Here is a 72,089-nt window from a genome sequence, read left to right on the forward strand (position 1 = left end):
AGTATTATTAGGTTACTGAGCAGTAGCATCACTTAAAAGTATTCACTGGCACTGCTGCACAGCAATTCTGGTTACTGAGCATTTGGTATTTGATTATATAAGTTCTAAATTAAACATGCAGTAACTACTGCACATTAATGAACACATAGATGTGCCCAGTATTTCCCATTTGTTTGTAAAGTGTTCCCCATCTCCAGTAAAATAAACATTTAGTTTTGTCAGAGGTTTTTTTCCATTTTATTTTAAATTCAATTAATATACAATTTACATGAAGGGTCTAATTCTAGACAAATCAGACCTTTGTATTTATTTACTAGCTGTTGCAGGTGGGATCCACTCCTGTATCTTCTTACGAGTTGTAGAATAGGGGACATATTGCCCAGAACTACCACTCAGATTAAATTTATGGTTTTCCCAGATGAATTTATGAGCAACTGGTGGATGAGTTGTTGGAGGGTCATCGGTCATGGAGTGAAGCCAGCGATGCCTTCAGAGAAAAATGTACTGGTTATTAAAAAGGTATTATATGATATGTCATAACAAATCGTCCTCACGAACAACAAAGACTCTTCTCTGAATCAACATGATACCGGGAATTTATTTTGGAGCAAAAATCTAACCATTTTAATGTATCTTAACATCCAAAAAAAAAGCAGCAGTACATGGTATTTGGACAAGGTTGGTAATCAAGCACAATTAACTCAATGAGAAAGCGGCTCATTAGCGAACAACAGAAAATATAGCACATTCTGAATCTCCATGCTCTCCAAAGTACTAGTTACAAAATATTTTAACAAGTTTAATGGTCCACTTTCATATTATCTCTGGATTAGATTAAACTGATTCTATTCAATGTAAAACCATGGCTTTAGAATTACTGAGTATTCTTTGCAAGGCCACAGCCTCCATATTTTCTAAAACACTGTGAATATTCTGTTTTAATTCATTTACAAATGAGTTTTCTGACAATTTTACTTGGTTCCATCTTAAATAGAAGCAAAAAATTAAAAATTTGGCTCAAATAATGTTACAAACAGTGCCCCACTATTGTGTCATTCTCCTTAAAAGCCACCTAGTTGCAATGCCTACAGAAGATGCAATGGTTAGACAGAGAGGGGGCTGTGAATCCTGCTTACACCACTATTTAGTGAAGAAACATTGAAACTGTACATGTCCCTAAGCCATTTGTCAATATTTATAAGTCATCTCATTTTATATTTAGATTAAGTTCTTCTGGGCATTTTTGTTGCCTATTTATATGAAACTGAAAAAATGTAGCTCTAGCTTCTAGGCAGACATTACAAGCAACAAGAACAAAAGTTGATTACTACTGGAAGCTTTTACAGAGCTCAATACCAAAAGACTGAGAGTAGTAATTTGCATGCAATGCAATACTTACCCTGACATTTATAATACCTTCCTTACTGTTACTTGGATTTATTTTTAAAGTATGCTAATAAGTAGCTTTGAGATAACAGATAATGATTTAAGTTAAAACATAAAAACCTTACACATAAATGCTTGAAGACTGCATTACAAATTATTAACACAAGTCATTATTAGGCATTTAAGAAGTGATTACAATGTTTATCACTAGCCTATAAAACTAAATTATACTAAGTCTCCTCTGTGCAAATTACATTAATATTAACAAGTAAAGCATCTCCCACAGTAACCTATCAACACAAATCTAGTTTGTTCTCTGCTGTCCCATTTCATTGCATCATTCTATTCCAGTAGTCAAAGCCAATTTTACTGCTGAACATTTTCATACCTGCTAGCACTACGTAAAATATGTATGTTATGTACAATAATGGGAAGTGAAAATGAAGTTACTAGTTATTTTGGCTAAATGCACCTTTACTGGGGTGGAATTAATGAGGTTTTGGCCAATCAGCTTGACCTAAAAACAAAATCCCTAAGTAACGCTAGTGCAACCAAGACATAATACTGCAATTTTCCTTCACTTAGCAACACAAACAGGATGACATATTTAGAAAATGAAAAACGGACAATTATATAAATACAATCCTCTTTCTGCCGAGCTTTTTAGCTTTGGAGCCTGTTTCTGAGACAGCACAATGCGTCTTATCAGTCACATTCCTGTTAGACAATTATTTTTAAAAACGTAGGTTATGTGTTTAACCCAAGCTATTAAAATCTCATATTAGCAAAATCTGTTAGACCTATCTAAAAGATCAGTGTTCTGCTCATTTAAATAAAGTCCAACTGAGAAAAAGTTGAAACAGGAATAAATATGGTCTAGAATTTGACTGAAAATGTCTTTGGAATAGTTTCAAATTTCTAATAAATATACCACAGAAATTAAACTAATGTTATCTAAATACCATTGTAATGACTACAAAACTGGAAGGAGAATATATTTAATTTTAATGGGATATTAAAATATTAGTGAGTAAATAATAAATCCCTTATAGAAAGCCTCCTAAGGGGAAACAATCCAGCTGAAAATTACACATCTGAAAAAATCTGTATGTTGTTAAAGACACCCCTAATATTATTACTGCAATCGTTAGACAAAAGCCAATTTTTATGAGTTTTTTGCGAATGTGACATTACTTTGCCCCTATTATTTCACCATTCTCTTCTATCATCAATTTATTTGCTTATATAAGTGGCCATATAAAATTGATAGAAGTGCAGATTGTTTCTAAACACACAAGTTAGCGTGTATCGTCACAAACTAAAATCTAGAACTGGCTAACTTAGGCTCCTGGAACACTACAGTTAGGGTTAGCTTAATATGTACTTTATCTGGAGTACACACACATATGGTGCTGGGCTGTGGGGTCACCATGGCTTGAAATGTGGTTGACTGCCGGAGCCCAGCCCAATGAGCTATACTTAATCTGAGCTGAAAGAACAAGATAAACCATGAACCTTTTTGGACTAATAGCATCCACCGTCTGTACTATACATAAGCAGGTGCCAAAGTGCTGCTCAAAAGTGTGTTTATAGATGTTGTGTGCTAAAACTTGCCGCAGTTTCAAAAAGGGTAAAATGTATCAATTCTGGGTGAACTAAGTCTATAGGTACTTGAGGTAATTTACCCATGTGAACATTGCTACAGGTATGTTTGTTTCAAAATTGGTGCTTTTAGTCTCTTGCATTTCATACTAGCCCCTTACTCCTACATGCTCAGGGAGGGAACAGAACTTGAGTGGGGTCTGACAGTGCTGGGGAGGGAAGATGCTACAGGGTGAAGAAGTTGGGAAGGCAGAGGCCACCTGACCCCCCAGCCACTCTTTTCCCTACTGTAGCAGCAGTTTGGGGACAAATTCAAGACAAAACTCCAATAAGTGGATTCTATACCATTATTATAACATTTTAAATTTTCCCCATATATAAAATCTAATTATTGGGGGGTCATCTTAAATTCAAGGTGGTCTTAGATTCCAGTAAATATGGTATTTGCAGATTACTTCAATAAGGGCATGCACAATTTGTCTTCTGTGGTGCTTTTTGTAAGTTATAGGAGGTTTGACTTCAGACCTTTCAACAAACGTTGTATTTTTACTTTTCAGAAACTATATACGACCTAACCTACTAAAAAGTTCAAGTAACAGCACTTAAAAAAATTCTCCACAAAATATATCTATTTTGTCACTGTTCTGCTTTCTGAAAGTCTTGTACAAAACAACTTTTTTCACCTACCAAGACAAGAGTGTAGTTATAAATTCCGTTTATAGACTAAATTATAATCAAGGACCTTGATTTTCCCCAATAAAAAAAACCTGCAGATTCTCTGATAAAACCCCCATATCCATTATTAAAATGAAAGGCCCCTCACTCCCCAACCCCAGCCCTGCTGGTGCCCCTCACTCCCCCACAATTCCCTTGGCACTGCTGGTGCTCCTCGCCTCCCCCTACAGCCCCCTGCACCCCTCAGCCCTGCTGGAGGGGGTCCTCAGTTACCAGGGCTAAAGGGCCAGGAATCTGGGTCCACAGCCCCCAGCCCCTGGCAGGAGGCAGCAGCTGTGGGCTCACTGCACAAATTCCTGCAGGGTCCATGGGTGACCCGTGCCCCCCCAGATCTGTACATGGGGTGGGCTGCCTACTGTGGGCTTGGTCTCCTGCCTTACTGCTCTCCCCTGGGGCCTCCACAGCCCAGCGGGTGTGATTCGGTGCTGCAGAGCACGGCAGGGCTGTGTGGAGAAGCTTGTTGCCACTGCAAGCTCTGTGCTGCCCTGGCAATGCATCCCCCTGCCTGTGCGGCAGCAGTGAGGAACACAGTCCCTACATGCATCACCAGGGTAAAGTGGAGCTCACAGCAGCAACGAGCTTCCCCGCATAGCCCCACTATGTCCTGTGGCACTGGGCTGCATGGGCCAAGGAGGCCCTGGGAAAGGGCAGCAGAGTGTGAGCCTGAGCCCTCAACAGGCCCATGCCCAACCTCCCCACTCCCTGGACAAGCTGCCCATGGCCCAGTCCCACTCCCCACTGGGGCCCTGCAGCCATGCATTGTAGTCCCGGGCCCCCAAGCTGGGCAGCAGCCCTAGCCCCACTCCCTCCTTCCCTCCCAATGGGACCCAGCTCGAACGGTCACAAACTCCTGCAAGACCGTTTCAGGCTGGACATAAGGAAGAATTTCTTTACTGTCCGAGCCCCCAAGGTCTGAAACAGTCTGCCAGCGGAGGTGGTTCAAGCACCTACATTGAACACCTTCAAGAGTAAATTGGATGCTTATCTTGCTGGGATCCTATGACCCCAGCTGACTTCCTGCCCTTTGGGCAGGGGGCTGGACTCAATGATCTCCCGAGGTCCCTTCCAGCCCTAATGTCTATGAAATCTATGAAACTTATCTATGAAAGCTGCTCTACTCCTAGACTGGCTGGTAACCAGGGTTAAAGAGCCCAACCTATCCCATCATGAAGTCTAAGGTGCTCCTCTATGCAAAGCCATTGGCACTCTAGAGGTTACCAGCAGAGGTGCACTGACAGATTTTTTGAGCCAATACTGTGGTCGATTTTTAAAGAGCTGTATCAGATGATACTGGTCTGATTCCAACATGCAGCCAGGCAGCATGGAGACCAGCATGGGGCTGGTAAGTCTGGTGTGGGGGAAGGGGCATGGGGGGGGGGGGAAACAGATCAAGGCCCCTGCAGTGAGGGAGGAAGTGGGGCTGGGGCAGGTGCTGCCCAGCTGGAGTGGGCCAGGTGCAGGACAGAGCCACAAGCAGCCAAGCCAGGGGGTGCGGGGGGGGGTGTGCAGCTCCCACCCTGTATGCATCCCAGGAGGGCATGAGGGGTGTGTGCCCCCAGATCTGCCTGGGGAGGGATGCCATTGTAGGTTGGGGCCATAGTTGCACCAGGCTCTTCCTGGCAGAAGGGCTGGGCCAGGCTGCCCTGTGCTCCGGGCAGGTGGCGGTGGCGCTGGGAGCAGGGCTACAGAGGGTGACTGCTGTCATCCCAAAAAATTTGCCATAGCCCCCCAAAACCCCCCTTCCAGTGCTGCTGCCGCAAGCCTCGAGCACAGCACAGTACAGCCTGGCCCAGCCCCTGCCGGGAGGAGCCTCATGCAGACCCTGATCCCAGCCCGCAATGGCAGCCTGCTCCATGACCAGATCTGGGGGTACACGCCCCTCGTGCCCTTCCAGGGTGCGTGCAGCGGCAGGAGCTGCCCCCTCCACCCCATACCCCCAGATGAGCCACTCAAGGCTGTCCCGTGCTTGTCCCAGCCCCACTATATCCCTCACCCCAGAGGCCTCAATCTGCCCCCCACACCCCCTCCCCCACACCAGACTTAGCAGCCAGATGTTGCTCTCCAAGCTGCTGGACTGCACTCCTGGCCTCATGCATGCTGTGGCTGTGCACATGCATGGGGCATTTATCAGCCACATTATTGGCCACATCAAGCAAAAAAAGCCAATCTCCGATACATTCCCTTTTCCCTATATCAGTGGTGATCCAATATGGGGCTGATGTACTGGTTCATCTCTAGTTGTCAGGTTATTTAACCACCCCCCAGCACTTGGCAATAACAGCAGCAGGTAGTTCCGCCTCTGGTAAGTTATAGCAAAACTGACTGGTAGCTATACAAGTACGTACATCTCACGTACACCCTGAAATATGTGAACATATAGTTGAGTACTTAAATGCTAGAGGGTGCAAGTGTGAGAGGAACAGTGGAAGAAACTCTGATCATACCCTGTTCACTCTCTCCCTTTCAGCATCTCCATTCTTCCACTGAATGGCAGGACATTGGGCAAGATGGCCTATGGTCTGACCTAGTAAATGACAGGTCTTATGTGCTTCTTATTCTGCAGAAAGTTAAAAAAGCTGCAAACATTACCTTATGCTATACTATATTACAGCTTTCTTAGGGGTAAGTCATTAAAAGTCATTTTAAAGCACTAATTTAACAACTACTATATTGGCTGTCAGGATATTCTGAAACACTGCCAGCTCCACATGAGACCATGTTCATATTTGTGCAGGCAAGTTTTAAATTCCACATCAAGATGGACTTCCTATTGGGAAGCAGAAAGTAAATCACTGGCCCTTATTAAGATACAAACACAGATCCAATTATTGGTACTGAAACCAACAGGTATTTCTAGAAGATGGTTTTGAAAGCTTACATGCATTTCACCTTATTCATTATGTATTTATTTAGCTGTTAAAGGTATTATACCTAATTACAGCTGCTGTCCTTTAAAAGGCCCAGTGAGTATTATAATGCAACTCCTTTCAGAAGCTCTTGGTTCTGGATGGTTAACTTTGCTGTCTCAAGGCTTCCACTTGCTGTAACAGTATTTCTTAGGCTAAATTGTATAAAGTGAACATAAAACTATCTATTTTGGGAAGAAATCCTCAGAAGTTTCTTTCAAATAGACTTTAAACTATACCAGGGGTTTGCATTTCCATTCCCGTAAGTTCTTTAAGCACTAGAATGGATAAGAGGACTTATTTGGCATCTCCCATGGCAGGAATTTTAGCACAAAAATCTTTCAGGCTGGTTTTATACTATGGAGGGTCCAGAAGTGACAGGTCATGTTAAATCAGTGTAAGAACTTTGTTTGACTCCCTTTACTCTCCTATTACAAATTAAGTCTGAAGGGGCTAAGACAATTCCTTGAGACATATAAACAGGGAAGCAGCTAGCCTGTCTACCATTCAATGTGCTAAGTCACTAGACTTGGCTTGCATGAATTAGATGAAAGAAATGTTAAAATTGAGGAGCGCAAAATAAAAAAAGAAAATTTCCCTGAGACCAGGTAGGACTTAATTAAAATCTTAAATGAACACGCACAAATATTTAAATCCAGAGATAGTTTAAACTGAAGACACATGAAACTGGTGTCAAGTTTGACAAGTGGTCAAACAGGAATTAAAGACTACAAATGCTGTAATGTAATTATAGTACTTCCTCAGCCAGCATCTGCATGGGTTCACATAAGATATGCATTTGAGCCAATACCTTCATTTTCTTCAAAGCGAGTTAAAACTGAAAATTAATACCGACACATATCTAGGTGATTATGACAGCCAATCATTTTCAATAAATTCGTAACATTCAATTACTGTAATGAAGGACAAATCAGAGCTTTTATTTTTACCACTCTAAAAAGGAAAGGAAAGAGATGAACCCTGTTTACTGTTCCAGAGATTTTCTAGGGAAAAGAAACTCAGGTCACTGTCATTCTGTATTAATTTATAACGTCTAACTCACTCACCCTTTAATCTACTTTCATTTCCATTTTCCTTTCCCTTTTGCTGCAGTGCAGCAAGCTGATATGCCATTATATAGTAGCAGGGTAGTAACCATGGCAGCTAAAGACTTCACAAGGGTCAATTTCAATCACAAAAAGATGCTAGTTTATCATGCTGTTCATGAACATGTGGCACTCTTCCCATTTTTCTCTCATTCTTTAATTTGATCTTTCTTCTCCCTTGGTTAAGATTTTTTTTTTTAAGTTTTATGCAACAACAGCCTTACAGCAAAATAGCACAATTCCTTGCCATTCGAAGTTTCTGGTTCTTTTTTCAGCTTTATGAGAATTATTTATGGTATGCAGGAATTCTCTAGGATCAAATAAATACAACAGACTTATCTTACATGTGAATGATGAAGGTATAAATCAAGAGCAAAGAGGGGAAATGTGAAAATACAGGATGCCCGCTTCCTTCCAGAGCCCAAGTCATTACCTCTTCTTCAACAAGTAGAGAATGAAAACCCTACAGCATTCTGTGATGTTGGGCTGAATAGGATTCCCTGTATGTCTGCATGGCTACTGAACCAAAAAGCAGCTATAGTTGGTTACTAGGGCTGTACAAAATTTTGCCAAGCGTTTCGTTTTGAAGCTGGTTTCAACACGTTTTGAGTTCAAAACAGTGAAATCAAAATGAAACAAAAAGCTTCTAAATGAAATAAGGGCACTGAAACATTTTGAAAATTTTGAAATGTTTCAAGTTTCAAAACAGCCCAGTGGTGGGAGGCATGCAGAGCCAGGGCTGTGCTCCAAGCAGTTCCACAGCCCAATGGAGCTCAGCCTGGCAGGGAGGGCAGCCCTGGCTCTCCCCGCCTCCTGCTTCCAGGCTGCGCTCCGTGGGGCTGGCAGAGCCGATCAGAGCGCAGTCCTGGCTCTGCCTGCCTCCCGCTGCTGGGCTGCACTCCGTGGGGCTACGGAGCTGCTCAGAGCACAGGCTGGCGGCAGGAGGTGAAGACCCAGGGCTGCGCTTCACCTCCTGCCACTGGGCTGAGCTTCATATGGCTGCGGAGCTGCTTGGAGCATGGCCCGGTGGCAGGAGGCAGAGAGAGCTGGGGCTGCGCTCCACCTCCCGCTGCTGGGCTAAACCTTAAGGAGCCCAGTGCTGGCAACAGCCTGTGCACCCAGCACTGGTCCCAGGCGGCAGCCTCCTGTCACCTGGCACAGATCTGGGGGCCCACACCGCCAGGAGGCGTCCACCACAGACCCACACCCCTCCTGGGGGTTCGGACCCCCAGTTCTGCATGCTGGATGACAGGAGGCTGCCACTGCCAGCAAGTGTCATGAGTTTTGCTTTCAAGACTTTGAGGTGCAGTTTACGAGAAGCCTCTCCACCCATCTCCTTAAAATTTGGCAGGCTTCATGCCCTCAGAAGGGGGTACTATCTCTGCAATTTGCTTCTAAATCACGCAACAAATGACAACATTTTAGGCATTTTCATTATTCCACATTATAGCCCATGAGCAAAACGTCAAAACAGTGAAACAGTTTTGACAAAATGAAACTGGACAGTGCTTCAAGACAAAACGAAACACTGTCCCTTCAAAATGGAAAAACAGATGTCGAGATGAAATGATGGTGTTTCGCAGAGCTCTACTGGTTACACTGCCTGATTTTTTTCATTTCCAAACTGTTTTGGGTATCCATGCCACCCTGTTTAAGTATTTATAAAGCTATCAGAAAAGAAGCCAAACCATGTGGTGTAAGGTATGCATCTTCATGGACAACCAGAGAAAAGATCTGGTGCTAGATTAGAGACATCCAAAAAAAAGTGCAATGCTAATTTAAGCTGCGGCAATGTCAATGCTGGAGAGGAAATCCAGAAGAGAATACCTGTATACAACAGCTATTTCAATAATGATACTGAACCCAAAACTTCAATGGATATTGAATCGAGCCATAACCAATCACAACGATTAAGTGATAGAAAAATGAGACCAAAGAATTTAAGAGACAAGAAAAGAAGGTAAATCTGTGTATGGGGTGGGCAATGCATCTGCCTGATGGTAACAGCAGCATATGTGTGATAACCTATAATTCTGCTGTAATATTTCTGGTTTAATTGTATTCATGTTGTAACAGTGCTGCATGCCTCAGTTTCCCTGACTAACTGGAACAGGGCAGGAAAGAAGGGATTAGGAGATACTGCAGCCAGAGCTGCCTTGCCCAAGGGAGGACATGCATTTACAATAACAAAGAATTGAATAGCCTTGCTGATATCTCAACAAGGTGAGCTTGGTAAAACATCCTTTGAAGGTGAAACCCAAGAGACTCAAGTAAGGCTAGGAGGTATGGTTTAAACAACTGACAGAGCAGACCAAGAAGCTGGGAAGTCCCTGAGAGATGGGCCGAGAGAAAATAGCTAAGGTAACTTTTGGGGTGTTCAGAGCCTGGCTCTGTGAGCTGTTTTAGTTCAAGGAGTATTCTTGCTGTACTACAATTGCCCCATAAATACTTTGGTTGAAGAGAAGCTATGTGCTTTGGTTCTTGCCATTTCAGGGGGCATTCTTCTCCCCTCAGAGAGGGACTTAACTTTTCAGGAGCTGAACTGGAAGGTAACTCCCTAGGGAAGGGTCACAATAAGCAGGGAGGGTCAAGGACTGAAAAGGCCAAGCCAGGCCTCTCAGTCAAAAGAAACCAGAGGTTCAGCCCACTCTAGAAGCCATGCCAACAGAAGGTTACTGTATTTACCCAAATACAAGACAACTCTGAATTTAAGATGACCCCCCAATAATTAGATTCTATCCATAAAACATTTATAAATGTTATAACTTTCCACATATAGAATTTAATTATTGAAGGGGCTGTCAAATTCCACCCTCCACCCATGCTACAGCAGGTAAAGCAGTAGCAAAAGGGCAGGTGGTAGGGGGTGCAGTAGAGGAGTGAAGTGTCCTGACCCTTGCCCTTTGTCCCCCTACACTAACCCAAATCAATCAGAATTACAAATGCAGATTGAGAAAACCTTCATGACCACCAGTTTGCTTTGCAGCCACTCATCTCCCATCTGTTTCAAGTCTCCAGAGTCTGAAAAGCATTCAGGCACTGGCTCAATATGTGGGGTCTCTTGGCAGGCTCCTGTGGTGTAGATCTCATCTGGCACCCTCCTGAGAGCTAGAACTTATGCACCAACTCTGGCCTCCCCAAACTTTCAGATTTCCTGCAACTTAAACGTATCGTCTCTTACAAGTCCAGGCAGATCCATGCTCTGGCCATATTTTAACTATTAGAAGCCTACAGCAGGCCTAAGAAGAGAAAGAAAAGCCCTGTGCCCAGTCTGACAATACTAATAGTTTGCTTCTCCCACTGCCGCCCCTCCAAAAACCAAGAAAAGACAGCACAAAAATACAGATCAGTTAGAAAATTAGTTTAAAAGGGATACTGCTCCTACTAGCTCACCCTCACCCAGCATGTATACACTGGTATACAAATATATTTGTAGTTGGATATATGTGTTTAGGTGCATGAAGCAGCAGAAAAGATACTGTGTAACACTGGATGACCAGAACCCCTAAGGACACTGGGGGTAGTATCATATTGCAATATTTTTGTTTAGGAGGAGGAGAAAAGAAATTAGGAGTAACACTGGGCCTTCTTACATATATGGAAGTAGAAATGCTTATGATATACAAGGCTCTAGAGAACATTTTTTTTTTTTAAAGACTATGCTAATGACAGAATTCACTATACAGCTAAATTAAATGGATATCAGTATCAGGCTGAACTGCAGTTCAAAGCAATTGGTTAGCTGTTTAGAGATTTCCCATCACAATGATGGACAGAAAAGGCAGTTTCTGTAAAATTTGAACTGTAAAATTTGTATCACCACCAAATTTTACTTTACTTCAAATGTTTTGATTTTCCATTAAGAAAATTAAAATGAATTATTTTGTTTCACATAGCTTTCCCCCATTTTTTTTTGCCTGAACTAAACCAAAGTATTGGGTTTGAATCGAACTGGTATGGAATGCCAGCAGCCTCTGACATCAAAATGACTCCTGAGGGTACACAAAGCCACCGTTACAGTCCCCTTGTTCTTTGGTGGGCTGGCTTCCTTAGCTAGCTTTTATCTTTAAGTATGCCATTATGCATTCTCTCACCAAGCTATGTGACACCACATGGAAGATATCCTCTACCTAGTGAATCTGGCCCATGCAGAAGAATGTGAATATGAGGTATCACCCCATTATAATTAAATGGCAGTTCAGTGTTGAGTCAAAATGAAATGTTTTGATTAGGAATGAATATGGCAAAATACAGAACTTTCCATTGCACTGAAACACCACTTTAAAAAAAAAAAAAAAATCAGCTCTAATTGCTCCACTTGAGCTCTACCTTGTAACATAACTCTCATTAGTCTAATTCAGTGGTGCCCAACTTTTTTTTTTTTGCCTAGCAAGCCAGAGTAGCAGAGCTCTGTCCATCCACGGGCTGAATCCAGCCAGTATTCTACATACGGTGCCCAGGCAGGCACGGCAAACACCATCTGCCCACGTGGAAGGAGTTCAGAGGGCAGGCTAGCCCTAGTGTAGCCCTTCAGAGGAAAGGAGCTAGATCCAGTCAGTGAAAAGGGAAGGGGGCATAACCAGGTCCCAACCCAGCCCCATGAAAAGGGAATGGGGCATGGTCCCGTAGGAAGGGAAGTCAGCATGGCCAGGCCCCAACCCGGCTCAGTGGGATGGGATAGGGGACTAGCCTGGCCTAACCCAGCCCTGCGGGAAAGGAAGGGGGAATGGCCCAGCTCAGGGGCAGGCAATTATTTTGGGCACAGGGCTTCTTACCAAGTTTCAGCAAACCATCACGGACTGCACGACAGGCAGCCCAGGGCAGATTAATATTAATTTTCTAAATTTTTTATGGGCTCCACAGGCTGGATAGAATGGCCTGGTGGGCCGCATCCAGCCCCCGGGGCCGCATTTTGCCCACCCCTGACCCAGCCCCATGGGGGAAGGGGACGTAGCTTGGTTCCAGTGGGCTGCGTACAGAGTGGGGTGTGGGGATTTGGCAGGAGGATGTGTGGCTGTACTAATGGCCATCACTCACCTGCTGCCAAATTTCTAGACCCGTGCAGAGGACCATGAGCCAGAGGCTGAGCACCTCTGGCCTAAACAGCAAAGTATGCTATGCTGACAAAGAGCATCTTACCAATGAGTTCACAACCTCAGATATGAAACCACACTAATATTTAATTGTTAAAACGTTGAAAATTTAGCATGAGGATTAGTACTCATTAGAATGAGTATTAGATTATGGAAACAGTGAGAGAGAATAAGAGGTCTTCCATCTCTTACAGCATCTGAAATTAATTTAGATGTGTCGATCAGAAGACACACAAAGATAAAGAACCCTACAGTATCTCTCATGACACAAACATACCACATAATCCTAAAAGTGCAACTCTAATCTACAGAGCTATCACCAAGAAGTTAGGACTTGTCTCCCAAGGATTGTAAGGATACAACTAGTAATTTGCTGTGAAAAAAAATAGTACACAAAAATCCAAAAGGCTTCCAGAAAAAGATTATCTTGAAACAGATGGACACCAATAGAGTATCTGGAACCTATACAATAATCATATTACATACATAATAGGAAACAGCAGGGAGCCTCACTAGTCTCAGATCTCACACTTCTAAGAGTAGTAGAGCTGTAACAGCTGGAGAAAAAAGTAGCAGATATATGTTCTCAAAGAAAGGTAACCATACTGGGAGTGTACCATGACTCTAAGAAGATGGTGATTTAAAATACAGGCACTGACCAAGCCTTCTTTTAAATGTTCCTATAATAAGCATTACTTAGAAGTACATAATAAGAAGCCATAATTCGTTTCAGTCTCAATTATCTAAAAGTCAATCCAAGAGATATTAGAAGTAAAAAAATTCAAACAATGTTTAATCTATCCCAAAACTACAAAGTTAAGACAACTTTTAATTCTTTTTGTCTGAACTAGCATTTGCTTTCTCCCTCAGACATCCGACAGAGATTATTCTCCACCAGCTGGAGAACAAAACTGCCAAGATGACAACTAGCTCTCTGAGGCTGTAATTTGCCTTTTCACAGTCCTTCCACTAGTAATAGGGAGTTACTATTTGGAAAGATACCATTTTTAGCTCATCCTGCCACTTCCAATCTTCAGATCACCTGCAAAGGTCAACATTCTGTAGTTCTTCAATGCCAAAAAATAAACTGAAATCCACTGAGCAACTCAATAGAGGGGTGTTCTTTCCCAATCTGGTAGGAGAAGAGAGGAGAAAATTGATGCCAACAATCTCGGATCAAAAAGGAAGCACTCTTTCCGTAGTTAAAAAACAGAAAAGCTTTATGGAAAATCCATAATTCAATGAAGAAATCAAAGTTAACTAACATTTAGAGATGCAATTTTTAATAAACCAGATATATTAAGTGATATTCAGGCACACAAGATATGTATATTTAAGTTACACGGTTCTCATACAACAGAGAAGATTTATATGTGATATAAATCATATTTAAGAGAGTCATATTCATGTAGTATAAAGGCAAACCTATTTTTGTTTAAGCTAACCATTTCTTAAATATATTTAATGTTTTTAATTAGTTCCCAATACCTTATTCTGCTGGCATATTTGCAATGATCACTGTACCTGTTAACAGCTATATGGTCAGGTATTAGCAAAGTGATCATTCTTTTTAGCATAAGAATCCCAGATTTAGTACAATCATAGTTTGTGCACACTGAAGTACATGAGCAGAAAAGTATTTTTTTCATACAACAGAAATGCAAATGGCATATACATACACACACACACATGCACGCGTGCACACACACAGGAATGATGTATTAAATACCTGAAAAGCAAGGCATGAAAATATGCTGATAATGGCAGAATTCAGAAAAAAGGTTTCCCTACTACTCTGTCGAAATTCTAAAGATACCACAAGAATTCTTGAAACTGCTCTGCTGGTATTTTGAACACTGTATCATGTAGCTGTGCACTACTTCTTTAATATACACTTCTCTACAGCAGATACAATCACAGCTAATGAAAAACAAAACCATAAGAAAGAAAAGTACTGACCTGGGCTGAAGAAACAGGGAAAGCCTAGAACTAAGAAAGCTTAAAACTAAGTGAGATGTTTTCCTTACTCCAAAAACTATTACACATACAGATCAGGATGGTGAATAAGGAAGCATCCACAACTGTGTGCAATTAAATGAAAAAAAATCTGTTCTTGGAAGAGTGTGAAAAGCATTTCCCATACTATACTTTTATCCATAAACCTACATGGCCCCATTTCATCCAGTTTAGCATCTCAAAATATATCAAATAATAATGAAAGCTTATTCAAAAGCAAGAATGAGCAAAATCAGAGCTGATGAAAAAGAGCAACAGATGGCACTGACTCTGTATGAACAGGTACTCCACAAGTATCCCTCCACAGCTCTGCTACAAAGCTTTAATCTTGATCTGCAATTGTTCTGTTATAAAAGTCACAGGCGTCTCTGAGCAAAGACTGACAACTTGCCTCTAATTATTTGTGCAGTAGGTTTTGAGACGCATACCAAGGGGGGGGGAGAGACAAAACCAAACTCATTTTCTCATGGCCTGCCACTTACACCATCGTGCAATCCTGCACCCTAAAAATCAAAGATTTTTATTTCAAGATGGAATTAATACAAGCTAAAATTTTATATCAGCTTTACTAATGCAAGTTCTCCGCGATAAGGACTTTCAGTGCAGCTATCACAGGCATAAACAAAAAGGTAACATTAGAAACAGCTGCCAGAATATATTAGTTTTCAGTTTGTTTAACAGCATTCCCCAAGGAGAACATGTTCAGTTCTTCCTATTATATGAAGTTGCAACTGGCAAGGACTGATGAAGACATCAGAGTTGCTCTTCAAACCAGGTTTAATTTTAGGCTGCACTACAAAAATTGGTTCTCTGTAGCCTTAAGTGGGTATGTAATTCCAGCTTCAAGTTATTTATTTCAACACTGAATAAATGGTACTGATGTGGTAAGGGGAAACCTCCCCTCACCCCTCCCAAACAAAGACAGACATAAAGCTGTCCCTTCTCAGGCAGAGAATACAATGAATTAAATAGACTGAGAAACTGAGTACTTGAGAAGAAACAGATCAGTCTAAAATTAATGATACCTGTACAGGGGAAAAGAGATGGGACAATGACAATTGCTAGAGAGTAGGAAAAAACTGCATGCTAGATTATTTTATTTAAAAAGATTTAGTTTTTATTACTTCCTGCCCATGAAGATATCTATTTTGCTGTGCTGCAAATGAGACAGTACTGCTCAGTGGTAAACTTAATCTTACAACAGTTCCAGAAAACTCAGTGCCTTATTCCCTGCCAATCCTTAGTCCTGCTCTCATCTCTATCACAATAGGATGCAGGAGCATTATCTGGTTCCCTGCTAAGCAAGTTAACTTAGCTCATTTTTCACCTATCTTGAATAGGTGCTCTGTGTAATCTATAAAGTGACAAACAAAAAGATAAAAGTCTTCATGAAGGCCAGGTTCAGACTAGGCAGTAAAATGCTGGCTTACTCAGTCTAATGCTGGTATAGACTTCAGGACTGCTGGGGTTGGTTGCCAAGATGCTCAAATTTGGCCTAAATACAATACTTCAAAAAGTAAATGCCCAAGGGGGAATATTGCTTCCCTGTAGCAAAGAAGTGAGAAAAGCCTTGGGCTGTATTGTCATCCACATGGACGAACTACCAGTTTCATATGCATCAGAATGCTGCATTTAGTGAGATCAGCAGGGGCAGGCATTTATAGTCAATGGGTGTTGACAGATTGGGCAGGGGTGGGGGATACAACAAAGTAACTCATGCTTTATCAGAAGCAGCAACTCATTAGTTTGATCCAGCTCCACAGCATCTGTATAGACTGGGCATTTCAGCAGGGCGTTTTGGCACTTTTATCTAAAGCTGATTCAATCAGCTGGATAAAAGTGCCAAAAGGCCCAGCTAAAGCACCTGATCTATACATACCTTGTGTGAGCCGGGCCCAACTAACATGATGCCTCTTCTGGGCATGTACTGGGCTCGGCATAGGGGCATGTGGAGTTTAAAGTGCCATTTTGGGGGGGGATTTTTTTACATCTGTAAACAGCCAGTGAGGAGTGGTGAAAAGATGGTACATGGTACAGAGCATTACCAGCCAGGAGACAGATGCAAAACACTTTTTAGGAGGAAGCAGGTGGCTGGAAAATAAAGGTCACCAGCTAAGCCACCCATGTAGCCAAATCTCTATTCCCCGCATACTGTAATGTACTGACAATCTCTATTCCCCGCATACTGTAATGTACACAGTACTGGATATCATCAGACATGAGACATTAGATAGCCTGTAGAGTTTTACTTCTAAAAAACTAAAGTAAAAAAATTCCCAAAATTCTGTGGGCAGTAATGAGTTAATGCCACATTAATTACACACTGGCTTCAAGATCTTTGACTGTTTTTCAAAACTAACCATTGAAATAGAAACAGAAAAAGAATACTTCCATTTACTGGAACATGCCCTCAAAGTTGCACAAATATTGCACTTCCCCTCTGGTGGACCTGAAGTGCTGCTGATTATATACAAATGCTCAGTCCTGATCTAGCGGTGGTTTGACAGTTTTAATTAACTTTAAAGCCTAATATTAATGCAATGTTCTGGTACAAATCTGAACTGCCAATTTGAATTTAGAAGGTAAGATTCCAATAGAAATTTCAACTCAGAAGTGCACAACGTGCCTTTCTCTATACGCTTAGTAAAATATTTCATCCTCACACAGTATGGCTGAATAAATAGTGTTATTTCAAACCTTAATATTTGCACTTCCTGACTTTTGGAGTTCAAACTTGCAAACTTTGTATTACAGTGGGAATTCTTCTATTTAACTCCCCAGAGTTTTAAATAAAAATATAGCAACTACCTATTGAGTTTAGGTGCATAATATTTTCCACTATTCATGGAGGTTTTAAGGTACACTACTAGATAGATACACAAAATTCAGTCACATAACTAAAATGTAAAAGTAAGTTTTCACTATGCATGAACAAAAGCAGCTGTTCAAAGTCAGATCACTGCCTATTAGAGGTGCACCAATATATTGGTTCATATTGAACTGGTACAGATAAAAGGAAAATAGTCATTATTGGCAATCAGCATTTTTGGCCAGTGTAGCCAGTGTCACTGATAAATGCTACGTGCATGTGTGCAGCTGCCGTGCACGCAGCCAGGAATGCAGCCCAGCATCTTGGAGAGCAGCGTCTGGCCACTAAGTCTGTGGGAAAAATGGAGCACAGGGGGGAGGATCAAGGTCGCTACAGTTAGGAGGAAATTGGGCTGGGGTAGGTGCTGCACAGCTGGGGTGCGGTGGGGCACAGGGTGGAGCCACAGGCGGCTCTTCTGGGCAGCGCAGAGGGGGTGGGGGGCAGCTCCCAGGCACTGCAAGGACTCCTGGGGGAAAAAGTGCCTCCCCTTGGATTTGTGTGTGGGGTGAGGACAGGCTGCCTGCTGCAGGCTCGAAGCCAGGGGCTGCACTGGCCTCTTCCCACCCCTATGCCTCTAGCCACGCCGGGGAGGGGGCAGATTGAGGCCCCACAGTGAGGGAGGGAGTTGGGCTGGGGCAGGAATTACTCGGTAGCCCCCACTTCCAGCACTGCTCGCCACAGAGTGCAGCCCTGGTCCAGCCCCTCTGCCAAGTAGAGGCTGGCACAACCCCTGGCTCTAAGCCTGCAGTGGGCAGCCTGCTCTCACCCCACCTGAAAATCCAGGGGGGCACATGCCCCCCACACTTCCTCCAGGGGTGTGCACAGTGGCTGGGAGATGCCCCCCCTCCCCATCAGATGAGCTGCCTGCAGCTCTGCTCCGCCCCTGCTGGGCAGCACCTGCCCCTGGCCCAGCCCCACTCCTTTCACTGTGGGAGCCAACTACGAGCTTTTTAACTGCAGCAACTTTAATATACGCTATTGGAGCTCTGCCTCCCGCACACCCCTCCCACACACTTATCAGCCGGACGCTGCCCTCCAAGCTGCCAGGCTGCATATTATTTATTGGATCAGTATTGGCCAATATGGCTGGTTAATAATCAGCCATCGGTATTTGCCAAAAAAATCTTTATTGGTGCACCCCTACTGCCCATACATTTGTCAACGGGATAAAAGTGGCTGAAAATTGGAGCTGTGAAAGATTAATATTGTAAGTTCTCTTTCGATCCCAATTAGGTCCTTCTTGTGCCAAGAGCGTAATTTCTGCCCACTCTGATTTTCAGATACTGCTATTTGTAGCAGGAGACATTTGGATTTGGGAGTTGGGCCCTGATCTTACAACCTGTACCACTTTCATTGGAGCACAGGGGACTACTTCCTGCACTGTCAGAGCCCTGGATGGTCAGCTCTCCCAATGCTGCAAACTCATGTGGATACCACAACCTTTTATTTTTGAGATTCTATGGTTTGGAAAGCATGAAAGAGACTCAGAATGTGGCTGCATGTGTCAAAAGATATCCTTACTCAACAGAAATAGTTCCTGAGAAACTCTCTCATCTGTGTTGTCTCTGTGCTCCTAAACCAACATATTAAGACATTTTCTGAATAAAAAGGAAGAACATCCTTCATACCAGATTCTTTTCACTATCTAGGAAAGCTGGGGTCATAAAAGAATGCCGCCTTGTTTAATTCCATATGCTTTATAACAAAGACTTTTTACTGAAGAATCCATAGGTTACACAATTCATAAATATATTAATTTGTTTACCATTCTGGTGGCACCATGCTTGCATCCACATCCCAGTATGTATTTTTGCCATTCATTTCAGTAGCATATTCAACCCATCTGTGTCGACCTTGAATTTGATAAAGGAGCAACACTGTATTAGGTAAAAATAACTACTCCCACAGTAAAAGATAAAAACTGTAGTAAACAGAAAGTATATTAGGCAGTACTTTGGCTAACAAATGTATTGTTTACCATGACAGACATGCATTTTCGGATAAATATAAATCAGCCTTTATTTTGCAACGTCTTCTGTATGTAAAGGCTAATATTTTCCATTAATACCAAACTTAATTTTTTGGAGTTTAGCAACAGGGAGAGCAGAGGTGGCCAACCCACGGCACATACAGCTGCTTTGTTTGGCACATGGCAGATCCAGCAAGAAGCAGGGAGAACAGCAGCAGACAGGGCATGGACAATCAAGCAGAGCAATGAATCAGGCTAGGGAAGGAGTCTGGGGTGGTACTCGGGGAGAGGGAGCAGCTTACCTTGTGGTTGGTGCACAGGCCAAAAAGGGCATTCCTTCTGAGGCCAGTAAGTCACAGCCCCCTTAGCAAGCCTTAAAGAGCCACTGAATTCCCAGAAACCCAAGCATGCATTTAGTCCTAAAAAATAATATTTGAATTTTGGGGGGCCCAGACAGCTTAAGAAGGCTGTATGCAAGGGAGTACAATCAGGTTTCCAGAGTTCAAGAGAGCTCCATGAATCTCCAAGGACCCTGAAAGGCATTATAAAGATAAAGACCTACCAAAATTGCAGCAAGATGAAGGGGTTTGCACAGCTTGCTCACAGCACCAATTTCACAGTCTTTTTGCAGGGAGTCCCTCCCCACTGCTGATTGGCCTCAGCAGTCCTGCCACTCACTGCTGATTATCTGAGGGGCCAATCACTCACCTGCAGACTGCAGCAATGCATCTGGCTTCTTAAAAGATAGCACCAAAACCCTTTTGCTCTCCTAACTGGCCTGTCTATGTCACTACTGTACATCACTAGCTCAGCCTCCCAGTAGCACTCAAACCACATGCCCTATGGCTGCAGGAATTGCTGTGCTCTCCTTGTATTCCAATAAGCGTTTTTTTTTTCCCCTGGGCAATTCTGTGCAAAATCATGGGAAATGCTATTTTTGCAGTGATCACGTAGACCACTGGTTGTTTTTTTTTTGTTTTGTTTTTTTACAGTTTTCACCAAAAAAAAAAAAATCACAAAACTGCAATTTAAGAAGGTCCCTAGTTAAAGACTGGTGCTTTAGAAGAGGCTGGTTTGTTTATCCCTCCACAAGCCCCTTATAACTTAGCAGGTACAGATGCACTCAAGTAAGCTTTGTGGAGTATTTGCCCCACTACAACACTAGGTTCAATTTCTTTGAATATGGTGGTTGTTAGTGTCCATTGCTAAAATGCGCACAAACGACTGCAAGGGAGCTGTATCATTTCCATGTCACCTGTAGAATCTAGATAACCTATTAAAAAGGGGGAAAGGGAGCGGGGGCAAGGGGGCAGTCAGTTTAATTAATTCTTTGCATGGTATACTTACCAAAAAAATATCTTTTGTCTTCAAAGTATTTGTTTCCGTATTTGTCAACACCGATTAGCGTACCAATCTTCAAATCACCGACCCTGCAAATTCCCAAGACAATTTCAACTAAAAGAAATTTCAATTGACATTTTTAGAATGCATTCTGTCTATCAAGGGTGTAGGTTGTAGCCATACTGGTCTAAGGGCATACACATCAACTGCAGATGTTTCCTCAGCCTGAAAAAGGGTTTTTAAACTCAAAAGCTTGCTAAGAAAACTTTTTCCAACTATTTAAGTTTGTCTAATAAAAGATATCAGATTCACCCAAAGAACCTTGTCTCCTTATCTCTCTCAAGAAAGTACTGTTTTAATGTCAGCAAAACTGAAACTGACATTTTAAAAACCAGGTCATTATACACTGAAGTATCTTGCAAACTTGAATAACCCACTTAAACTGGCAAACTACTGGCCAAATTCCACAGTTCATTTTGGGAATGGTCTTGAAAGCATGGGAAATAATACCACTGAGGGATAAAAGTAAGGTACAGTTTTACCTTTTACTTGTAAAAAACTGTGCATTAAAACAGAATTCCTTCAAGGCAAAAAAAAAAGTTTCTTATAAAAGTTGAATGTAGTAATCATCATATTCCCTGTTTCTGCTTGCTGTTGTAAGGCTGACATTGAAGGAAGTTAACTACCATGTTTGAAGCAACTCTGTGTGGAGAATAGGGCTACCTGAGAGAGTTTACTTTCAAAGTATTCTATTAGTGGGTTTTTCACACTAAGATGTTTAACAAGAAAAAAAAACAAACAGGAAGAAGTGCAATTTCTTAAAACCTGACTGTCCTTTAAGGAAGCTGTATCCATCTTTTATTTTTAAGGAGTACGGAAAGTGTGGGGTTTTTTTAATCACCAGGTAGGCTACTGAAATATAAACTTACATGCTCAGTATAAAAGTAGTAAATTCTGTAATAAAAGCGTCTCACTAGGAGGGTAGTAAAACACTGGAACAGGTTACACAGAAAGATAGTGGAACCTCCATCCTTGGAGGTGTTTAAGACCCATGCAGACAAAGCTTTGGCTGGGATGATTTACTTGGGGATGGTCCTGCTTTAAGCAGGGGGTTGGACTAGATGACCTCTTGAGGTCCTTTCCAACCCTCATTTTCTGTGATTCTAAGATGGTCAAAGTAGCATCTACCTACATATCCATTACCAATGAACCAGAATGGTCACTGACAATATTCAAAAGAAGAATTTTTAGTAGAACAGACAGCTGAGCATAACCAACACCAGACCCGAATTCCGTGTGTAAACAGATGTCTGCATTCTTGGTGTTTCCCTAGGTGCAGCTACATAACACTCACCTGAAACTGAACATTTAATTCCCTGCTGCCTTTCTAGACTGCTAGATAAAGCTGCAACTGTAAGCTTTCATGTTTATAGACTGTAAAGCACACTCCACTAATGAACTGTCATCCAGAATATCAAACATGCAGAAGCAATTTCACTCCTTTAATTGCTGTTTAAAATTGCCTCAATCCAAAATACTCTTGTACCCTACTCTTCAGAAATAACCTAACACAGCTCAAAATTTTTGTTTACAGAAGGAGGTAGCATTTCATTATATTGTTTTAAAAATAATTTTGTAATATATTCTAATATAATAAAGGGTTTTGTCTGTCTGTCTGTCCATAATGCTTTCGATCAAGTGTACATGCACTGCCGTTGAGACAGGCTTACCATAAGTCTGGATTTCCCTGGATGTGTCCTTGCTCTTTTTAAGCCTTTTGATTTCAGTCTGGGTGGGTTGCCTGGGATTTCCCTTTGCTCCACTGGTGGGAGCAGGGGCAGGGCACGTGCAAGCAGCAGAAAGCATACATGGACCTGCCTACAGCTGCAGAGGCGCGCAGACCCATGCGGTGCTCCCTGCTGCCTGCGATTGCCTTTCCCCTACTCCCACCATCCAAGCAAAGAAGAAACGCAGACATTTGGTCAGGGCAAGGGGAGCAGAGGCTGCAGCTATGACAGGACTGCAGGGGGGTGGAGGGAGGACTGCTTGCTCCCCAGTGGGGAAAGGGGCAGGGGGGGCAGCGGGGAACTCCATGGCTGGCTGGAAGCACAGGGGCTGGTGCATGTGCTCCGGGCGCTGAGCAGCTAGGAGATAGTGGGGAAGGTGGGGGGAGGGGGCCATGGCCAGGCTGCCTGTTGTGATGCAGCAGCCTCCCCTCTTTCCTCAGCCCATGCTGGGCCTGAACATGCTCCGCTGCCACCTGTATAAATCGGAGCCACTGCACTCCGGCCTCATCAGGATGGGGACAGCTGGGGCCCCTCCAGCAGGGCTGGGAGTGCAGGGGGCTGCAGGTTGGGAGTGTGGGACACTGAGGTAGGGGACTGTGGGTTGGAAGTGCAAGGGGCACTGGCAGCACCAAGGGGCTGTGGGCCAGGAGTGAGGGGCACCAGCAGGGCACTGCAGTTTGGTGAGTGAGGGGCACTGGCAGGGCTGGGGTCACTGGGTTAGGAGTGAGGAGCAGCAGCAGGGCTTGGCGGGGCTGTGGTTTGGCAGTGAGGGGCAACAGAACAGACAGGGGTAGGGCCACCCTTCAGGGCCAGTCATGTAAACACTCATTTGAAATCTGTCATTCATGACAGGCATTTGGCTTGTACTTACTACATTTATCCATATTTACTCCCTCAATTTAGCATCCAATATTTGGACCAGATAAATAAGGGTAGGTTCTAAGAAGAATATCAGAAAGGATTTAAAACTAAAATGGATTTTTCATCATACAGTTTGCACTGCAGAAACAACCTGGAAAGGGTTGTTTGGACTCAGTAATGACAATTACATTTTCCTATTTCTTTTCCAAGTAAACCATCCACATTCACAAGAACATCCATGCACAAGTTTAATGAGACAATCATTTCATACCATCTTAACTTCATACACAAAAGCTTACCTGTACCAACTTCTACTTGAGTTCAATATTACATAACTAATGGAGGCTCCAGCCTTAGGTTGAAAGACTCTCTAAATCATTCTGTTCGCAGATGCACAAAATAGGAAAAGGTATCTGCAATTACCAAAAATTTTCTATTTTATTTTGCTCAAGTCCACAGATCTATTACAATGACTATTTCAGTCTATTTGCACTTGGGAGGCAGAATCAGCCCCATCAGTCACTGTCACCAAGAGAATGTTCACCCTACTGAAATTTCAGTAGAAATAACTTCCACAGCAGCCAAGATAAAGCCAAACCTACTTTCCTAAACTACAGGTTATGTTGAATACACTTTGAGGGGGAAAAAAACACCCCATGCAAATATTTCCCCAACTACAGGTACTAGTAAATGTCACTTAACAATAAAAACTCATCTCTGGATGACATTTTACACCCTTATCCTGAATAATCTTTTTGTCTGCAGGGCTGACAATCTGTGGCCCTTATTACGCAAAAAAAGGAAGAATTTTCAAGGAAGTACTACTAAACATTCCTGATCTTCATAGGAAGCTCTACAGATTCTTTACAATGGGATTTCTGGGACAGGGTGTCTCCAGTGTGAGAAGCAGGGTCTTTTTAAAATCTAGATATCCAAAATGGGTTAGAAAAATGCATATCCTTTTCCTTATCATGGGAACTAAGGTACGAAGACTCCCTGACAAAAGAAAGAAAACACATTGGCTAAAAACAAAGGAATAGCTAGTATGCAGCAACAGTGATCTGGCCATCCAACAAATCTAAAAAAAAAGATATTACTAGTCCTAAGACTATCAATGGTCCTAATGACTGGACCAAAGCAGGAATAGTTCTCGATGCTATGAAAACTGGGAGGACTACTGGTCTGAATTCAAAATTTAATTCTAGGCCTTCCAGCTTCAACTAACAAGCACTGTCTGATTAGAGATGGTAGTCACTGCAGACCTATGCAGAGGGAAAGGAAATGTGAAAACATCACTTGTAGGGTTTCTCCTCAGACAATGCTATAAGAAACAGAATGATTTCAAGGTCATGTTCTATAGCCTTGCAGGGTTGGAATAAATTGATACCCCGAGGAAATATTTAATATGAGGATTTGGTCAACACTCCTTCCAATGAGCATATGGAGAACGTGTATTGCCAAAAGGTCACTTTTTTCCTTGTTTAGATAGGAAAACTTTATTGTAGGAGTCTAATACTAGGGGAACTCAAGACTACATTTCATTGATTTAATACAGTAATACAACTATAGACTGTATCAGCACAAAGAATACATTTTATTGATATTTTTAGGGTGCAGAAAGCAATCTCTTGAACAATTTAAAACCTTTGTGCTCTTACACCTACCTATCTCCTCTTCTGCGAAGAAGAAAGCGGTAACCCTGCCCAGAATAATCATGAGAAATTGCTCTCTCTGCCTACCTGACCCTGCGAGCTTCTCAAAAAGACACTCAACCAGGCATGGGGAAACAGAACCAGAATACACAGATCCATCTTTTGCCCCTGGGTTTTAATGGCTTAGACTTCCTCTACTGAAGTCTGCAGGATTACTGAGTACTGCATAGCTAAGTTCAGCAACTCTGTTACACAGCAACACTCTTGAGTGTTTGGGAGGTATGCTGCAACTGTCAAAGCTTATATTCCAGCATTCACAGAATATAGCCTTTGGGGCTGAAGATCTACAATATTTCTTTTATTACAGACCTCTTCAAGAATCAGATGGAGAAATCACCAACAATAACTACTCTCTGAGTACCTCACATCACACAGCTGAAGGCCCAATCCACTTGTTCCTGGAGCCTTAGTAAAGCAGCAGTAGGCAGTAATTGGGTTAGCTCCTCTCCAGCACTGGAAGCTGTTCAGAGGAAGGCTCAAAGCAGAAATGTGGAAGTGTCAGTCTAGCTCAGAGATGCTCAACTTCGGGCCCATGAGCCAAATAAAGCCCATGAATACCCAGAGGTATCCAGCCCATGGGACTCCCCATAGATGGGGAAATTTGTGGCAGGGAAGCGGTGGCAGTAAATACAGCCTCCCTTGTCCATTGCCAAGTTTCCAAACCCAAGCCCCATGCAGCAAATTGGGGTTCAGTAATGCACCCTACCCCCAATCTTGCACGTGAATAGGGTCAGGCTACCTCCCCCATCCACCACAGGGGCCAGGGTTGAGCCAAGCTGCCCCATCCCCTTCTATGCACCAAGATGGGGCCCTTGCTGTGACTGTCCCATAATGGATCGGGATTATCAGCTGGATCTGGCCAGGGCACTGCCCATCCAGCCCTCTGGGCAAAAAGGCTGGCACCAGTGGCCTAGCTCAGTGAGGTCAAATAGCCTATTTTCTCCTTCACAGCACTGTCTCCAAATCAACCCAAGGCTGCAGAAGACCAGCTACCAGCCATCTGACCCAATAGGCCCAATGAGGTGGGCAGCAACTGAAGCACCGCACTTCTCCAGCACCTCCTCTTGCTCCCACCTTGCAATTCATGAAGGCATGAATAGAACCCCCACAATGCAGCTTGTTACACTGACACTAGGTTATTATACCTGTAACTGTAATTAGAGGTGCACCGATATATTGGCTTTGTTTGTCTAGTGTAGTGAATAACATCATCAATAAATGCTGCATGTCACAGCATACAGGTGGCCAGGAATACAGCCCAGCAGCCTGGAGAGCAGCATCCAGCCAGTAAATCTGGGGGAGTAGGGGGGGAGGGGAAGGACATAGGAAGGATAATCAAGACCCCCACGCTGAAGGAGTGGGGCTGGGGCAGGTGCTGCCCAAGTGGGGCGGGGCACAGGACAGAGCTGTAGCAGCTCATCTGGAGGGTGCAGGAGAATGGGGAGGGGGGCAGCTCCTGCTGCTGTGCTTACCCCCAGGGGAGGTGGCATGGGGGGGTACATGCCTATCAGATGTGTGTGCAGAGCAAGGGCAGGCTGCCCACAGCAGGTTTGGGGCCAGGGGCTGTGCCGGCCTCTTCCTGGCAGGGGGCTGGGCCAGGGCGGTGTTCAGGGCAGGCAGGGGTGGGGCAGGTGGCAACAGCACTGCCAGGGGGGGCTATGGGGAATTCCTGCCCTACTCCCTCCCTCACTGCAAGGGCCTTGATCTGCCCCTCTATTTAGCACTGGTGAGGCCACATCTGGAGTACTGTGCCCAGTTTTGGGTCCCCCACTACTTAGGTTACTATATTTCCAGCATCGAAAAAGGGGGGGGGGAGGCAGAGGGGAGGAGACAGGGGAAGGGGCATATGATTGTAGGGGGCAGCGATATGCTCTTGCCCTGCCTCTGCCCCTCAACTCATCAGCCCCTGCCCCTCCAACCCTGCCAGCCCCTGCTCTCCGCCCCCCAGCTCTACAGTGCCCCTCACACCCAACCCACAGCCCCCTGTCCCCTCAGCCCTGTTACCTAAGCAGCTCCTATTCTGTGCATGCGCTGGTTTGCTTACACACCCATGCACATACACGGTCTCTTTACCTGGCTTACCCGCTACAGAACGGATGTGGACAAATTGGAGAGAGTCCAGTGGAAGACAACACAAATGGTGTAAGATCGGGGCACAAGCTTTCTGAGAGGCCAAGGGAACTGGGTTTATTTAGTCTGCAGAAGAGAAGACTGAGGTGGATCTGACAGCAGCCTTCAGCTACCTGAAGGGCAGCTTGAGAGAGGATGGAGTGAGACTGTTCTCAGCAGTGACAGATGACAGGACAAGGAGCTATGGTCTCAGGTTGCAGCAGGGGAAGTTTTAGGTTGGGTATCAGGAAAAACTCTCAGAGGAGTGGGGGCAGAGGGAGTGCAGCAAGGGAACGAGTCACCCAGAGAGGCTGTGCACTCTCCATCCTTGGAGGTGTCTAAGACCCAGCTCCACACAGCCAATGCCGGGGGGGCCGGTGCTGCTCCGAGCTGGGGCCGGACGAGGCCCCGCATCCCGAGCTCTCTCGGCTTCTGACCCCAAGGGCAAGCAAGGGCGGCCGCTCAGGGGACGCGCCTGCCCCGACAAGGGAGACGAATCCCGGCGGGTCGCTCTCCCGCGGAGACACCGGCGCCACCTGCGGCCGCGGCTGCAGCACCAGCCCCTCCAGACCGCGCTGCCGCCGCCTGACCCAGCCCGGACACAAGGTCACAGCGCAAGGTCCCAGCGCGACCCGGCCCGGCCCGGCTTCCCCACGCCTTGAGCGCCCCCGGCCGGCCGGTACCTTAACACCTTCCATACGAAGCCGCGGAGGCCGCCGTGCCCGCTGACCTGCCGCAGTGCGTTCCGCAGCACCCGCAAGTACTCGGCCATGGCCGCCCGGCCCGACCCGGCCCCACGCACGGTTACTTCCGCCCCACTTCCGCTACTATCCCCGAACGGGGCGAGACCACGGCGGAAGTCCCGCCCCTTCCCCTCGCCGCTGCGCCCCGCCCTCCCGGCGCCGCGCCCCTTCCTCCAGAGAGTCCAACCGCCCCGCCCCCACGCTGCCTCCAGGAGCCCGGTACTCGCCCAACACCCTCCACAGGGAAGCGCTGCTTCCCGAGGCAATGAGCGTGCGCGCGTGTGTGACGTAAGTGTACTTTACTGCGTCAGAGAGGGCGTACTTGTTCCTTAAGTTGCATGGCTGCTTTCACACGGTAGTAACGTCCCCATCTCCCCGTATCGCTTCGTATGCTGCTGGTGACCGCCAGTACATCGTCCTGGGGGTGTTCTGTGACGTGAATGATATCCTCACAATAAGTAGCAATACACGGTTGCTATTTTAATAAGAGAGGTGATGTGATAGCGGGTGAGATCGTACACATTCGTCATGTAAACACATCGATGCATAAGAAGACAAGTGGCCAGATCTGACAGCTGGCAAATGAAGCTGCGTTTAGAGGCCACGCTGGGCCCTCAGACACCAGGGGCCAGGACTGCAGGCAGATCTTGGATTTTGAAAAGGGTGCTGATGGGGAGGTGCATCATAACATATGAAACACTGCATTTTTCAGTTGAAGGGAAAAAACAAATATGACTTCACTGGAATGAGTTAGGAACCTGCCGGGCTGTTTGTTACCAGGAGCCACCAACAGGCAGCAGAATCACAGAAGAGAGGATAGCTTGATTGATGGAACAGCAAGACTATTTAAAAGTCAAACACCTGTAGTGTGAAGAGTTTAGAAGGGATCAGGTAGACAATAATGAGCTATGATGTCAACTGACGCCCTCAGCACTACCTGACTAGAAATGCTGCTGCCATTGTTAGGCAGTTGGTTTTAAAATACAGGTGGACCAGGAATCAAAGGGGAGTGCAAGCACACTAGTGCACCATAGCTGGATCCACCACTGACTGGGACCCAAGTGGACTTCCTAGCATCAGGTCTCCCTTTAGTTCCCAAATCCCAGTGCCTGGATGTGGGTCTTCCTCAGCTCAGACAAGTCAGGGGTCCTGATGTGTGCGGTTTCATTTGCATCATTCAACATTTGAGGACAGGCTGAAACATGGGCAACTGGTAGAGAGGGCATGTAGGGGGAGCAGGTGCCTACCCTGAGATTGGCCTCTGACTTGGTACTGCTCAGGACGGGGCAGGTTCTTTTGCTATGCGGGCTGGCAGCATGTTGAGGGGAGGAGTCACTAAGCCACAGCACAGAAGTATAGGAGTGGATATGGGGCTTTTGGCCTGTCCCCGGGCCTGACCTCAAATTGTGCACCCCACCCCAGCTCAGGAGGCACCAGTCACCCCTGTGCTGAATGTCCCTCACAGACCGGAGTTGGGCCGTACGCCTGCATCGTCCATTTTAAACACACGAGGGGAAATGAGCAACTGCTTCAGATTCTTGTTCCTACTCTAAGACCCAAACTAGGATCCCTGCCAAGGGAGGGGTCTCATTACTTTGGCTCAGTCACAGGCAGGTCTAGTAGCTGCTTTAAATCCTTATTTAGTGTTGTCCTTGTCCTAGTTCTCTTTCTAGTTAAATGTTTCAAGCTAGATTTCCAATGGGACCACAGTTTTAGTGTCATCAATTCATAGTCTTTCAAGTCCCACCACAGCTCCATACATTCCTTTTTTGTAAAGTTTAGCACATCACTGCAGAGCTGTTGTTGTTTGCGTGTACAATCCTTCTTGAGCTCAGTGCAAATGCCAGCCTTTAAAGTAGTTGTATGTCAATCCTAATACGGTAGGTGGTCTTCCTGAGGGTTTCTTTGAGTGCCTTCGGAAGCAGGGATGGGGCGAGGGAAGCACTGATACTATAATCATCCACCCATGGGACTGATGGTGATTCTGGAAGAAGTTTTAGACTTCTTCAATATACTGTAAGACTCTGTTAGGTGTTCCCTGTTTAGAAAGAATTCAGATAGCCTGCTGCTTCCACTAAATCAAAAATGTATGCCAGCTATTGCATTTCATGCTCGTATCTTATTTTATTTTTATTTGAACAAATGGCATTCTTGGACAGCATCTGTGACAGGAGTGATGTTTTAAAAGCACTGGGATTTCAAACACTTGTATTGCAACGTGACAGATGCTAAAAATTCAGTTGATGATTTACCTGTGGTTTGTTCCCATTCAAAAGTCAAAGAGAATGGCATAAATGAAGTCTTGATGAAAAAAAGTTAACAAACTCATGTACTGTACCTGACATCCCCATGTAGTTTATATGGTAAGCTTAGCATGCATGTACACTGGTGATTGTTTCACGATTTGTTTGTGATTTTTTTGTCAGTGGTGTTCAACCTTCAGCACATGAGCTGGAGCTGGCCTATACGGACCTGTATCATCCAGCCCAAGATACTCCTCAGAGAGCCAGAAATTTAGTGTCAGAGGAGCTGTGTAGCATCATGAATTACTCAGAAAGCTACAGCAATTAATGTTGACACTGTTTCATGCCACCAAATTTCCAGATCTGTGGGAAGCCCCCAGACTAGATGACATGAACCCATGAGCCAGCTTGCGCTGGTGCATAGTTGTACCTCAGCCAAACCCAGCATGCAGGGTTGTGCTGCAGACTGCACCCACAAACTGACCCCATATGCCAACCTTAGGTTAGATTAGGTCAGCAGATGGACCTTGTGCACAGGATTTGGCCCTTGGACCAGCCCCCTGCCCCTCATCCACTCCACAGTGCCAGAGAGGTTGAGCATCACTGTTCTTGGTAATGCTTTTAGGCTAAATAATACTGTACTTTGTGAAATGGGATTGGTTAGTTGTTAATTCTGCTATTGAGAGAGAGCAGATTGTAGGGGTTGGATTAAGCCCAGAACTGAAACAGTCATGGTGAATTGCAAGGGAAATGCAATTCTTAAGTCATGTTCTGGCAGGATAAGTGGTGACAACTAGAGGCCTGAGATCTGAGAAGAACGCTTTTGTGGAAGCCATGAAGGAGTGGGAGATGCAGTGGTGAGATCCCACAGGGATCTATGTGCACTGTGCTAGTTAATAACTTCCACCAATTACACTGAAAAAGCAAAACTGTCATGGTTTGTACATGACCCAGAGATTGGGGGAGTGGTAAATAAGAGAGGATAGGTGACAAATACTGAACAATCTGAGGGTGCTTCTACATGTGCTCCAAAGTGTTCTTGATTAATCAAGTCTGCTGGAGCCTTTTAATTACAACACTCAGCATCATGTGTATTCAGTGTCTCACATCTCAAAATGGCAGTGGAGGCACTTTAACTAAAACTTGCCAAATAAGCTTGACTTAAAGCACCCCAGTCACCATTCTGAAATGCAGCACACTGAATACATATGATGCTTTGGCATTTTAAGCTTTCAGTGTATATTGGGGTCTGTTTGGGTTAGGGTTTGTGTCAGGTGGAACTGGGTAAAGGTAACACAACCTTGATGGATGGGTAGGTCTGTTGACATTTCCCCAGATTTATGGCCCCAGTCAATCTAACACAGACAGATAAGCCCCCAACAACAGTATGGGTCCCAGCCCTGGTGCCTCTGTTTTGGTTCAGGCCAGTGACACAAGGGTTGTAGGGAACGATTTGAGAGGCATGAAGTCAGTGGAGAGCATCAATAAATCAGTATCGTGAGTCTCCCACATGAACAATCATTGAGCCAAGACCACTTGAATATCAGAGTAGGCAACCATAGTCTTCCCCATAAGCATCCCCCAACTTACCAAGGCGCCACATTAGACTATTTCTGCACCTATGAACATTACATTCAGAAGATAAGCAGTTAAGTCTTTGCATAGGTAGCTGCCTTAAGGTGTTTGGTCATCACAACATGGGATGCTAACTTCAAAGTGTTCAGAACCACTGCACTTGCAATGGTATACACCTTAGTAGATTACCATGCTCCTGTATGGCCCAGAAGTTGTCACACTAAAGAGCTTGACACTGTATAACAGTGTGCAGAGACTCATAACAGGCTGTACACTTTCACACATGCAGATGTATTCCCTATACTCTAGGGCAGGGGCAGGCAATTATTTTGGGCGGAGGGCCGCTTGCCAAGTTTTGGCAAGCGATTGAGGGCCGCATGACAGGCAGCCAGGGGCAGATAAATATTAATTTTCTAAAATTTTTAGGGGCCCCATGGGCCAGATAGAATGGGCTGACAGGCTGCATCTGGCCCACGGGCTGCATTTTGCCCACCCCTGCTCTAGGGCCTTAGACAGACATTAATCACTCCCCTGCTGCCAGATTTCTGAGCCCGTGGAGAACCCAGCAGGCTGGGTATTGGGGCCTTGTGTGTTATGCTAAATTTAGATAAGGAATGGGGTGAATAGAAATTAAATGATTGTTAGAGTAATTCTAAAAACTGTTCTTACAGCATTTTATACCAACACCAAATGAGTGCCCCATTGGGCATGATCTTGACAGAGAAATGTGGGTCAAGTTGAATGTACCAAGATCTGGATACAGCTGTATCAAAACAACACTTCAAAAGATGAACATCTTGGACAGCCCCTCGTATGAATGTGGTATCCACAACCAGCACAGAACAGGCAGGGTAGGTGGAATTGGCACACTGAGCAATAATACCAAATAGCGGCTCATAGCTGGCCAGAGGAAACAAGGCAGGCGAGGGGGAGTTGGAAACAGGGGCTTTGCCTACTCTTGTCAGTGACAGCCAGGAGCAAGACTAGAGCACCTCCCTGTGATGCGGAGTGAGCAGGGTGCCACAATGCTTCATGGGTCATCGACAGAATGCAGCCTACTGTAAGTTGGGATGGGACATGCTACAGATCATAGGTGCCTAGTTTTATTTCTGCCAAGGGAGGGCCTAAGCTAATGGCTGCCTCATCCGTTCCTTTCCCTCCCCCACCCCAGCAGCACAGGTGGAGCAGAGCCAAGAGGAGCCTGTTGGGGGGTGGGGGGCAGGGATGGATGGATGCTTGCTGCCTGCTGCAGGCTCAGGGATTCCTGCGCTGCTGCCCTCTCCCCAGGAGCCCCACACCACCATGACAAGGCATCCCCTGCCCATCCAGCAGCAGCAGGGGACACAACACCATAACACCACTGCTGCTGCTGCTGGACATGCAGAGGGTGCCTTACCATGGCAGCATGGGGCTTCTGGAGGGAGGGCAGTAGGGTGGGGAGCCCTGAGCCTGCAGCCCACATCCCCCCAACCCTGTGCAAAAATATGGGGGAGCACGTGCCCCCCCAAGCCTCTTCCCCAGGAAGATCTGCCCCTCTCCCCCCTTCCCCCCGGATGAGCTGCCTGTGGGTCTATCCCGCTCCCAACCCTGGTCCCAAGCCCCCAGGCCCAGCCCCTGCCCCACTCCCTCCCTCACTATGGGGGCCTCAATCTGCTCTCCCCCCATAGACTGACCTGCAGGCAGCTGGGGGAGCTGTTCTTCACTGCTGCATGGAGCTGTATTCCTAGTCATGTGCATGTGTGCACAAGCATACACGCACGTGGTGCCCCTACATCTATTGGCGATGCGTAGGGGGTGCACACGGGTGCATGTGCACCCCAAGCTTGGTGGTGTACCCCCTGCGTAAAGGTGCCGCTGACACTGCCAGCAGCACCTGTGGGCGGTCTCTGCTTGCCACTTCCCCCCCCACTCACCGCTGACACCACTGGCGGCACTTGTGGGCTGTCCGTGATCACCACTGGCTGCTACCAGTGCTGCTGGCAGCATTTGCAGGTGGTGACCAACTGCTAGTCGGTGCCCCCCCCCACTCCTGACAGCGCCGCAGCTGCCTGCAGGACCTTGCTGTGCCCCCCAGCCTTCCGGGGTATGCGGCATTCATGCCTGCATCCCAGTCTCCACAGCCCTTTGCAGGGGTCCACAGCAACCTGGGTTTGTCAGTCTTCAGTTAGAAATGGGTGGTCACCTTGACCTCTTCCAAAGGGGTGGCCAGGGCCCTCAGGCCGCATGTACTTGGTGCCTATGTACAGATGTTCATTATGGCACTCTAACCTGTGACACTGAAGTTTGATACCACATCCATCAAGGGTTCTCTTGGAGCAGGATCCACCATTTTTAAAGTGTTCTTTTTGTCCTGACCATCTGTTTGGTTATGGCTGTGAAGTGCTTCCTGTGCACCTACCATGCAGTAAGTGTAACATCTGTACCTGGCCCTTGTCACTTGGCTTCACCCATTTTAAAAGGATAAAAAATTACTTCAGTGGCAAAAGTTAAAAAAAGGGCAAATCCTAAGAAAATTTCTACAAAAAACCAAAATCCTTGAGATACTCGTAATAACCTATATCTGAGGCTTGTGCACTACAGAAGGAATACTCTGTATAAATAATTTACAAGTGACCTTTTATATCTATATCAATGTTTCAAAACAATTGACAAAATTGTGTTTAAAAATCTTGTCCTCTCTTGTTTCTTTGGCAAAGAGAAACCATTTCAGCAAATGAAACTCAAAAATAATTGGGCAAGGGAATTCAGTACTGTAACAGAGATATAATGTGCTTCTGAAGTAGTTAGCAAATTTAAAATCAAAGCATATCACCTTTCCATTACATTTTCAAATCTTTTTTCACAGAACTGTGCTGTAATGTTTGACCTATAACACAAATTATAATGTACTCATGACAAGAACTCAAAGCTTTTAACGTTAAACAACATTCTTCAGATACAAGCTGCTATAATTTCAGTGCATTTCACACACAAATTAAAACCCAACAATATCCTTGCTGGGCAGTAAGAATGATGAAATAGTAAGTTTCCCTGCCAAAAACAGCATTTAGATTTGTTTTGGTTTTTGTATAGTAATTCACTTGAAGCAATTACAATGCTGGTGCTATAAACAAAGAAAAAAGCTTGAAAGTTAGGAAAGTTGGTGTGCAGATTAAAAACATTTAAAAAACAAAGAATTAAATTACCATTTGTATTTTTAAACCATATACCATGTAGTTTGGAAATATTTTAGGACTCTGTACAAAACAGAACTCTGCCTCATTACTTTCACTTATCCTGCGCTTTCTAGTAAGCAAACCCCATTAATTGCAGTATAAGAAGCAATACCTACAGAAACAGCTGTACAAGAATATTTCAGTTAACTGTACCCTGATTAATAGGAACACCTGGTTGTCCTGTATAGTCCCTTATGAAATTCCAAGATGAATTAGCTGCACAAGAATGTGCACGTAAGACGAGCTTAGAGCTCTTTTGTAACTCATTACCGTGTCATTTCTTAGCTGCTCCATTAGAATTGGAGTCCAGTTCTGTGGAGCACCTAAGCTTTGCAGGATAAACTAAAAAATAAGCTTTCATAATTTATTATGGGAGCTGGTATGAATACAGCCTTGAAGCCTGGTAATTTGGTGGTCCCAGTGCCCAGTTAGTATGTTCTGATAAGAATGAGACTGTGCTTATTAGTTCCCCCACCCTACACTGGACTAACTTGAAAACTTGGATGATTAACCTTATCTAAGAGTTCAGGAATATCAGTCTTTTGGCTGACGTACGCCATACAACCACTTCAATTCACGTGCTTTTTCCCAAAAAAGTATAATATCCAAATGTGTAGCAACAGCCCAAAACTGTTTAACAGACATTATCTTGAATCCCAGCATAAAACCATCCACAGTGGATACATTCGGTTCCTCACAATCGCACTGTAATGCACAATGCTTTACATAAATCTGTATTCCTTATGGACACCTGCAGGAGCTCAGGATGGTGAACCAAGCCCCCAGTTCTGGGCCTTGCTTTCATTTGAGCAGTTAGGTGTCTCTGTACAGATGGCTGAGTCTGGGCAAAAGCTGACTGGGACATGGAGTGGCACTCAAGGTTTGGCCTATTTCTCTGCAGTGTGAATGCAAGCCAAAGCTGCAGCTGTACTCTGGTGTTCAGCTTGCTGGCTTCCCTAGCCCATAATCCTAGGTTCAAAACCCTCAGCTGCTGTGGCCAGGTCCCCTCTGCAGGTAGTGTTTCTTTTTTTAATTTTGGGGTAGCTGTAAGCCCTAGGAATAGGGCCACATCATTATCAGAGAAAGAAAGAGGTCTTCTTTAGTGCTATGTAGCCCAGATTCTGCGTGCAGTGGTTGGGACAGGAAAAACCAGGAGTTCAAAGGCCCCACATCCCTTTTTGCTGGGCAGAGCCATCTCTACTTCTCACACTTTTATTTATTTATTTGTTGCAGTAGCTGCATGCCCTTAGTCTGTACCACATAAGCCATCTAAGATAGAAAAATGTGCAGCTCTGGTGCTCAGTAGCTTGGGGCAGGGCTTTTCAGGTGGCAGTGAAAAGAACATGAGGTCAAGGGTGTGTCCACATCCCCTTCTTGTTGGCTAGATGTGCCTACTCTGCTCCTTGGTGGCCTTGCTGCCTTACATCTGAGCCTATCTGACCAGTGACACTGCACCAGGGTACAAAGTTGTAGCTCCCAAAGCTCCCAGCACTGCTCCTATCAGTCAGTCAATAACACCAGAGATACACCAAGTGGCCAGGTGCAGACATTACATTTGTACTGGTATAAGTGATCAGAAACCAGTCTATACCCATAACAAAATGTAACAAAATATCTCTGGACAAACTTTGCATTACCAACTGGCCTAGCTAGCTGTCCTTATATTCCTCTACAAAGGATGTACTTCAGGGTTTGATTTGGATGCTGGTGGTACCAGTAGAGCTAATAAGCAGAATAATACATGGTATTTAGGAATAGGGGAATGTCTCTATATCATTAAAAAGGAGAGGAAATTGTTAACACCTGTAGAGTGAAGAAAGATTAACAAGAATCATATAAAGATGATAATGAGCCCTGAAGTCAGTTGACTTCCTTCGTGCTGCCTGAATAGAAATGCCACTGCTGCTGTCAGGCAGCTGGTTTTAAAGTTTGGGTACAGTAGGAATCAAAAGGGAGTTACAACTGTGCCACCACACTCCTAAATACAAAACAGTCTATACCTGTAACATAACAGAATTTCAGCATGCATAGCCTGGCTTAAAAATGACTGAACCCGGTCTATGATTTGGGCCCACCCCCCGCCTCACCAAAGAGTGAATGTGTGTTGTGTTTGTTTCCGATTTAGACTATGCTGCTCACAGAAAACTGTGCAACTTAGATCAATTCTACCTTGGGCATTTGAATGTCTGTACCTAGCCCATGTGTGCCAAAGCTTGGGACCCTGGATGTGCAGAGAGAGATTGTGGACAGGCAGATGGTGATCAGGAAAGAGCAATAGAGAGACAGTGGTGGAAGAAAAGTTAAGCTTTTCTTAGACCTGCATTCTTTTTGAGGGAGAGAGAGGCTCTTAACAATCACATGGGCCATTTTAGACCAAGCTAAAAGCTCCATTACCTGGGCACAAAGTAACAATGTGAAAGTTTATAAACAAACACATCTCCATTGTTGAAGCAAAATGGATCCTGCCCCTGCATTCCCAGAGGAACCCCAGCACAGGCAGCAATAGCTGTAGTGATTTTTGTACTTTTATCCAGGCTGTCTGGTGAGGAGGGGTTTAGATCTGAACCCACCACCCCCATCCATGGGAAGGGCAGGGAAGCAGAGCTCACCCCTGAGCTTACTGTGGAATTGCCTTTCCTTCCATAGTCCATAGACCCGGGAGAGACCTTGTATAGGTCTTAGATACATTCTAATTTATTTGTGAAGGAACAATTTGCGAGCATCAAATAGTCTTGTTAGGTATCTTGACTTTCTTGTGATGGATCCAGGGATGAGGCAGACAGACAGAGAGAGTGGTAGAGAGAAGAAAAAGAAAGTGCAGAGATACAGACAGAGGGAGGTCACAGCACACCATGACCATTTACACTACTAGAAAACCTGGATCCAGGAACTTATTTTTGAGGTGACATATTGAATCTTAGCCCTGTCTCTAACACTCATTTTCAATTGCAAAGACCCTGGTAACAAAGTCATAAGATTTGTTTTTTTAGTGGCTGTCTTTTTTTAGGTGTCTGTTTTACTCATCTCACACAGCTTTGTTTAAGGGTTACATGTTCATGAATGTGGCAACTTACATACATGAAAAGAGGGGGCAGGGTGTTGTGCTCAGGTGGAAAAGTGGATTGTGTATCATTCTGGACAGATATAGAGGATGGAAGGTGCATCTAGAAGAGCAGGAAGGGCTCAACTAGGTACAGAAGTAGCATTGGTTAGGTAAGTAAATGCAGCCTCTCTCAGTGGTAGCTCTATGGAAGAGCCTTACTTAGGTTCGGTGTTAGCAAGACTACCATAGTACCCAAAACAGGTCTCAACACAAATGACACACAGTGCCACCCTGGAGAGATGTATCTGCACTTGTTTAGGTCTTATCGTCCAGTATTAAAAACAAGAAGAATTCCCCACCATGGAACCTGCTCCTCGTTTCAGCACATTTGTCTGCTGCCAGTACAAATTAGTACTGGTGGTACCAGCCAAGGGACAGAGCAGGGGAAATCGTGGTGAAACAGCACGTTACAGTTACTGCATGTTCCTCTGAGATGGTCACCTCTAGACAGGACTGGAACATGGAATCACTCTGAATCAGATCTAGTAAGGGAAGGACATTAAAAGTCATTAAATACGTCTCTCTCTCTCTCTCTTTCTGTCCTCCTGAATTTCTTGCTTCTTTTCATATGGAAGAGTTTGGAGTTCTAAGAACAATTACTTGAGAGACGGGTTTTCTTTCTAGAAAAAGCATTGCCTGACAGTAGGACAAATGCTGTTCTGTACAGAATTGTAGAGAGATGTTTGTGCTTCTGGTTCAGAGCTTTGACTTTTATTATTCCCTGCTGTAGGGGACCACTCAGAAATCAGCTGCTCTCCCCCTTCCCCATCCCCTCACTTCTTTGAGCACCCCACACCCTGAGCATAACAACTTTAGAGCTCTTATGACCTTTTTCACAAATTCAGTCCAAGCAAGCCCATTTCTCACCCAAGTGCAAAAACACAACACAGAGCAGTTCTGCCCAGTGGCAGAGGATCTAGCTGCCTCAGTATATAGCCCGGTTCATCCAGGAGCTCACCTGTAAATTGTAACAAATTTTCCTCATCTTTGTTTTATTAAAATATTTCTCAGTTTATCAATGTGAAATACCTTCCCTTCTGAGATCCTTACTTGTCTTTCCAATGCATCTTATGAAACTAATATCTAGAGGGCCTTTCTATCAAATCTAAGTTGTTCCAGTCTTTGGTATGTTAAGACTCATAGTGAATGTGATATTGTATTAGGTAGGACAGGAGTACCACCTTGTGGAGAGAGAATGGAGGATGGAAAAAAAAAATCAATACATCCATCATTTAGAAGCAGTTTAGGTCAAAAAGCAGCCTATGCCTGTAATGCATATGATGCTCCACATCAACACTAAAACACAACCTATGATGCTGTGGATCACCCGATCCAATCTACATCCTATCATCCTATCCTAGGATAGGATACAGTATGATCCTACCCTGTCCTATCCCATCCTATCTTATCTGATCCAATACGCCTCAACATACTATGTTCCAGATTAACACTAAAACATGAGGCTGTTGCAGTAGTAGCTGAACAGCCTTTTTCTGTTTTCAGTGGGTTGGAGGTCTAAGCAGAGGAGAATTATTCTCTTCTGGTCCTTAGAACCGGTAGCTGATTGACCAGGTTTTTTTAATATGTAAAAAAAAAAATGTACTACTTACAAATTTAGAGAGGTCCTATGGAGAACCGGAACATAGGGATGGAATGCCTCGTTGTTTTATTAAAATAAAAGAAGCAGTTCTACCATTAATGCTGTCCTCCATTATCTGCTCTTTTGCTCTTTATTCATTAGCTACCATGGGTGTCACTGCTGCCAAACCATCTCAACAAGCTAGACAGTTTACTGATGATGTGCTTGGGAAAGTGATTTCCTGAGGGTGCACATTGGTCACCATTCCAGACCACCTCCATCCACTGCTAGTCCAGCAGCGGGTCTAAGGCTGCAGTTTAAGGCCAAGTACATTCCCAGGGGAAGACTTGCACACAATCCACATTCTGTGCAAGGAGGGGTCAGTGCACACAGCAGGTTTATTTCTTGTAGTTGTTGGTTGTGCTGGTCTGAGCATTGTTGCTGTGATACCACGTACACATTCAGTCACAACTTAACAGTTTAATATATTGCAAATTCCACTGGAAAGATCTTGCACACAGTGCATCTAACTAAATGTCTTCCAGAAATCAGGTTTTAGACTCTTGACTCATTCCAGGTCAGAATGTGAGGGTTTCAGGCATCAAAAGAAATGGGTAGGTGCACAGTACATTTTTAATTCATGAAGCACCACATTCCCTTCAAAAAATCAACCACACTTAGAAACAGAGAGGGTTTTGCAAAGCCCATTGAACACCTCTTCTCACTCTTATATACCTAGCCTCTGGCCATGGGACACTTGCTCAGGGTCATCCAGGGAGCTCTGGGGAGAGCAGGGGATAAAATTACATTTTCCACACTGTGAACTTGCAAACTTTCTGGTAATCCATTTCCTTAGGCAGATACTCAGACTGTGTCAAAGACTGTCACCAGAGGAGAGCTGCATCTCTCGGTAGGAACTGGGAAGAATATTGAGATTTTAGGCTTTTCCTTTTGGTCTCTTCTCTTCAGTGTTCCTCCTTCTGCCAGATGTTTTCCTGTGCGACTTTCTCTCTCTCTACACCTCCCATACGGACAATAATACTCTGTGGTCTTTGCCTGCTCCCCCATGACGGTGTTCACCTCTGGAACTGTCATCAGCCTGGGAAGAAAATGTCTCGTCATAAAATTTGCAGTATCACTGGCCTTGCTGGCTGTTCTTATATTCCTCTACAGAGGATGTACTTCTGGGTTTGATTTGGATGCTGGTACCAGTACAAATAGTAAGCAGAATAATACATGGTATTTAGGAATAGGGAAGTGTCTCTGTATCATTAAAAAGGAGAGGTACCTGTGCAGTGAAGAAAGGTTAACAGGAATTATATATACATTATAATGAGCCATGAAGCCAGTTGATTCCCTCAGTGCTGCCTGCATAGAAATGCCACTGCTGCTGCCAGGCAGTTGGTTTTAAAGTTTGGGTAGAGCAGGAATCAAAAAGGAGGTATGACTGTGCCACCAGACTCCTTCTGAATCTGGCCCTGCATTGACCAGATTTTGGCAGATGTTCTCAGACACTGAGAGCTCCAGCATCTGCACTTTCAACACCCATTTGGGAGATACTACAGGTATCAAATTTAGGCACAAATAGTTAATTGCATTAGCTCATCCGCAGATGAGCTAATGGCATTATCACAGTGTGTCAAGGGATAGACCCAGCATTAATGCATTAGCACATCTGCACATTCACTAATGCAACTTAGCTATTTGCTCCTAAATTTAATGCACCTTAATGCACATCACGCTTCCATGTGTAGCTGCGCACATAAATCACCTTAATGGGCCTTAAGTAAAGGCTTATTAAGTTTAGGCATACATAAATACACATGTGGACACACCCACTGTATCCTAAGACTGCCTGCTTTCCTAAGTTCCAGATATATTTCATCATACAGTGAGCCAGATGCCAGAAGACCTAGCAGGTATGCACATTGGTGACAACCATTTGAGGCAATGATGCTACTGAGCATCATGAACAATTAAGAAGAATATTGGAAACTGCAAATGCCAGTAACTAAAAATTAAGTAAGGAAAAACAACAAATAATGGAAATAACGAATGTGAGAGACCCTGATCTTCAAGAGACTTGTTCTCAGTTAAGACGTACAAAAAACTAGACCTCTTGGTTCCAAAATGATACTTTTTATTAGACCAACTGGAAAATGGCAAGAAAACTGTCCTTTTCTGCAAGCTTTCGGGATCAAAGCCCCTTCGTCAGGCTCTGGGAAAAGTGTAGATGGTACAAGATGGTAAAAAAAGTCCCCATAGGTAGGAAATAAACTTAATTTTTGTGCAGAGGGAGCTGAAGATGGAAGGCTGTCCCTCTGGGTCCATGAGAATGTCTTTGTGAGCTGTGTTGAGTAGCTCTTTGATGTGTTGATCAGGTAGAATTCCTTCCCTGGAGGTGTCAGATGGCAGGCAGGGAGGTAAAAAAAACCTTCCTTGTTGTTCTGCAATGAAGTTTAAAATCCAAAATCCGCTAAAATTTGGCATCTTCCATGCTTCGGGGGTGTACTTGGTAGCTGTGTTGGTCTGAGACAAAAAAAAAAAAACATACAAAAAAACTAGAACTCTTGGTTCCAAAATGATACCTTTTATTAAACCAACTGGAAAATGGCAAGAAAATTGTCCTTTTCTGCAACCTTTCGGGATTTTCAAGCAATACAGAACATGCCTGAACCTGAAGATAAAAATAGAAATGCAAAGATTGCTAGTCATACTGAATTATGTCAGAAAGTTCATACTTTGCTAATACAACCTGCACAATGCACCTAAGGCATCCCTTCTACAAGAGCACAGAGTGGGCTTGGATTTCAGGGCATGAAATTGAGTTCAATGACTTGAAGCACATTTTAACACTGGTCCCAGTGCTACAGTTTTCTGAACTATTCAGGAGGGCTTGGAAGCAGCACTGTTACAGATTGACTGGTTGCCAGTCTCACACACATCTGGGGCTATGAGGGTGGCAGAAGACATGCAAGCAGAAATAGAAAATGAGTTGCTAGGTCTGGTATGTGGATGTACAAGTTTCCATGACTTTCTAGATTACTGTAGCTTCACAGCAGAATCTGATAACAATCCACTGATTGCTATATACAGAAAATGGCAGGGAGAAGCATCACCTAGGATGAAATAACTATTCCTGAAAATACTGAAATACGATAGGATTCTTGGGTTCCAACTGGGATGATACCTAACCAAGACAGACAAAATATGTATGAAAATCCATAGACTGATCATCTGGAACAAGCAATTAACATGGAATATTTGAATACGATAAAGGCTTGTTTTCATGCTTATGGGATGAATGGGGATAGAAAGAACTAAAGGATGTAATGCTGCAAGCCATGATACCAACAATAAGCAAAAGAGAAAGAGAAAAAACAAACCCCAGCATCCTGCCCCTGGTTACCCCCACTATAAAAATGCGCTTTCAGTGATCTTGGAGGGTTCTCTTGAAGGGCACAGCTGGTGGTTCTCACAGGAATAATGAGAAAAAAAATATCAGAATGAATTGATGCAGGGCACCTGGGAACAACAAAATCAAATAGCAGAGCTAAAGAAATTGTTCTCTGGTGACAGACAAATAGGAATGTGGAAAAAATAGCAAACAGGCATGGAATGCATCAGTAGTTGGATGCCCATAAGAAAGAACTAAGGGTATTGCAAGAACAATTCACAATTCTGTGGGTCAAGGTAGAAAGGACACATTCATTTTGGCAAGATGTAGTTATTATTTACTATTATACTATTTTAAGAGGTACTGGCGCTTGAAGATACTACAGCAGCAGCAGCAGCTACCAGGCACATTAACCCCGTATTTGCATGTCATGGAATTCCAAGAATGGTAATAACTGACAACAGACCACAGTTCAAGAATAGGGGATTTCTAGACCTTGCTAAAATGTGTGACTTCTTTGTAAACTACCCATCTTAAATACCCTCAAGCCAGTGGGGTAGTAGAATGTGGAGTGTGTGCTGAAGAGTCTAATCTAAACGCAGTGGAGAGGTGAGAAATTCTGTACGTGGCGGCAGAGCGCTACCCCACTTTGGTGTGGAATGTAGCCTGCTGGGATCCTCTACAAAAATAATATAGACATTTAAATTGACAGAGGGGAACAGAAACAGAGGGTGAGAAAGGAGCTTGAGGTAGTGCAGGAAAAACCAAAAATACTATCAGATGCAATGTCACAATAAAAAAGCAAGGCAGCCTGCACAGTTTAAAAAAAAAAAAAAAGCAGTAGAAATTTATCAAAAGGGATACTGAACAATTTGGATGATTATTCAAAGAAGAGTCATTTTGCTTACATTCTGTGATCGTAGATGAAGGCCAGATTTTAAGAAGGAATTGCAAGCATCTGTCCAAGATACTTGACAACTTGGCCAATACAAATGAAGAGAGAATAGATGCACCATTTGACCTAGCTAGTGATCATCATAAGACCAAACACTCAGATACAGAAAAGAGCATGGGAAACGGGTGCAGAGGGAAGTTTGCTGAAACAATCAAAGATATTGCTTAAGATAGGTTAGGATTGTGTTAATCAAAGGAAAGCATGTTAATTAGTTTGAATTTGTTATAGTTTTAACTAGCATTAGTGTAGTTAGGCAATTTACAAATAGATAACAGGGGAAGCTGCAGCAAACAAGTCCTCCTGAAAACGTAGAGATGTCACACTTCCTGTGTGCACTAGACCCAGTCTAGAGTTTGACTGTGATATTTTGCTAGCTCAGCAAAACAGTTAGAAACAGTCACAAGCCATATCTATAAAAAGTAGCAATAAAGCCATTCACCTTCTTGCTACAAACAGATCTTGATAAAACATTCCTTTATATAACAAAGAATTCTCTTTATACTGCTCAGATCACCAGTGACATATGACAATTGACAATACAGCATCACCAGGGTGCATTGTGGGGCAGAGGGGAAGGAAAGATGATGAAAAAGGTGCTAACAGGACATGTTTCCATTGGACAATCTTTGTGGAGGTGGGAAAAGTGAGGGAAAGGATGACTGCTGCCCAACATACTGTCGGAGTGGGCGAATTACTCCTGGCATACTGTGTTTTCCCAAATGAATGCCAGGTTCCCTCATCCTTTACTAAGAGTTATCTTTGTTACACACACACACACACACACACACACACACACACACACTGCTTGTGAGTAGAAACTTCTGCCTGTAAGTGCCCAGGGCAGGTGGGGTGATCCCCTAAATTCTGGGTCAGGGCTCAAGCCAATTATTTGTAATTTTACCAATAAGCTCTAAATACTGAAGCCAGCCATTGCTGCCAATATGCCTGGCAGAGGTTTACGTGTGCATCTGCAGTGAATTATATGGAGCAACTCCGGCTGATGGGTATAAATACTTGTTTCTCAGTGTAGTGCTGGCTCACGTTGCTGCAAGCTCCTTGAGCCTGCAAAGCAAGCAAATGAAGCTGGAAGAAATCATAGTCATGCCAGCTGGAAGGCAGTGGACAATTTTCCAGCAGAACATCTGCTGCCCATCTTGTCCCTTGGTCTGTTCCATCTGCCCTTGGCTGACAGGATGCATCTCCTTCAGTGTCTGGCTGACTAGAGATGGCAAGACCGTTGAGGCCTGTGGAACGGCCGGGAGCTTGCCTAGGAATATTTGAAGCCAGGAAGGTCTCCGGTGACTGCATCCTGTTTAGCAAATATTTCTATCCTAAGACTCTCATGCCACATCATAGACTGTCCATACAGGCATACATGAAGAAAGCTGCTGCTGCCAGAGACTTTCCTTCAGGTGGCTACCAGACCAAAGGGCTTTCTGATCTTAAATTGGGAAGTTATCACAGGGTGGGACATTCCCTTAAGGTGGTGGGCTTCACCCTTCTTGTGACTACTGTACTTACTTGCATATCATGCATCATTTTCCTCAAAAATTAGCCTTCTGAAATTGTGGTGCATGTCTTGAGGAAGCCAATTTTCTCTCCAGACTAGAAGCAGATTTGCTGTACACTTTGATTCCTTCTCCACTAAAAATTTAAAACAAACCAGTTGGCAGCAGCAGTGGCATTTTTATTCAGGCAGATGAGAAGTCAATTGTTGTACTAGCCCATTGCTCTTCACTCCATGGATGTTAATGACAGTCTCCTTTTTAATGGTCTTAATATTCTACTAATGAAAATAGCCTTTCTTCTGACAGTTTTGCTGTTAGCTGCTCCTGCTCTCTCCTCTCCTTTTTCACAGCCCTAACAAACTGTTTTTAGCTCTTGTCAAATTTGTAGATCTGTAGGGGGTGCCATGTGCATGTATATACATATGGCCACCAGGCAGCCTGGAGAGCATCTCTTGCAGGTAAATTTTTTGGGGGGAGGGGATTGAGGCCCACATTGGGAGAGAGTTGGGCAGGGCTGTGGCTGCTGCCCAGGCAGCTGATGCCTGGGGCTTAGGGTCTGGGCCTGCAATGCATGGCAACAGAGCCCCAGTGGGGAGCGAGACAGGGCCATGGACAGCTCATCTGGTGGATGGGGAGTTGAGGCCAGCTCCCTGTCACTGTGCTCAATCCTGGGAGAGCTGGAGGAACTCATGCCCCCAGATCTGTGCGCGGGAAGGACGCAGGCTGTGAGCTCAGTCTCCCCAACCTGCTGCCCTCCTCTGGGGCCCCCGCAGCCCAGTGGGTACAATCCAGCACTGCAGAAAACAGTAGGGTCATGCAGGGAAGCTGCTTGCTGCTGCAAGCTCTGGTCTGCATCCCCTGAGCATGTAGTAGCAGCAGGGGCAGTGCTGTGGGGTTCTGCCCCGCACTGCTGCTGCACACACAAAAGGCACCAGGGCAGCACAGAGCTTGTAGCAGCAGCAAGGTGACCCTTGCGTGGCCTCACTCTTCCCTGCAGTGCCAGGTTGCATGCACTGGGCTGCAGATGCCCCAGGGGAGCCTGAGCCCACAGCAGCCAGCCTGTGCCCACCCCTGCCCTGTGCACAAATCTGGGAGACACAGGTCCCCTCTGCTCCCCTCCCTGGCAGTGCACACAGTGACAAGGATCCATCCCCATCCCCTGCCCAACTCTGCAGCAGGTAGGCAGCATGGGGAGAGCTGGGTTCTGCTGTGCTGCAGCAGCCACCCCTTCCTGCCAGGGGCAGGGGGCTGTGGACCTGGGTCCCTGGTCCTGTACCCCTAGCAGCTGGGGGCAGAGGGCTGTGGGTGGGGGGCAAGGAGCACCAGCAGGGTTGGGAGGGCTGTGGGGGGTGGAGTAAGGTACACCAGCAGGGCCAGGGGGCTGTGTGGGGGAGTGAGGGGCTTTTAAATCACAGATTTTTATCAGAGAACTTGCAATTTTTTTATTTTTTTTTTAATCAGGGAAAACCAAGATCCCTGCTTATTAGCAGAGCCTGATAGATTAGAGAACACCTACCACAACAAGCCCCAAGGTGAAACAGGCAGAGAACAGCTTTATTTAAGGATCCAAAGGGGGTTTAGATATAAAGCAGGTACCAAGCTGCTCTGCACTGCCAGGACTAGGGTGTGGACAGAAGCAAGACTCTGAGCACCTGGGGAAATGTAATGTAAAAAACATGAGCCCCTCCAGAGTCAGGCACCAGCTGAATGGGTTTTTGAGACTGCAAATTTGATGCAGATACCTGGAGTGCAAGTTAGGTGGTGTGGGCCTAAGCAGTGTGATCAGTCTGGCCAACATCACACTGATTTTTAATCAGCAAAGGAGGGGCTGCATCACCCTGTATGAGCACCACCAACTCAACTTGGGCTTTCTGCCCAATAGCCAAACCTCACAATTGTTTTTCTAGATTCCTTAGTTTGGATGGACTCTGCTTCTCTATCCCAGTTTCTTTTCCACGTAGGACCCTCCATCTGCCCAAGCTATTGGCCACTTAGGTTTCTGCTTCCTCCAGCTGGAATGAGACATACCTTCCTTAGGGCTGAAGTCTGAGCACAGGTATTCTCCTTCCTGGTCACTCGCAGGTATCTGTTGATGGGCTGATGCTGAGACCCGACTTGGAGGAGGCTGCACGGCCATGAGGCGCCTGGGACAGTGGAGGAACCCAAGGGGATGCGGCCGTGCTGAGCCTGGAGTAGTGCTGGGGCTTTGGCCTGGATGAGCTGTATAGGCCGGCACTGTGCTTCTTCAAAAAGGCAAAGCCTTTCATCTGACATACGAAGAAAAACTCAGACTTGTAACCCTGCACAAGCAAGTTCTGTTGGGACCTTACATTCCTGATACTTGCCCTGAAGTTGGGCTCTTTGATGTGCTGGAAAATGATAGAAGGAAAGAAGGGGCTGCCCTTAGAAATACGTCAAAACAAGAAGCCATGGCAGAGTTTGTGAAGCTCTTAAACAGATGTTGTCATCTGTTTTCAACATACGTCACCTCCCATAAGATCAAGAAAGAAGAGCAAGAAAGAAAAAGGAGAGAAGAGAAAGAATGAAGGCACCATGAAGAGGAAGAGTGAGAGCATTTACAAAAGGAAGAAGAGAGACTGGGCCATCCCACTGCTAGCCCCTTAAAGGTACAGTCCATATACCACACACAGCTCTGAGGATTTCTTCCCCAGCCTGAAGTTTCTCAAACAGAGTGTGAATCTCCTCTGCTCTCTCTAACCACAGCCATTTCTTGCCAGCAGGATCGCTGGAAGGTCTGAAAGATGCCAATCAATTAGTTGCCTGTTTTCCTCCGATCCCCCACCTAGGAATGGGCTTGTGTGGAAAGCAAACAGGCTAAAATGCCAGGGCAGGTACTTGCCCAGCTTTCGTTGCTGGTGCTTTAGGCTGCCTCTGGGAAACATATTTACAACCTCATCTGGCATTTCTGAGCTTCCTTGCAGCAAAGCAGTGTTGCTGGTGTCTCAGACAGCATGGGAGTAGAAAGAGAGCCTCAGCATCAAGGCACAGAGGCTCAACTCACCTCTGTCATTACAGCACTTACATTTCCACGTCCCAACACAACATTACTGTTGACTGCTGTCAAGTCCATCTAAGCCCTTCTGTTCTACGTGAGACTAGGTGAGGTAGGTCAGGCTGGGAACTGCCTGGCCATGTCATCTCATCTGCAGTGCTCCCAAAGGTTTATTGTAATAAATGTGGATGCTTTCCAGAAATAGCAGATGCTTTCAGCCATGGAGGGACCTTGGGGCCAAACTGTTTCCTGCTGCAAAACCACCACCAGGAAGGGAGTTGGTGCCAGGGATGAACCAGACACTGCCTCCAGCAATGTTTCTATTGGTAGACTGTTCCTCTGTCACCTCCCAGCCGTGGTGCTCACAGTAAAGCATAAAACATTTAGGATGTAATGCAGTCCCCCCACTCAGGCTTGCTGCATTCTCTGTATCCCTGTACTGGGATTATACAGGCCCACTGCACTACAAATCTTGAGTTTACCCACGCTACCTTTTTCCAATTTGGAATGGGCTGGCATGGTCTCTACCCTATTCAGGGGTCAGAATGGTGGGGACCTCTCATACTAGTTCTAAGGGCATTGCCTGGATGTCTCCTCCCTGTTTATCTCCTACTATTTTTGTCTGCTGCCAAGTCATGAACAGCCGCAGAACAACCCATTGAAGGCTAAGGATGTGGTAGTCATGGGGGACCTGAACTTCCCGGACATCTGCTAGGAAGAGCAGTCAGCCAGGTCAGATCGTTCACGTAGGTTCTTAGACAGAGTGCAGGACCTCCATCTAACCCAGGAGGTGCACAGCCCCACCAGAGGGGGATGCCTTGTTGGACCTAGTGCTGGCTACGGGTGATGACCTGGTGAGGGGGCTGCGGGTGCTCGACCACCTGGGCGACAGCGATCATCGCCTGCTGGAATTCACCATCCAGCGCAAGGTGGCAAAGGCAAGCAGTTAGGCAGTGGCTCTAGATTTTAAGAGGGCAAACTTCAATGAGCTAAGGAGGATAGTTGGAGAAGCGCTGAGATCCCAGAGGGGAGGGGAGCCAGGTGTCCAAGGTGAGTGGTCGCTCCTTAAGGAGACGATCCTCCAAGCCCAAAGGAAGGTAATCCCAATGAGGATCAAAGGGAGCAGGAGAGCACACAAGCCTCCGTGGCTCACCAAAAGCATCCGGGAATGTCTCCTTGCTAAAAAGGAGGCTTACACCCAATGGAAAGAAGGGGTCATCTCCAGGGAGGACTATTCTGCAGTTGCTCAGGGATGTAGGGGGGTAGTTAGGAAGGCCAAGGCAGAGATGGAACTGGGACTAGCTTCCCAGATTAAGGACAATAAGAAGTCCTTTTTTAAATACATAGGAGGTAAAAAGAAGGTCCCGGGTAATGTGGGGCCCTTGCAGGACGTGTTGGGAAACTTGGTTTCACACCAGATGACAAAGCTAACATGTTTAACGATTTCTTTGCCTCCGTCTTCCTAAGTAGGGACCAGGACAGCCACCTCCCTGCTGGGCCCCCCTCGGGCCCCGGGGGAGGCACACCTGGGTCACGGGTTGGTGAGGATTTAGTTAGGGAGCTTCTTGAGGGGCTGGACGTTTTCAAGTCAGCCGGTCCGGATGATCTCCACCCTAGAGTTCTAAAGGAACTGGCCGAGGTCATTGCAAGTCCCCTGGCACAGCTTTATGAGCACTCGTGGTGCTCTGGAGAGGTACCAGAGGACTGGAAGAGGGCCAACGTGGTTCCCATCTTCAAAAAAGGCAGGAAGGAGGACCCGGGAAACTATAGGCCAGTTAGTCTTACCTCGATCCTAGGCAAGCTGTTTGAGAAAATTATACTGGCACACATCCAAGAGGGGCCAGCAGGGGACTGCATGCTTAGGGGCAACCAGCACGGGTTCATCAGTGGCAGGTCCTGTCAGACCAACCTGGTGACCTTTTACAATCAGATCACCAGATCATTATGAGGTAAAAAAAACTCTCTCTCGGTTCGTTTTCTTTGGAGGCTCATTGAATAACAAATTCTTAGGCACACATTGTTGGTGAGACAAAAGGTATATATTTGCAAATAGGGTCAGAGGGAGAAGACAAAAGATCAAAACCCTCTGCCCCTGAGTACCATCATTAGCAGGCTTTTATCCCCTCTCTTCTGGCACGTGTACAGAAGCAGGAACTCTTACAACTCATTTCCGGTTCATACAAACATGCATGAGAATACGTCAGATCATGCATCCCATGTGTATTATAATTAACTACTTAAGTATGCGGGGCGGATAGGCTTAATATGTATTAGCTGATTGCGCCTGCTCAGAAAGTATTTTAGGTTACCAAAAGTTCAAACCTTCTCTGCCCCAAGGACAGGACCATTAAAAATTGCAATTTACTCTTATCTACATGAGAACGCTAAGGAGTATATGCTTTACTGTAACAAAGAGATAGTAAATTTGCAGAACAAAGAGAGCTCTTGGAGTTTTCCTTCAGTTCCCAACCCCCCCCCTTCCCTCTCTCATTAGGGAGACAAGGAAGGCTGGCAGCCGTACTTATTCAAAGGACAACTATTGATGGGAGCTAACAGCTATTGATAATGCATTTTTAATAATATTTCTAACAATATTCCCCCCTCAAGATGCTTTCTGATCTTTACTTCATTTGGGCATATCAAGATAATTACGAGGAATTCTTCTGAGGACCATGACTTTTGCTACAGTCTGTGCTTTTAGAGGGACTGCTGCAACCTGCATTCCTTCTACTGTGGTGGTTATCAATCTAGTAAGACAAGGAATGAGACAAGGGATAAAAATCAAACCAGTTAGAGCACACAAAAGCACAAACCCTACTTTTTTCCACCAGGGTCCTCCAAATAATTGAAACCACCAGTCCTTATTCCATGTGGTTTCCCACGTTTGTATTGGTACATGGGCTATTTTCCTAATCTCTTTGGCAATCTCTAAGACCACCTTCCCGTTATCATCTATTTGGAGGCAACAATTAGAAAGGTTGAACTTTCCACAGACTCCGCCATCCTCTGCGAGTAAATAGTCTAAAGCCATTCGATTTTGGTATATGGCTTCCCTCATCTGAGAACTTTGTCGAGCCAGCAACTCGAGAGCAGTGGCGGTCTGGTTAGTAATTACTTTCAAGACTGCCTGCAACCGGATGATTCTATTCAGCATATATATTGGTGTCCGATAGCCCCAACTTCCATCATTAGCCCATGTAGCTGGTCCATAATACTTAATAATCCTCTGAGGAGGCCACTCATCCTCCTTCCACTTTTGGGAGCCACCCTGTGTCAAACTTACATCAATACTTCTCTTGGCCCTGTTCCAATCATCATACAAAGAGACTCCCAGCTTATTTCCACCCTCAGATGGTAACAAAAAGAAAGATGGTACAATTACTCCAATATAGCAGGTTCCCGTCCACCCTCGTGGTAGGACCGTATAGGCACGCTTTCCACAAATCCAATAATGTCCTTTTAGGGCCCTGTGTTCCCCTCCCAAGGCTAGGGGGTCACGGCTGTGGAAAAGAAGGGGATAGTATTTGGTGCCCTTATGCCCTAAAGGGCCAGTGTGATAGTTACTCAGTTTAAACTGACATTTCCATACGCCATCTTTATCCCTATACTCGCACTTGGTTATTTCATTTGTGTCATTTAAGGCACTCCAATATGCATTAAACCTTGCCACTGTGCCATTCAGGTGTGCCCATTGCCACTTATAAATGTAGGTAAATCGTTCGCCTCGGGTCTTTTTATATGCCTGACATCTGGTAGGGTCAGGATCGAAAGGTAATATTCTTGTTCTTTTGAGATTTTGCATCTGTGTGGAGATTGGGAGCCTAACGGCAGCAGAATTCCATTGATCAGCATACCTGCTGCATACTCGGGCCCATTTTAATGTCCATGTACACTGACTATGTCCTAACCTCCTTCCTGTACCATTACTGCTAATACAGTACTCTCCCAATGCCACTTGGGAAAGATCCCAGCTGTGGTTCTCATTCCATTCTTGACCAGTACTCTTAACATCTGCTTTGTCACTGACCAACCATTTTGGGGCCAAAGGAAAAGCCCTCCAAGGCCACTGTTCTCCGGCCTCTCGGAGCCCCCCACAGGCCCAGCAGTTGGTAAGATTAAAAGTACTTGCAATTCTCTCCATCATATCAACATACAAATTTGTCCCTGGGGGAGTAATTTGGGAAAGCGGGGGCATAGGCCAGTGGCTAAGGCTATGCAATCCTGCTTCTTTCATTATGCAGATAACAACAAGGCACATTATAATTCCCACCATATTTTCCCTTTTACTTTCTGGACTAATTTTCTGAACTTTGATTAAGCCGTCTCAGGCGCACTTGGAGATCACCAGTAGGTTCACAGCTCCACTTGCTGGCTTCTTGTTCCGAAGACGACTCAGCTTCCGGAGTGAGTTCGTCTTGGGAGTTGTTGTCCTCTGACGCTTGTGGATGTCGTTTCACACGGGTATGGTGTATCCAACGGTCATGGCCAGCAATCTTTACAGCGGTGTGGGTTGTTAGAAGTACCTGGAAAGGGCCACTCCACCTCTCAGTCAGAGGTTCCTTCTTCCACCGCTGCACCAAGACCCAGTCTCCCGGGGAGAAGTCATGTACCGGTACGTCTAAAGGCAGGCGCTGAAAGGAGGCTGCATACCTGTGAAGAGAAAACAAGACAGACTGCAAAGCAATAACGTACATATGAAGCTCACTATTACCTAATTCAAAAGTTACATTCTCTCGCATCCCAGGAGGTAAGACTCGAGGCGGCTTGCCAAACATAATTTCATATGGGGTCAATTTAAGGCCCCGTCGGGGAGTGTTTCGAATGCAAGTAAGGGCGAGCGGCAATGCTTGAGGCCACTTAAGACGTGTTTCAATACAGATTTTGGTGAGCAAAGTCTTTAAAGTCCTATTCATGCGTTCCACTTGTCCTGAACTCTGTGGTCTCCATGGTGTGTGTAATTTCCAAGTAACCTTGAGAGTTTGCGCGACTCCTTGAACCACTTTTCCCACGAAGTGTTGTCCTTGGTCCGACTCAATGGACTCAGGCAGGGAATACCGTGGAATGATCTCCTGCAACAAATACTTCACTACTGTAGCCGCAGTGGCAGTCCTGGTGGGCCAGGCCTCGACCCAACCAGAGAGCTGGTCTACCATGACAAGTAAAAACCCGTGATGTCCGGACCGTGGGAGCTCGGCAAAATCAATCTGCCATGCCTGTCCAGGGTACGCTGCCCAGGGTCTACCTCCCATTGGCACAGGGGGTTTCCTTCGGGGGTTTACTTTCTGGCATGTGATGCACTTGGTAGCAATGCGCTGAGCTTCTACATATAGCCCTGGAGCTACTGCTTGGCGAATCACTAGATCACCCATGGCCAAGCCTCCCATATGGGTTCTTGCATGGAGCTGTTGCAGCACCTCCCGAAGCAATGGCCTGGGTATCATGACTTTCCCTCCTGGTACTATCCACCACCCCTGTGAGTTCTTTTCTGCACAAGCTCTTTGTGCAAATTTATCTTCTTCAGGGGAATACTGTGGGACTAAATCTTGGATGTCTGGCCATATGGCATGGGACATGGCCTGCTTGGATACCTCCTCCGCTTCTCCCCCAATAAATGCAGCTTCCTTTGCTGCTGAATCAGCCTTTGCATTTCCAAGCTTATGCTTTTCCTCAGCAGCCTTCCCATGGGCCCGCACATGAATGACTGCTACCTCTTTAGGCTGGTGGAGTGCCTCTAGTAGCTTGATAATCTGGGGGCCATTAGCAATTTTATTCCCAGAGGCCGTAATAAAACCCCTTTCTTTCCACAATAGTCCGTGTGCATGGACTGTAGAAAAAGCATAGCGAGAGTCAGTGTATATATTAACCCGCTGGTCTGTCCCCAGCTGTAATGCTCGGGTGAGCGCAGTGAGTTCTGCGGCCTGTGCCGACCATGAGCTTGGCAATGACTCCCTCCATACTACCTTATCCAAGGTTACCACTGCACATCCTGTTCGTCTTTTTCCATCGATGACAGAGCTGGAGCCGTCTACGAAGTATTCAACATCTGGGTCCTCAATTGGGTCCTCAGCAAGATCAGGTCGCACCTGTGTGGTTTGATTTAGGACCTCAAGGCAGTCATGCATCGGTTTTCCTGGCTCCGGCAGCAAGGTTGCAGGGTTTAAGGCTGTAGTATGTTTGAAAGTAAGTCCTGGATTAGAGAGCAAAAATATCTCATACCGTGATTGTCTGGAGGGGTTAAGAAATTTCCCTCCCTCAGTCCCTAGGATCTGGGGAACTCCATGAGGAGTGAGTATTTCCATATCCGCACCCATGACTATCTTCTGGGCTTCTTCAACAACCACTGCTGTGGCTGCCACAGCCCGAAGACAGGCTGGCCACCCGAGTGCCACTGGATCTAGAACCTTTGAGTAATATCCCACGGGTCTCCAGGTCGGGCCTGATGGCTGTGTCAGCACCCCTGATGCAACCCCTCGATTCTCATGAACATACAGTCGATATGGCTTTTTACTGTTTGGGATGGCCAGGGCAGGGGGCTGGGTTAATGCTGCTTTAAGCAGATCAAAGGCATGCTGCATTTCTTTATTCCATTTCCATTTAGTGAGACTCTCCTTAGTTAGTGAGTCATACAGTGGTCTAGCCTTCCCACCATAATCTGGTATCCATAGTCGACAGAACCCAGTTAGCCCTAGGAATGCCCGCAGCTCCTTGGGTGACTTAGGTGGGGTTAGACCTTGGATTGCCTGTATGCGATCTGCACTTAGGGCTCTGACTCCTTTTGAGAGCTTATATCCCAAAAATGTGACTTCAGGCTGACATATCTGGGCTTTCTCTCTAGAAACTTTATATCCTTTTTTTCCCAGAGTGTTTAGGAGTGACCTGGTGGCTTCCTCACAGAGCTGCAAGTTTGGGCTTGCAACTAGCAGGTCATCCACATACTGGAGGAGAGTCACTGCGGGGTGTGATCCCTTCCACTCCTCCAAGTCCTTCTGAAGGGCAAGTCCGAAAATATGAGGGGCTGCTACGAATCCTTGTGGGAGAACTGTCCACATGAGTTGGGCTTTATGGAAGGTGTCTGGATCCTCCCATTCAAAAGCAAACAATTTTTGACTGTCTCGGTGAAGGGGAATAGAGAAGAAAGCATCTTTCAAATCTAGCACTGAAAATATTTCAGCTTCCCCCGGTACTTGTGTCAAAATCGTGTGAGGGTTCGGGACTACAGGATGGTCTGAAAGGACCTTCTTATTTACTGCCCGTAAGTCTTGGACCAGTCTGTATGAGACCCCATCTGCCTTCGGCACTCCAAGGATGGGGGTGTTATAGGGTGAAGACCCTTCCACTAGCCATCCGTACCTCTTGTATTTCTCTATTAACGGCTTGAGTCCAGCTCTGGCCGCTCGGCTGAGTGGGTACTGCTTTACCCGAACGGGCCCCTCCCCATCCTTGAGTACGATCCTTACCGGGGAGACGAACTTAGCTCACGCAGGGGTTCCATCAGCCCATACTGAGGGGTCTACTCCAGTCATGTGATGTTCTGGACTTACTGCAGGGCATCGGTCCTCCAGGAGAGCCATCTGATAGTTCGAGCTCTGCTTGACAGGTAGCTGGACCACCATCTGATCGTCTCTGAAAAAGATCTCAGCTTGCAATTTTGTGAGTAAGTCCCGCCCAAGGAGTGCAACCGGGCAACTTGGAGAATACACAAAGGAGTGCTCAAGCAAATGATCTCCCACTTTGGTGAGGAGTGGTTTACAAACAGGGAGTCGGGTTTGCACTCCCTCAATCCCTTCTACAAGTACATGCTGTTCACTAGTTCCTGCACAGGGGGGTTTTTCTGGAATCATTGAAAATGTAGCCCCAGTATCCACCAAGGCTTCAAAGTTTTTGCCACCAACCCTAATGGTTACCATGGGATCTTCTCGGGCTCCAACCCGAAGGGTAGTGGTCTTAGATCCCTGTCCCCTTCATTCTGAATCCTCACCCTTGTCTTCTGCCCGCATGAGGTGACCTCTCGGTTCCCTCTCTCTCTTCTCCTTCAACTTCGGGCATTCCCTTTTCCAGTGTCCTTTCTCTTTGCAATAAGCACAAACGTCTGCTCCCACTCTTTCTCCTTTCCCCTTCTGCATCCCAGCCTTTTCAGAGTTCCCTCCAGTTATAGCAGCTGCTAGTGCTGCCATCTGTCGCTGAGCCTTTTTATCCTCCTTGCGCTCCTGCACTTGCTCACGATTCCCATACACCTTATATGCAATTTCCACCAGCTCTGAAATCGGTTTCCCAGCACCTCCCTCAGTTTTCTGTAACTTCTTACGGATATCAGCAGCAGATTGACCAATAAACATAAGATTTACCATGCGCTGGTTATCTGGGGCTTCTGGATCCAGATCCGAAAACCTGCGAAATGCCTCATACAGCCTCCCAAGGAAAGCTGAGGGATCCTCCTCTTTTCCCTGTCTCACTTCATACAACTTAGACAGATTGGTAACCCGAGGCACTGCCTTTCCCATTGCTTCCACTATAATTCCCAGATACCGTGCACTCAGCTCTCTGCCTTCGGCAGTGTGATTATCCCATCTCGGCTCTTCTACAGGGAAGGTATCACGCAGAGTACGACCAGCAGCACCCTCTAACTCAACTCTGGCTGTCGCAATACGCTCTGCTGTCCCCAACACTAATCTCCTCTCCTCCGGGGTTAGGAGGGTCTGGAGCATCATCTGGACATCAGCCCAAGTGGGTCGATGAGTCTGCCCAATGGATCGAAACAAATCCCTCATCTTTTCAGGGTCTTCACGAAAAGAGGGGCTCTGATTCTTCCAGTTAAACAAATCTGAAGTGCTAAATGGGGTGTAGACAAAAGTTGCAGTGCCTCCTTCCCCAATAACCTCTCGCATCGGACAGTTCAGCACCGGCTGTGACTCTACAGGCTTGCGTAAATAATAACCCTTATTTCCTGATTCAGATGAGGCACTTGGCTGAGGCTCACGCTTTAACTCATTAGGTATGCCTTGGTACGTCGGTGGTGGTCTCTCTAAGGGAGGGGGCGGTGGTGCAGAAGGACTGGACCCCGAGGAGGCGTCTGACTCATCTTCGCTACCCGACAGGGCAACCGGAGCACTCAGGGTCCGGTACTCAGCCAATTCAGAATCCCCCCCCTCATTAGACTCAGGAAGTACAGGCGCCCCCCCCCCCGAGTCTTTTTCTTAACAAGCATCACATGAGACTTTACTAAGTAACTCTTAATCCAAGGTGGCTGATTTTGAACCACCCACAACCAACAATCAATATAAGGAAACTGATTCCAATACCCATTTTGCATAACAATTTCATGGATAGCTATCACTTCTTTTAGCACAAAGGATCCTTTCGGGGTCCAGTGGACCCCAAATGTTGGCCACTCGAGTTGACAGAACTTAATTAAATCATCTTTTTTCATTTTTATTCCGTAATCGGCCGGCCTTGCAAATTTATTAAAATGACGTAATAAGCACCTTAGAGGGGTATCCGTGTTTTCTACACGGGAGCTAACCGTACCCATTTTGCCCACAAAAGTGCACCCAAGGCACACCAAATACCAAAAAGTCCCTTACAGCAGATGATTTACCATGAGAACATGCACACCTCCTGCTCCGGACCCAGAACCAAATTGGGCAAAGGGAATTCGTATACTCACTCAGATACCCCAGAGATCTCGATCCAAAGCCAAAAATGTGTACCTGGAGACTCCAAAAAAAAACAAAATTTGCATAGGAGCTCTTAGTGTTCCGGATGTTCCGGCTCACACCTCAAGCCCCCCCTCAGGGCGAGCCAAAAAGAAAGGCTCGGCGCGCAAACCCCCCAGGGGGGCAGAGACGATGTGCCGACGAACTCCGGAGTTATCCAAAGAAAGCCCCACGTTGGGCGCCAGGTTGAGGTAAAAAAAACTCTCTCTCGGTTCGTTTTCTTTGGAGGCTCATTGAATAACAAATTCTTAGGCACACATTGTTGGTGAGACAAAAGGTATATATTTGCAAATAGGGTCAGAGGGAGAAGACAAAAGATCAAAACCCTCTGCCCCTGAGTACCATCATTAGCAGGCTTTTATCCCCTCTCTTCTGGCACGTGTACAGAAGCAGGAACTCTTACAACTCATTTCCGGTTCATACAAACATGCATGAGAATACGTCAGATCATGCATCCCATGTGTATTATAATTAACTACTTAAGTATGCGGGGCGGATAGGCTTAATATGTATTAGCTGATTGCGCCTGCTCAGAAAGTATTTTAGGTTACCAAAAGTTCAAACCTTCTCTGCCCCAAGGACAGGACCATTAAAAATTGCAATTTACTCTTATCTACATGAGAACGCTAAGGAGTATATGCTTTACTGTAACAAAGAGATAGTAAATTTGCAGAACAAAGAGAGCTCTTGGAGTTTTCCTTCAGTTCCCAACCCCCCCCCTTCCCTCTCTCATTAGGGAGACAAGGAAGGCTGGCAGCCGTACTTATTCAAAGGACAACTATTGATGGGAGCTAACAGCTATTGATAATGCATTTTTAATAATATTTCTAACAATTAGATGCAGGGGTAGCAGTGGACATAGTCTTCCTGGACTTCCGGAAGGCTTTTGACACTGTCTCTCACCCCATTCTCATTAAGAAACTGGAGGGCTGTGGCACAGACACCCACACAGTCAAATGGGTCACCAACTGGCTGGTGGGCTGCACCCAGAGGGTGGTAGTGGATGGGTCCTTCTCAACCTGGAAGGACGTGGGCAGTGGGGTTCCGCAGGGCTCGGTCCTCAGGCCTGCACTGTTCAACATCTTCGTCAGTGATTTGGATGAAGTGGTAAAAAGCACCTTGTTCAAATTTGTTGATGACACTAAGATGTGGGGGGACATGGGCACACTGGAAGGATGCAACAGGCTACAATCAGACCTGGACAGGTTACAAGGGTGGGCGGATGAGAATAGGATGGGTTTCAACACAGACAAGTTCAAGGTGATGCACCTGGGGAGGAACAACCGGCACCATACCTGCAGGTTAGGGGACTCCCCTCTTGTCAGCACGGAGGCGGAAAAGGATCTGGGGGTCATCATTGACTCCAAGATGAACATGGGCCGGCAGTGTGGGGAGGCAGTTAGGAAGGCCAACCGCACCTTGTCATGCATCCACAGATGCATTTCAAGCAGGTCAAAAGAGGTGATCCTCCCCCTCTATGCGGCACTGGTCAGGCCGCAGCTGAAGTATTGCATCCAGTTCTGGGTGCCGCACTTCAAGAGGGATGTGGACAGCATGGAGAGGGTCCAGAGGAGGGCCACTCACATGATCAGGGGACAGCAGGGCAGGCCCTATGAGGAGAGGCTACGGGACCTGAACCTGTTCAGCCTCCAAAAGACAAGGCTGAGGGGGGATCTTGTGGCCTGTTATGAACTAGTCAGGGGGGAAATCAGCAGGCACTGGGGGAGTCACTGTTCCCCCGAGCACCGCCAGGAGTGACCAGGAATAACGGTCACAAGCTGGCAGAGGGTAGGTTTAGGTTAGACATCAGGAGGCGCTACTTCACGGTCAGGGCGGCTAGGGCCTGGAACCAACTTCCAAGAGAAGTGGTGCAGGCTCCTACCCTGGGGGTGTTTAAGAGGAGGCTAGATGAACACCTTGCTGGGGTCGTTTGACCTCAGTATTCTTTCCTGCCATGGCAGGGGGTCGGACTAGATGATCTGTTCAGGTCCCTTCCGAGCCTAGAAACTATGAAACTGTGTTGGGCCTATAACTCTATTCTTCGCTGCAAGATCAGTTCTGTTCCCAGAGAAGTGACTCCCTGATCTCAGCCAGTAGAGGGCTCTGATGGGTCTGGCATAGTCCTGCTGCCACAGGGCAGGGGTGCACACATGTCACCTCGTCCATCACACAGCGCCTTTCTTCCCTGCTGATCTGGATCAATAGAGCCCCAACTACAGCATTTCTCCAAGACAATATTTTGTCCCCGAACATTCTGATATAAGTATGCTTTGTCTTTGTCAGAAGCAGCCAAACCCCACCCCCGCTGCCTCCAAAAACTCAACTCTCCCAAAGGCTTTAGAACAACTCACAACGAAAGGATGGGAAGAGTAGGCTAAGGAGAAGCACTGCCGGCATGGGAGATTCAGGCAGGGCGCTCCAATGAAACAAATAAGCGAGCTGCACTCACCTCATTCTGTGAAAGATCCCAACCCTGCTGCTGCCACAAGTGAACTAAAAAAGCCTGTGCAGATTGTGAAGTCACCCAGAAAGAGGTTAAGCTTTAAGACCAAATAGATGAGAGACCCTTACATGGACAGAAGCATAACCTACCTGGTGCCTCCTTCATCAGTGCACTTGCAGTCCCTGGCGCCCCTTACAGGAGAACAGAAATTACAGTTCTCTCTTGTTTTACACCTCATGCCATTATTTATGTCAGTGCAAAGTGGCTGCAAGATGCTTCCAAATGAGGTTGTAATGTTTTCACACTAGGCGTACAATCATGCAGTGCAGGGGGGCAAGGCTTCCTGAAGGGAAAGGCAGCAGCAATTCAGGCCTTTGAAACTTAATTGGTGCTGTCCTGAGGTATTTTTGTCCAATTGCTACAATCCCTAACCTGAAGGAAGAGACCCATACTCCTATAAATCCATCAGTGTTTGCTATTTAACTGCTGTGGGGGTTTGCTTAGGCAGCCTCAAGGGACTGAGCTGCTGGTGGCTGTGGTGCTCAGGCCTTGAGGTTTCATGTCACTGGTCTGTTGACAGGTGAGCTGCTCAGCCAGCTCTTATTTCTTGATTTCAGTCTCTTTTCTCTTGCTGAATACAGCCTGAGTAGGCTGATCTCTTCCTCTTGTCCTCAAGCTGCAGCAGGGGAAATTTAGGTTGAAGATTAGGAAGAACTTTCTATGAGAGTGGTCAAACACTGGAACACAAACCTACAACAGACATTGTGAAATCTCTATCCATTGAAGTTTTGAAGAGCAGGTTATATAGACACAAATCTGGAAAGGTGTGGTCAGGGATAATTCTGTCTTGAGCAAGGGGCTGGACCTTGTGAGGTCCTTTCCAGCCTTTCTTATGACCCTACTACCTATACGAGTGCATTTTTCCAGATCCTCTAACTGTAAGTGTGACAGACTTACCCGAACTTTACTCGCCTCTTGACCTTCTGGGTTTCCTGACCTGATCCCCATCCCTGGATTCTGCTTTAACTCTCCCAACTCCAGTTACGACCAAGTCCCTGTCCTTGATCCATGATTAGTCCCCAGGTCTGGCCACATGTCTCATACTGACACTAGTAGACAGAGTACCTGAACATTTCAAGAACAACCTAAATTGCCACAGATAAAGCAGGAGAAAAGGACACTAACAGCGTCCTGCCACTACAAGGAGAAGCAGTAGTTTGTTAAAATATGCTTGAGAGATCCATGGAAGAGGACCACGTTCCCTGTTACAGAGGAAAACAATACAGCTACAGTCAATGGAAATCTGACTGGGCACATATACACACGCATTAATGCACCCTTTCTAATGTTAGAAATATTATTAGAAACGCATAATGAATAGAGTGTTGTTAGAACTACACAGTTTGTATCTCGTACCTGATAAGGAGAAACACCACCAAGGATGTTTCCCTCCTTCTCCTTCAACTTACTATCTCTTTGTTATACTAAATCACTCTCAACCCTCACATTCCTTCAGTTTCCATCTGCTTTTTGTCATGCAGATTACAGGAGCTATAATTCAACAGTCTCCTTGGAAGAGGGGGAGGGTTTCAACTTTTGATGACCTAGGGGCTTTTCTGAGCGTGCGTAATTAGCTAATGCATATATGCCTATCCGCCCCGCATACTTAAGTAGTTAATTATAATGCACATGGGACGTATGAAGCGACATGTTTACATATATGTTTGTATGAACCGGAAATAAGTTGTAAGAGTTCCTGTTTCTGCACACGTGCCCAGGAGAAGAGGGATAAAAGCCAGCTGAGAGTTTTCCTCGGCGGGCAGAGTGGTCCTTTGTTTCCACTCCAACCCTATTTGCAAATATTGCTTTTGTGTTGCTAATAGTGTGTGTCTGAGAGTTCTTTGCCTCCCGAGAAATGAACCGCAACATTTTTGCAACACTAACGTGCATTAAATTTAGTACCTGTAATGTGAGATACTAAATTCATGCACATTAGGCTGCTTAACCTAGCTTTGTGATGCTTAAAATGTGCAGTGGGCTATTTTAGACATTAGCATAATGTCACTTTTTTATGTGATGCTTTAATGCACAGTTAAATAGGCCACCGTACATGAAAGTGCATATGGAGATGCACCTACAGTGGCATAAAACCCCTTCCTGATCCAAATGTGACGATCAATCTGACACCGAGCGGACTAGCAAGACCCTCTAGGTTGGGACTCAGCCCCATGTGGCAACCAAACAAAACTCAGAAGTATGAGAGAAATCAAACAGCCATATAAAAAACACCATATAAAGAACAGACCCAATCAATACAGGAGAGAGTGCAAAGACACTAACAGCCATCAACAACAGAAAGGCCTCAGGAATATCCAACTTAGATGGAGAACTATTTAAAGCAGACACCCTTGTCACCCAAAATGTTACATCAACTAGTCACTGATGATCTGGGAACAGCAATACCAAGTGAAAAATGAAAATCCAGTCATGGGAAAAGTTTATTGTCACAGGATGGGGTCCCCAGGGATGGCCATGATGCCCCTAAGGCTCTGTGACTGTGCCAGTTTTGCCAAACGGGCACCCATTTCCTCACCTGCCATGTCTTGCTGGTAATTATAATATAGGGAAGCTGCCCTCGAGTTTGTGTTTGGATGTGGTTCTGATGGACCACGCTGAACCCTGTGGGTTCTTGGACCCTTTTTTGGGTCCTGCTCAAAATGGATGCCACACGAGACACTCTCAGTCTTTTGGGCTAGATGCGTGGCTCTAAAACTGCCCCTTCACCACGCCCCAAGCCTCGCAGATGGTATTTAAATGTTGCCTCTCCAGAGCCTTGCTATAGCTTGGCCTCCTGTCACCACGGGGCTCTACGCAGCCCTGTCTCTGTGCCCATACTGGCGCCGTGGTCTGCTCACCCCCTTTGTCACCACACCCCCTGGTGCTGGGGTCTGCCCAGCGCCTTTGTCACTGCATCCCCTGGCACTGGGGTCTCCACACTGTAGTGGGCCCCTAATGAGGCCTCCTCCTTCCCCAGTAGCCTCAGGCTGGTCCACCAGTTTATAAACACCAACCAAAATACGAGCCCCTGGGCTATAACATAATGCAAGTAGTTCAGGGTGTGCTCTGTCCCTTTAAAAGAGTCAAACTTTCCCCCCAGCACTAAGTGCCTTGTAGGCTAGGGTACCTGGTGAGCTCACTGGAGTCCCATTGGCCCAGGGGTGGGCAATTATTTTGGGCAGAGGGCTGCTTACTGAGTTTTGGCAAGCCATCGAGGGCCGCATGACAGGCAGCCAGGGGCAGATAAATATTAATTTTCTAAAATTTTTAGGGGCCCCACAGGCCAGATAGAATGGTGTGGCGGGCTGCATCTGGCCCCCAGGCCACATTTTCCCACCCCTGCATTAGCCCTATATGCAGCATATCAGGTAGCCACAGTGTCTCTGGGCAATTCTTCCCTGAAGGCTCCTTCCCCTGGCTGCTGCCAGAGAACCAACTCCTGCTGCAGGGCCCTGCCTTCTTCCAGTCAGCTGACCGCATGCAGGTGCACGCTACTTCCCTTGTTAGCTTGCTGCCATAGTAACCTGCACCGGTGGGGTTTCTGTCTAGCTCTTAGGGCCCTCTCCTTAGGCCGTTTCTACTCTTAAAGAAGCAGGCACCTTAGGTCCCTGCAACATTTATGAAAAATGTAACTACTTAAAGTTAAAAGTTAGCAGCCTTTAAAATTAACTTAAGTTAAAAGTTAAATGTTTCCACTTTCAACCACTTAAAAGGTAAGTAAAAAAAGAGTAACTAGTTAAAGTTAAATTGATTCATGAGAAAAGCGTGAAATACTGTGAATTGCCTCTTAGCACCATTTTGCATTTTCAAATGCAATGAGTGGCTTTTTTTTCCAGAAGCCCACAGAAGCACACTAATTTACTCAGAACTCACTGTGCTTTACCTAAAAACAAAGTTATACAGTTTTCAGAATAACAATTTACCAATACATATGTAATAGGGCTGTGCAAAGTTTCAGTCCCTGATTCGATCTGGCAGAGATTCGACCTGATTCGGTGGCCGAATCTCTGAATCCGAATTGAATCAGAGAACCCTATAATCTCTCCAGATTGAATCAGAACCCTCTGAGTCTATTCGGAGAGATTCATAAAGAATTGGCGAATCGGACATAGACGCAGCTTTAAATGTTTTTCTACATACCTTTAGGTAGCAGACAGTTCATGAACACTGTGATGCTGGGGCGCATGGAGTGTCCCACAGAAACACGGAGGGGGAAGGGTCCCAGCGCGCTTGGTAGCAGACCTAGAAGTGAACCAAAAGCACTTCCAGTCCACTTCCGTGTCCGCCAGGGAGCACGCAGGGTCCCCCCCACAGTGTCCCTCTGGCTAGGCAACTGGTGCTTCCTGGGTCTGAGGGGGCACCCAGGGTCCTCCTGCGGCCAATCGCTGAGCCAGGGAGGTGTGACGGGGTACCCCTGCAGACCCGGGAGTGGACCAGAAGTACTTCCGGTCCACTTCTGGGTTTGCTGCCAAGCACATGGAGGGCCCCTGCACTCTTGTGGGACACTTCACATGTCCCAGATTCGCAGCGTTCACAAGCCGTGCTGGTACCTCAAAGTATGTAGAAAAAACATTTAAAGCTGTGTCAACGGCCAAATCACCAACTCTCTGAATCAGCATCGAACCTTCAGATTCGGCCAAATTGAATCAGGGACAGTGAGCCAAATCAAATCACTGTCCCTGATTCAGGCTGAATCAAAATCTGAATTGAATAAGGCCTGCTTCGCACACCCCTACTATGTCATGTTAGATCCTTCACACCCTCTCCATGTGAAGTACTTTGTAAAAGTCAATGCATCATATAGGTATACCAGGATAACAGAAAGGAGATATTCACAGCCAGGTGACAAATGAAAGCTGTTTCCACAGAAAACCTCTGTTGTTACAATTTTTATTGCTCAAGAGGTAACAAAAGGGTATGAAATGCATCTGAATTAGAAATAACGGAAGTGTCTGAAAATCAAAATGAGACTGAAATAAGAAAATCAGTTTAAATGAGAACAAGAACTTCAGGTGCATAGCAGAAACTGTTTAAACATGCTTATTGAATTTCAGCAAAAACTGCATTTCAAAATTTACATTTGACAATTTTCCTCTTCTGTCTTGCAAAACTAAGCCCCCACTACTGAACAATCGCTCTATGTAGACAGATAAGGGAATGCTTGTGTTATAATGGATGAATTGTTTTTTCACAGTAGGTGACATCTCAGATAAGTTTCTCACAGATGAGAAGTAATGCTCAACTTCTTAGGCTCTGGGCTGGTGGTTCATTAAAATTGAAAAAGTCACCATCTGCTTCACCCTCACTACTTGCTCCCACTCTTACTGGGATCAGTGTCGCTGCTTGCTTATGCTTATTCCCTTTCCTGCAGCCAACTGGCTGCCCTGTTGACTTCTGCAAATGCACAGAAAACGCTAGCATGAACTAAGGAATGCTGGGACTTGTAGTCCTTAAGAGACCATATCTCATAAGAAGACACACTACTCTCTGTCTCTCAAACAAGAGCAGGGGATGTCAGTTATTTTGGCTGGAGGGCCACTTAATCCGTTTTGGTGTCCTCTCAAGGGCCACATCTCTCTTGCTCCCTGCCTGTCCTTCCCCAGAGCTGTAGCATACCCCAATCCCCATCCTGCCCCCCCCCCGAACTGTAGCATGCCTCAATCCTTTTCTTCTTCTTCTCTCCCCTTCCCCAAAGCTGCAGTGTGCTCTGATCCTCTATTTCTCTTCCTCCCTCCCCTACCCAGAGCTGTAGCATGCCCCAATTCCAATCCCCACCCAGAACCTGCCAGCCCCATCTGCAATTTACCCCACCACCTACCTGACATGGTGGAAGCAGCCCTGAGTGGGCACCAGCATCAGCTGTGGTCAGGTCTGGCAGGTTTCAAGTGGGGATTGGGGCATCTGCCTGGAGCCACAGCTGATGCTGCCATGTCAGTTCCAGGCAGAAGCAATTCCACTTGCCCACCCTGCACAGCAGAAGCCATCCTGCCCGGTTGGCACCACATGGCAGCCAGAGCTGCTGGCCAACCATGGGCTGGATCCCATGAGTTGGTGGCCACCTGCCCATGGGCTGGATACAATCAGTTGGCAGGCCAGATCCAGCCTGCAAGTCATACTTAGCTTTCTCTAAGAGGTGGGCAATCTTCCTCAAAGGAACTTACAAGAAGAAGAAGCCACAAAGCAGGATGCAGAGTTGGAGGAACCAAAAGATGGCTGCTGGAACTAGAAACAAAGCAGGCAGGGCAGAGGAGCAGAAAGCCAAAGCGGCTCTTGTTGGCACAGACAACTTTGGTGAATTTATGTCAGAGTTCAGGTTTGGTAAAACTTTTACAGCTGTAAAGTGTGACAAATTATAGCAGAAGTAGCAGAAATTAAAAACAGAGTTACAGCTATTGAAAAAAATGTGGATAAAAACTTTCAAGACAATACTGAACTCCAAAACAAACTAATCCAATACCCAAAAAAAAGAAAAGAAAAGGAGCTTGCAAAAAACAACACACACACAAAACTAACAGTGGCTGTGTCCACACATACGCTTAAAAGCAGAGTAAACAAATTAGCTGTGGAGTAAAGTGTCACTGTTTACACATGTGGTGGTATTAGGCTGCAGTAAACAAACTATTTAATTCCACACTAAGATTGTACTGTCAGGGACAGCACTATTTTACATTGGGGTAATTTACTGGGATTAAACACATCTGTAGATGGTGACTGTTGGCATAAATTGCACTTGGTCAGCCCAGCCAGCCGGGGGCCAGACTTCTGCCTGCTGCCTAGCCACACAGCTGTGCACTTCAGCACCCTTGTACCCCAGCCAGCCCCTCTACCGCCCAACGCCACCACCAGAAGCCTGGGGCTGACCACCCCCCCCCATTCTCTGTGCCAGCCCAGACCTGCTCCTCCCTGGTTCAAATTGCTGCTGTACCAGGCACACATGTAGACACTGCACCCTGAAGTAGTTTACTTTTGCTCAAACTGCTCTGGAGTTTATTGCTTCACATCAATTGCATGTGTAGGACACACCCAGTGAGCGCATCTATACAAGACGTTTACTGTACAATTGGCTAGCTTCATAGTAAATGTCATACACCTACATGTGTGCCCCTATTAGGATGGAATAGATTAATTTATTCCACTGCAGGATAGTACTTGTAAATAAACAAGATTTTTACTCTACTATAGGATAGTAATTGTAAGTACTCACGCAAATAGTGAGCAACTACGAGTACTTTCCTGCAGCAGAGTAAAAAACTCCATGCTTCAGTATGGAGGCTGCCTGTTGGCCAGTCCCATGCTGAAGCACCATCATGCCCCAGCCAGCCCCTCCATAGTGCATTGAGCCAAGGGGAGCAGCTCTGGGCTGGCAGGCTGAGTGCCCCCCTACAGGCCTTCTGCCAGCTGGGGACTGCTCCCTCTCAGCTCAATGTCCTGTGCTCCCAGGTGCATGTGCAGACGTGGCACCCAGAAGCAATAAGCTCTGCAGTTTATTCAAGTGGCCTAATAGAATCATAGAATCCATGAGTCGGAAGGGACCTAGACAGATCATCTAGTCCGACCCCCTGCCATGGGCAGGAAGGAGCACTGGGTGTGGGAGGGGTCATAAGACCCCAGCCAGGTGCCCATCCAGTCTCCTCTTGAAGATTTCCAGGGAAGGTGAGAACACCACCTCTCTGGGAAGCCTATTCTAGGCTCTGGCCACCCTTACTGTGAAGTAGTTCTTCCTAATATCTAACCTAAACCTATCCTCCCTCAGCTTGTGGCCATTGTTCCTGGTGACTCCAAGGGGGGCCCTGGTGAACAGACTTTCCCCAAGTCCCTGCTGGTGGCCCCTAATAAAGTTGTAGGCAGCCACAAAATCAGTCTCCTCTTGCGAAGACTGAAGAGATTCAGGTCCCTCAGTCTCTCCTCATAGCACATGTAGATATGCCCAGTATGCAGAATTCTACTGCACAGAATGTACAACACTGATAGAAAAGAACAAACTGGATTTAGATGGTGCAAGGTTGCAGATATCAAATTATTACATTGAAAAACATAACAGAAAGTCAAATAGAACAGACCTACACTTTATTTTTCAACTTTGTGGACTGTGAAGAGACCTTAGATGCTATACACCAGAAAATCCTGTAATATAGTATAGCTATGAAAATTCCATCAGAATGCTTAACATTATTAAAGCTTTGCATGATGGCTTTATCTGTAATGTCATAATCAATGGACTGTCATTATCTTTCTTTGTATTAACAGGGGACCAAGGGGGCATGCTCTCACCTCTGCTGTTGCTCCTACCAATAAACTGGGTAATGAGAAACTGTTCAAGAGTAGTAAAGCACAGGCATAAAATGGATGTTGACTGAACTGAAAGAACCAGCTTTTTCTGACTGTATCTGCTTTCTATTCAACAACAGAGTATACATGCAAATGAAAACGAACAGATTGAGCACAGGTGCAGGATTAGCAATCAACACCAGCGCTAGTAATCGATGCCAATAATACAAAAACAGTGAAAATTAACAAGACTCACCAGAATGAATCACTAGTAAACAACACTATTAGAAGCAGCAGCAACAAAAATCAGCAAAACTACAGGAGAAGACGGCAGTATCCAAAAATCACATACAAAGGCAAGGATATAATTTATGCAACTGAACAACAGGTGGAAGTCAAACAAGTAAAACACTTAAATGAAAATTAAACTATTCAACAGCAACATAAACCCAGTATTGATATATGGCAGTAGAAGCTGGAAGATGACAAAAAAGTCTTGGAAAGAGGGTGGATTTTTTTAATTATTTATTTATTTTAACACACATGTTGTAAAAGAATTTTATAAGTTTTCTAGCCAAAAATTGATATCACGAGGACAGGCAGGAGGAATAGATCAAGCAATAAACTTCTTGAGTAGACTGGGGAAAACAGAAATGTGGTACTGGTCAGAACATGGTCCATTAGTGAATACTCAGACCAGTGCCTATGCATGTGCATGTGCAGTTGGTGCCACATTGCAGCAACGCTTATTTATCTGGTTCTCTATTTACAATACTAGAATAAACACCTTTCTGTGACTGCCCATGATCTCTAGCCCTCAGGGTACTACTGCCCTCTTGTGAAGAGGGACTTGGCTTGCTCTTTCAACCATCTGATAGCCTGTGATCTTTCCTGCCATGCCTTGTTCTTCCAATGGTTACAGGCCCTCAGCACTGTTGGGGAGAGGGATGTCTCATATTTGCTCTCTGGCCAGGGGTCACTGGGGCTTGCCTTGCCTACAGGGCTTACCTGCCTGTGGCTTCACACATACTGGCCAGTATTTCCACTAGCAGAGCTCCTACCTCTAGGCTGCCTCCTCCCTCATTGCCTAGCCCCTGTGATCGGCCTTTATATGCTCGGCGGGGTTGTGGGGGAGAGAACTTTACCCTGGGCTGGTATCCTTGAAGGTACAGATCTTTATATGTAATAGGGATAGGGGTCTTCTACCACACTTGCACGTTCACAGTCCAAGTGGATTTGTGATTTACTTGGATTTAAAAGACTGATTTTGTGAGTTTAATTTGTTAATAATCATGATGGAAATGTGTGTAAGTGAAGTTTGGAAGCACTTTGTATATGGAAGTATACTGATTTCTAGTGTACACTATATAACTATATTCCAGGAATGTTGCCTAAGTTTCAACATGAACCTAAATTCTGCCTTCTCACAATACGCTGGTACACTTTTGCGGAAGGCATATTGTGAAGAAAATGGGAACATTGAATTGAAAGCACCATGATGTACATACATAAGGGGAAGAATTTAGTTTGCACAGGTAACTAAACCAGGGATTTCCTATTATTCAGACCTAAACTACATTTGTTTAACATATCTGCACAACTGCAATAACCATCCCAGCATTGTAGCACAGGCTACTGCTACCTAGGCAATAGGACAAGCCATTAGAAGAAAGCAGGAGACTCTTATCACTGAAGGGGGAAGAACCTCTAAATAAAACATGCAGAATCACCAAAATGAGGAAGAGGGTGAGCTCAGCTTGGCTTGGAACTCTCCCTCTCCCCCTCCCCTGGCAACTTCATGGTCAGAGTAAGGGGAGCTCGGGCCTCATGTGGTGGCCTTAGAGGACAGAGGAAAGGGGGCTACAAGGTCCAGAGAGGATAGAAAGAGCCAGGCCTGTTTTGCTCTGCTTTCTCTCTTCTCTTCCTTTCATGAACACTAACATGGATACTCCAACTTGGGCATATGCTGGACCCAGAGAAGTGGAGAGATGGGACTGCCTTGCCCAAGTTTCTTTTCTCTCCTTAATCCATCACATGTCCTCACTGGTTCCCAGTGCACCTACTGGTGCTGCTCTGGCCCAGGACCTCTCCCTTAGATCACTGGGATGGGTTGCCCAAACCACCAGCCAGATGGCAGAGACAGTCGGATCGTATCTCAACAACAGCTGCTGCAGCTTCATGAGGGATGAAACAAAAAGGCTTTCCCTGGGCTGAACAGAAGGCCCACTGCCAGCTGCACAGAGAAGAGCTTCTTAGAGCAGAACCCTCAAATCTCCTTTAGGAAGCATGAGGCAGCAAAAATAAAGGTGTTGCTATCAGCTGCTGCCTCTTCTGTAGGTAAAGAATTGCAGGCATGTGGCTAAAACCTCTCAGGAAACACCCAGCTGGACTTCAAAGGCCTAAATTGCTGCTGATTTGTCTTTTGTGTAGCCTTGGCCCCTGTATTCCATGACTGCAAATGCAATGTAGAAGCACGGCTACCTCATCTGGCAGCACCTCAGCCACGAGGCCTAGAGATGAATAATGGCATCAGATATAAACAATGGAGAACTGTAATTTCTCTTGCCTTAAAGACAACAAGTCAGTACCAGGCCGTGCATATGTTCATGTGAAAAGGTACCAGGCTGTGCTTCTGTCCCAGCCCTCCCCTCCCCTTGCAACCTAGAGCAGGGATAGAGGCCAGGTGTCCTGACTTATAGCCATGCCTCTGCTTGCCAGCCCTCTAGTGATAAGTCAGAGTTGTTCAGGCAAGAAATAGTATTCATCTTTAATGTGTGACTACTTG

General features: G+C 45.6%; 1 protein-coding gene across 1 annotated transcript; it reads right to left on the minus strand.

Annotated features, from left to right (window-relative positions):
* Nucleotides 1–223: 223 nt before the first annotated feature.
* On the minus strand, nt 224–28,348 carry NDUFA12 (NADH:ubiquinone oxidoreductase subunit A12). Its single transcript, XM_090042707.1, has 4 exons — nt 28,176–28,348; nt 21,030–21,112; nt 19,479–19,566; nt 224–487 (listed from the first exon to the last, which is right to left on the minus strand). The coding sequence occupies exons 1-4, from the start codon at nt 28,262–28,264 to the stop codon at nt 307–309; spliced, it is 441 nt and encodes a 146-aa protein (XP_089898833.1). The 5' UTR covers nt 28,265–28,348; the 3' UTR covers nt 224–306.
* Between the last annotated feature and the right edge of the window lie 43,741 nt (nt 28,349–72,089).

This window comes from Crocodylus siamensis, chromosome 4, assembly GCF_052110815.1.
Source record: "Crocodylus siamensis isolate JL-2025a chromosome 4, ASM5211081v1, whole genome shotgun sequence".
NCBI classification, from domain to species: Eukaryota; Metazoa; Chordata; order Crocodylia; family Crocodylidae; genus Crocodylus; species Crocodylus siamensis.

Excerpts from the sequence above, each read along its gene's own strand:
- NDUFA12 (XM_090042707.1), bottom strand. The coding sequence starts at position 28,264 with ATGGCCGAGTACTTGCGGGTGCTGCGGAACGCACTGCGGCAGGTCAGC. Across the intron at positions 19,567-21,029 it reads AGACAAAAGATATTTTTTTG|GTCGACACAGATGGGTTGAA; the intron begins GTAAGTATACCA and ends ATCAAATTCAAG. Across the intron at positions 488-19,478 it reads AGCATGGTGCCACCAGAATG|GCATCGCTGGCTTCACTCCA; the intron begins GTAAACAAATTA and ends TTTTCTCTGAAG.